The sequence below is a fragment of the Thalia democratica genome, chromosome 7 (assembly GCF_965202585.1).
Source record: "Thalia democratica chromosome 7, ktThaDemo2.hap1.1, whole genome shotgun sequence".
NCBI lineage: Eukaryota > Metazoa > Chordata > Thaliacea > Salpida > Salpidae > Thalia > Thalia democratica.
The window spans coordinates 54,147,080-54,215,668 of record NC_139171.1 but is presented as its reverse complement, the minus strand read 5'-3'; the positions used below and the strand labels follow the sequence as shown (position 1 = coordinate 54,215,668).

The window sequence follows — 68,589 nt, the reverse complement described above, 5'->3', positions numbered from 1 at the left end:
GCGTTTAAAAGACCATTTTACATCTAGTGTAATTTACACTTTTACTTAACTTTCACTTGGCATTTTTTTCTTTAATATAACGGTTATTTAAAAAAAGTTTTTTAGAGTTATTTACTTACCTTTTTAAAGTATTCTACTTACATTTTATAGAAGTTACCTGATGGTGTTTAGCGTCGTTATCTAAAAAGTCATTAAAAACAAAAAAATTACTAAGTTTAAAAAAATCTATATTGCAGTTTACGAGTCGTTCTAAAGTAGCTGAAGTTTATTTCTTAGTTTCAAAATTAGTTTAAGACTAGTCACCGTTTAATCTTGTTTACTTAAATAACTAATCAGTTTTAATTTTTCATTATATTTTAACAAATTTAAAAATAAAGATCAATAAAGTAAAGTTTGTGTTACGCTTATCTTATACCATGCTTAATTTCTTATTAAAATATCTGGCTTTAAATAAAAAAATTAGTAAACATTTATAATTTTAGTGTAGAGTATTACCTTAAAAATGAAAAAAAAAAACAATTAGCAAAGTTAAGAGCTAGTACAAAATAATAATCATTTCCTTCAAATTTACACAACGATGTGTAATCGGATAGTTCAAATATCTTTACTAGTGTTGTTTAAAATCACAAACAAATTTATATTAGCAAAAAAAGAAAATTCCATGCCATACACTTTTTTTAATCTAAAAACTGAATATGAAAATTAGCTTGTTTTAAAGTTTGATTATAAATCAAAAAACGAATTTATTATGTAAAGGGGTTAGAATGAATTTCATAAAATAAAAATTGATTGAAAATTAAATACTTAGAAAAGCATGAAATAATACAAATATTTCAAAAAAAATTCTTTCTATACTTACTTATTGAAACTATTACTGACTTATGACTTTTTATACAGTAGTTTATTTTTGTGCAATAAACTCTAGATATAATATAACGTTTGAAATTTTAGTATGAGTAATGTAGCGTTATTGTAAGCAGTAATATATTTAGGTCAAAGTTTACTTTATTACGTATATATATTTTTTTTTATTAAAGTACACGTAAGATAATATTAGAACATATTACTTGTTGTACAAACAATTTCTACTACATATCTTAAGTTTAGACTGATTTATACATTTTTTTATTCTTTTTATTAAGTCAAAATCACTAATAACTAAATAATTTTTGAGTTATAATTCAAGTACTAAGTAAAACTGAACAACTAGCTTATTAAAATGCGTTAGTTTCTAAATGTTTTTTTTTACTGATCTAAAGCTAAACTGTACTAACAGCGTACTTATTAGTAGTTAAATTTTTTTATCTGCAACTTCTTTTAATTAAATTCGCGAGTTTAAAAAAAGATAACACATCATTATATAAGTAAGTTTTAGTAAAGTAAAGCTGAATCATGCGATAAAATTTCTATCTGAAATACTATCATAATAAAAGTAATAAGGTGATTTAAATAAAAACTAGTTATTCTAAACCAATTCAAATATTTGTTAAAATTCTTAAAAAGCAATAAAAGTAGTCTTTCAATTGCTATTTTAAATAAGATTTTTACTTTTAGTTAGTACAACTTGTAACAAAGTTGCTTTTTTTAGAAGTTAAAAAAAAAGCTACTCTTTTATCTAATAACTGGAAAAAGAAATTAAGTTTTTTTTTATATTCTTACTTTGATATTATTTTTTTAATAAGTTTGTCTGAATTTTTTCTGAAACTTTTACTTTGGTAAAAATGTTTATGACAGCAAATAATTGACTAAACTATTCTAAGCGTGTTAGATATTTAAACCTCTGTTTTTGTACTTTAAAATTATTCTTATTTATATTCTGTTTTCTGCCAATTATCATAGAAATAATCTACTTTTAAGTTACGTTACTTATCTTAATTGTTTATTGCTTTGAACCAAGTTTAGTAAAGTAAAATATATGCTACATATAATCTGTATATAAATAATATACTATACAACAAATGCAACTGTTCTATTGAGTAGGTTCTTTCAAGCAAAAGTTAAGTGTTTAAAGTTCATTTTTTTATTTAAACTGGTATTTCCTAGATACGTACTTCCTTTTGTGTAAGAACGTTTGGGCTGTGTTTAAAGTTCGTGCTCATGTTAGTGGTTACTAAACTGTTAAAAATTGTACATATACCATCGAATTACAATTATAATTAGCCACATTTTAAATTTTAAAAAAATCTTCAAAGTTATTTTATCGAAAAGCTAACTTTATTTATCAGGTTTATTGAGTTTTAAAGAAAAAAAAGTTAAAAATATCTTTTGTATAAAAAAGAATTTTTCTGTTATTTATTGACTAGATATTTATTGTTTTTTGAGTTTTTTATTTTGAAGTAAATAATTTTTATGTAACATAAGTTAAAATAGTTAAATTTTATAGCTGATTTAGAATGTGCAAATTAAATTTTAGTTTTAATAAATCATAATATTTTATAACTCGGTTTTTTGTTATCGGTGTTTTATTTGCAAAGTAAAATAAACCTACTAAAATTAAAACGATTAAGTTTAATAATATGCAGTTATACTTCAACGTTATTCAAAGTAAAATGAAAAAGAAAAAACTACTTTAGTTCTGTAAAATACAAACAAATAGAGTCAAAGATTAATTATTTTAATCAAAACAAATAAAAAATTATATAAAATTCATGTTTATTAGTTACAAAATTAAGTTTTTTAGTCTCAATATATAGTTAAATTGTTTAAGTAACCATTATGACTTGAAAACTAAAACAAATCGTTAGGATTAAACTAAATTAACAGTTTATTTTGGAAATCAGACATCTTCTCAAGTACATTTTAGAATTTTTAAAAATAAAAATTATTTTATAATGATAAAAAGTTCTTTAGTGTTATACTATTTGAGATAGATAATAGATATGAGAGCAAACATTTTTTTGTTTTAAACCAATTTACAGTAAAATTAATTTTTAAAATAGACAAGTATTATATATGTTTTTAAAGTTAAATATAATTAATTTATAGATTTTAAGCTTTAGCGGAAAAATTTAAATTATTTGTTTTTAAACAAGTACTTTACTTTGTTTTTAGTTTGTTTAAAACGAATATTTAAACAACAGTGACATAATGTTAATTTTTAAACATAAAAAGAATATAATATGTTGAGCTATTAATTATCTCTTAATTAATTTTTCATATAAGAATAAGTGTTTAGCAAGCTGTAACCAAAATAAATATAGACTTAAGTATGTGTTCTTTTAGAATTATACAGTAGACTTTGGTTGTAAAATTACAACTAAACAAGGAGAAAGAGCAAAATAAAACGTAAAAAACTTTCTTTAAATTGAGATAAGAGTGTGTAATCGTTTTTTAATAGTTTATATATTTTCATTAGGACTTATTTATAGTTTGACGAAAAGCTTTAAAGTAAATAGAATTATAAAAATCAAGTAATCAAAAACAAATAGATGGATACGAAGTAAATGTTTATTAGATACTAATACTATATCTAAAAACTTTACGGTCTTAGTTTACTATTATTGTTTTATGAAATCAAAAACTTTAAGTGATTAACATAAAGCGGTAGGAACTAGACCATAATATATAATATAGTGTAAAAATAAATTTAGCCAAATTAGACATTTTTACATAAAATAATAAAATTAATGTAACTTCTTGAATAAAGAATATATTTAGAGAAAATAAGTTTGACTTTATTTCATTTTTAATTATAATGTTTAGCACTAAATAATCATTCAAAATTTTTATTTAATTTCATAAATAATTTTTTTTTGCTACCTTTAATATTAAAAATTTTTGATAAATGTCTTATATTAATTGTAAATTTTGTACAAGTTATGTACTATCTAAAAAAGTTATAGTTTTAAGGTCAATTATTAGTTTCTTACGTATAACTTCTTCCTTATTTTAGCTCGAAAATCCAAATAAAAATTGTTCAAAATATAATAAATTCAAAAATAAGATTTCTTCCTTGTTTTATATTTAGTTAGACTTACTTAAAACAGAGCTTTTTTTATTATAAAAAAGTTGGGATTGTAAAAACTTGGTTAAATTTATGTCATAAACGAACTAACTTTTGAAATTATCTTGAATGTTTAGTATACAAACTACTTAGAAATCTAAAATAAATTCACTAATATTTTACTTCACAGCAAAACCGTTTTAGATGTTAAAAAATTAAACTGCTCTAACTGCGTGTTTTTTAGTTTTTAAATATTTATGTTAAAACTTTCCCCTTTTTACTAAAACAAATATCGTTTGTAGTGTAAATTTTGTTCAAGTTAAAATAAAATTTGAAAATAAAGTATTACCTCATTGAAACAAATAAAGTAAGTGCAAACTATACTTTAACTTTAATCCTATCAATTTTTTATTGAAAAAAATCTTTAAAAAAATTCAAAAATTTTATTTTTGTTTATTTTGTTAAAAATTAATTTATATTTAATTACTTTTAAGTATTCCCTTGACACATATTTGGAACTATATACTTTTATTTAAAAGAATCAAATAAATTAAAGCACTTCAAACAGTTTTAAGTATTTAGAAAAACTTATAAAACTAAAAACATTAATGATAACTTTCTTTACATATTTATCTTCTCAGAGTATTATTTATATAGGTAAACCGTCTAGCTTCTGAGAAGTTTATGTTGTTCAAATTAAATAAATACTTTACAGTAGAGAACAAACTTATATGTTTAGTAATTCAAAATTAGTAAACCTATTGTTTATTTTAAGTGAGTGTTAATTGTCTTGTTTGTTTTCTACCTATTAATTCTCAGTTGTTCTGTTTTTATGTTAAAGTGATGGTTTACTGCTTATAATTAAAAAAAAAATCTTACAAAGTATACTGCATACTAATTTAGACCATCTTCTAAAGTACTCTACCCAGGGTTTTGCATAATAAATTATAAGTACAATGTTAAATAGAGGTGTGCAAATTAAGTATTTTATTTACGAATCGGTTTCAGTGACAGAAAAATTGCGACCTTTTCAAGTAGAATAAAATATTAAACTGTAAGAATAGTTTATAGTATAAGCAGTTTAATGATTTATTCTACTTAAAAAGGTCGCAATTTTTCTATCACCGAAACCGGGTCGTAAATAAAATATTTAATTTGCATACCTCTATTTAAACAAGTTCATTACATTCCAGTATATTGAGCATTCTTTTTAATTTAAGACAAACAACTATATAAGTATAATGTTAAAAAGTTCTATCAAAATCAAATTTGAATGTTCTCTTTAACAATTTTGATAAATTAAGTTACATATCTATAGACATTCTATATTTTCAGTCAAACTATTTGTGCATTTTATTAAACAATACAGAAAATAAACATATAGTTCTCATTAATAAAAACTTTTTACGTACACAAAGCAAAAAAATATTTATTTGCAACGATAGTAATTTTTATTTTTGAAATAAAATGTGAGTCCAATGTACAAGGTGTAGAATATTTTCAAACGTTATAGTTTGAAAAATACTTATAATGTAGTTCTAATTTTCTGAAACCAATAAAAAGCGTTTTAAACATAGTTGACCAAAAGAAAATGTATAACTAAATTTCAATTGGTAAAAAACGTTTAATACCAAGTGAAATGCAAAACTACTATCTTCTAAAACTTAAACCGTATGACAATTAATAATAAGTTTGCAGTTGAAATTTATCTTAAATGTCATAAATTTTAGAGTACGATATTTTTCTGAACTAAGTACGCTTTTCTACCATTTAAACACTTTTTCATCTATTATTTATCAGATAATTTAACCATTATACTATTAGATCTTTTTCAAATAAAGAACTTTGAATAAATCATCAATGAAAAATCTAATTATAGAATTAAATCGTGATAGCAAACTTTATTTTTCCTGTGTAAACCATTATCACCATTGGTTGCATTTCAAAATTTTGACAGCTAACTGAATGATAAATTAATATAAAATGCCTTCATTCGGTTCGAAATGATCAAATATACAGGTGTGAAGCAAGAAATTTTCCCACTCCAAGTTTCCTTTATACATCTTGATATTCCGACATCCCTGCCATTCTTTAAGATTAACTATTTTTTATTCATAATCCTCATAGTTTTCAACCGAGCTTACAAAAGTTAGAGGTCTAACACCCTTTTTAATTTTCTCTGCTAAGCAAGTGGAAGCCACAAGGTCTTAGTGGTACTTATTTATTTACTTTATTTAGGATAACCATCAGCAAAAATATTTTTGACTTTATTTAACTTAAATCTATACTCACAAACAAAACTCTCGTCAAAACAAGATTTTTACTTTTGTTAAAATCGTTGGCTTTAAAAAAGTTTTTGATCTTATATTTTGATTGTTTATGAGTCATCAACTTGTTTATGAAAAAGCTATATCCTATATTTAAAGTTCACGTCATTTATCGGTTCAAAAGTCTAGTGCAATGGTCGTCAAGTTAATCAAAATCTGTAGATTCTAAACTGTAAATTAAAAGTTCTGTGCACCCAAAGATCTATTTTAGAGAGCCTTCAATGGCAGGTAACTGCAAAAAATTTTTAGTGATATTATCAATAACTTTTTACGCTTTGAAATAATTAATTAAGTTTATTTAAACATGCAAACCTTATACCAATAATAGCTGTAGTAAAATAAAATTTATCATGTAGTCCTTTTTCAATGGACTTTTATTACGTTAACCTAGTTTCCACAATATTTACATCGCTCACTTACACATACTAAAGAAAACAAACAAATATCCGCTAAGCCTACTAAACATTAAGTACTCTTTAAATGTTTAATTAAGTATCAACTACACAATAAATTTACTCTAATTTCATTTGATTATGTTATTTTTATATGTATTTAACAAAGGTGTTGAACAAAACAACAGAAAGATAGTTTAAAAGCAACAATAAAAATTTAAAAGATTAAATATTTTTAATGACTACTTTGTACTGATTATTGATTGCGCTTAATAATTTGTTTGTTTGTTTTTTTATTGTTTTTAGTTAAAAACTATTCATAGTTTTTGTTCTGTTCTACTGTTAGTTTCTGAAGAAAAGTAGAAAAATAAGTATTAAATTATAACAAAAAACTTTAGAGAGTGCTATATAATTGTCCTGTATATATTTAAAAGCTTACAATGTTTAAAATTAAAAATAAGGTACTTATAAGTTTATTGATGGTAGTTTTGAAATCATCCATTAAACAGGTTATTTTTATAGCTTTGGCAAACTGTTACAATGATTAAGCTTAAAAGTTCAAGATAATCAAAAAACGTGGTTCAAGCTTTTACGCAAAATGCGCTAAAACTGCATAGTGACGTCACAAGCGAAACAGCAATGAACTTTTGCATCAAACTTGAATAAATACCAACCAAGTTCTATTAATATACTCCGATGGACCTCTTTAAGGCAATTTTTAAACTGTTGTAAAAACAGTAAATAGTATACATTACATAATACAGTCAAAGATGCTTCTATTTTTATGGTATACCAACATTTCCAACCCGCGTTCAATTCCAACCCACACGATTCCAACCCGTTTAAAACCCACCCGAATCAAATCCCACTCGAATCAATTCCAACCCGATCTGATCCCACCCGAATCAATTCCAACCCAATTAAATCCCACCCGAAACAATTCACACCCGGATCAATTCCCACCCGATCATTTCCCACCTGAATCAAATCCCACCCGATCAATTCCCACCCGATCAAACCCAACCCGAATCAAATCCCACCCGATCAATTCCAACCCGAATCAAATCCCACCCAAATCAATTCCAACCCGATCAAATCCCACCCGAATCAATTTCCACCCAAAACAATTCCCACCCGATCAAATCTAACCCTAATCAATTCCAACCCGATCAAATCCCACCCAAATCAAATCCCACCCGATCAAATCCCACCCAAATCAAATCCAACCCGCACAATTCCAACATTAATTAAATACCGGCCAAATCAAATCCCACCCGATTAATTCCCATCCAGGTAAATTATAACTCTATTAAATGAATAATTCGACTCAATCCAGTTTTTTTTTCAATTTTTTTTTTCAATCCAGTCTATAAATATTTTAAATAAAATAATTATCAACCTTTATATATGTTATACGGTTAGTTCAGATCAATAGTTTTATGCATAAATTCTAATCCGTTTAATTTTTGTACATGTAAAGTTTAGAAGAAAAATTGATTATAAGTTTCAGTCAAGTTCCGTTCGTTTTAAGTTTAAAATTTCAGATTACCTCATGTATTTCGACCAAAAAAGTTTTTTTTTTAATATCGTTTAAAAATTTAAAAAAAGTGTTATAATAACTTTTAATGAGAGAAACTGTTAATTTAATAAATTTTTATTGTTTTCATTTTCAATAAGCTGTACCTAACTGCAGGGGCGTGTTTAGACTGGTTACCTGGAGCCTGTGCGACGATGAAAAAATACGAAAAAGAGAAAAAGGAAGTTTTTTTTATTAACCAAAAAAGCTGTTTATTTATAAACTTTTATTTGTTTCGCTTTTGCTTTCTTTCCAAAATTGTAAATGTTAAAACAACGAGCATTAAAAATGCTTTAGCAAACAAATGCAATAACATAATGCAAACATTTTATTTTATCGTAAAAAAAGGTTTGTTTTTGTGATATGTGCTAGTAAGAAAAAGCTTTATTTTCTTTTCATTGTGTCATAAACGGCTTAAAACTTTTGAAACTTTGTTTCTAATAAAGACTTTTCATTAACTTAAGCGTTATTTACAACTGTATATTGCAACTTTACTTCTAACTACATATTTATTAAAGTTATACTTGCTAATTCAAGCACATCTTTTTATCATGTTATATTTATAATGTGTTTTATTATTATTATTCCAGTTTTGATTCTTATACATTAAAAAAGACCTTAGACTTTACAAAACTATTTTTACACGACCTCTATATAGTGACATTACTAATTGTTCTTTAATTTGCCATTCAACTTCAATAATCTCGTGTTCTTTTATATTTTAAATCAATTTTGTCTTTACTTTATGTTTTGCTATTAAATAATGAATTATTTATAATATTTGATAAATTAAATGAGTTAAATAGTTTTTAAATTTATCTAAACTAACAAGGTTATTTAGTGAGAAACTTTTTTTGAAATAGACAAAAAAAATATAGATATTTGGCTGAAAAACGTTATTGATAGTTTAACATTATGTGTTTAAATACTATGATTAACAAACATGTTAACAGTTGAGTAGATGCTTATATATCTAAAAGACAACTTTTATTTATAGTTAGAAGAAGAATTATTTTAAACTAAAGCAAAAAATAGTGCTTCTCCATTTGAAAAGGCCTAGAAATGTCTTTGCTACACTGAGATAACTTTTTTTTAATGATCTACACAAGGGTTCAGCAAACTTTTGCCCATATTTGTAAAAGTGTGGCTCGAGAGCATGTTTATATGTTATATTGCGACCAGTGAATACGAAAATTTTGTCCTCTGCTTAAGAAAATTCGCTCGATTACACTATAGCTCAAGTTCTAATAGATAAATATCATTAAGAATAATTAAAGAACATTGTTTAATATTGTAACATATAATTAAACAGTTTAAAAAATTAGATAAAAGTAGAACTAAACTGTTTCAACAATTACAAGAGTGTTATCGACATTTCTGCCAACTGTATACTATCCACGGCGAAATAATGGAAACCACTACAGATGAAAAACCTGCGGTTTTTCCATTGGTATTTGCATTACTTGAAAATAAAACTCAAGAAACATACACCAGGCTTTTGACTACACTAAATAGAATTAAACCGCTTTTACCAGAACTGTGGATAACATATTTTGAAAAGGCTGCGATCAATAGCATTGAATTTATTTTTCCTGGAACAACAAGAGGATGCTTTTTTCATCTCCAGCAATCTTTGTACCGCAAAGTAGTGGAAAAAGTGAGTTATTTGTTTTGTACTTATTTTCTTTAAGTTGAAGTTGTTAGTCAGTAATGTAACTAATGTAAACTGATTTATTTTTATTAAATTAACTTTATTTTTTAATTAATGTATTATAATATTATAAAATTTTTAAAGTCTTATTTTTGTTTTATAGTTTATTTATATTATTTAATTATTAATTAATTTATTTGTTATACATAAAAATGATGAAAAATATATAAAATTAGTATTAAGACTATGTAACAATTTTTATAGATATATTTATGTTTACAGGGCTGCAAAACGAACTATGAGGCCGAAGATGGTTCTTTTGCACTGTATATAAAGCACATTTCAGCTCTTGCGTTTTTGCCGGTGGAAGAGGTAATTGAGGCTGCAGATCTTTTGCTTCGGCAAAACGACTGTCCAACTGAAGTGATACCAATTATTAGGTATTTTATTAATACATATATTGGTAGCAATGGTGTTGACGCTCAACCACAATTGTTTCCTATTACCTTTTGGAATGTCAATAAAAGAACACTTTCAAACTGATTTCGGACTAACAATTGTGTGGAGGGTTGGCACAGAAGGTTCAAAGCTGTTATGCATAGTGCCAAACCTGGAGTGTTTAAATGTATTGATAAATTAATGAAAGAGCAAAAAAGTCAAACTAATCAAATCAAAAGATTGAACTCGGGTGAACCTCATAAAAAGAAACAGAAAAAATACAAAAACCTAGACGAAAGATTAAAATCAATTGTAACCGGGCGCAACCAAAGAACTTTTATTGAATTTCTCAGAGGTATTGCACATAACCTTAATTAACTATCATCTGTATTAGTTTTAGTTTATTTTTTGTCTTAAATTCGTTTTTTTACAAAGTTATTTGATAATTATTTTAGTTATTAGTCTATAGTAAATTTATCGTTTTTATTCATGTTGAATTTTAGTTGTATTAAAAAAGTAAAACTTTGTAAAAAAAAATATTTGATTATTTATGCTATGATCAAGTTGAATCAATTTTTATAAAAAGCAAATTAACCTATAACTTCAACTTATTAGTATCTGTTTAAGTTTTTGTTCGTTCAGAAATTCTATTTTTTTACAGAGTTTATTGATATTTTGTCTGGTTATTAATATATATTCAATTTTTCATCTCTCCGTTTTCAATAATGTTGATATTTTAGTTATTTTAAAAATGTAGAACACAACGTTGAAAAAAAAATACTAAGTTTTTTAGTAGGATTGATTCAGTTGAATCAATTTTTATATAAGGCATTTGTAACAATAACTTAAATATTGTAGTATCTGTGTCAGTTTTCGTTTTTGTTCGTTATTAAATTATTTTAGTTCTAAAAATGGTTCATAACATTTATAATTATAAATCTTTGGTTAATTCTCATACTACATTCTTAATGAAGATAAATTTATTGAAAGTGCTTTTAACAAACATGTTTAAAAATCATTTTTTAAAAGTCCTATAGCGGTAGATATTAAGTTGTAATATTTTTTAGGAGGTGTTTAAAAATAGCATAAAATACAATTGATAAATATGCATTTAAACATATTTTAAATTATATTGATATTAAATAAAAGAGTAAGACCAATGTATTTTACCCTATATTATTTTAAACATTTATATCAGTCTTTGTGTAACAGTAAGTTTTTATTAGTTGTTTAAAACTTTTCTTTAACTCATCTATTTTCACATAATTAATAAAACATATGTTTTAGAAAAAAAAAACTTCATAGTTACAATCAAAATAAGCCCATTTTTAGGTAGATATAGTACATAATTAATTTCGTTGGTTTAAAAGCTAAGACTTAAAAAAAAAAATTAATAACAACCAAATAAGAACTTTTTTGAATAACAAATATTAAAAAAAAAGAAAAATTTTTCTATAAAAACTTATTCGCGCCGCAGGCATCAAATACTTAAAATTTTTGTTAAATTAAACTTAGAAAGTATTGTTTTAAACAAGAAATATAAAACATTAAGCTTAATAAAACAGAACATTTTCCAAATATTACACTTAAAAAACATTATGCCGAGCAATATTAATTTCTATAGTCGTTACCAAGGTAGGTTTAATTGAACATAAATCAGTTACCGTAGAACACTTTGTTATAAAAAATAGTTCGGATACTAAAAAAACTTGAATTTGCTTTGAACCTGATTTGGACTGAATTGTATTAACCGTAAAAGCATTTTACAAAACATAGGCCAAATTTCCTTGCCGGCCGTAGTTACTTAAAAAAGTCTAGTAATCAACGAACAAAATTAATTTAGGTCTAGAATTTAATAAAATAAACATTAATATAATTTTCAAATTTTAAAGTTCTTTTTAAAAAAACTATGTTGTCCAGTACTATATTATTTTTTTGTTTTAAATAGTTACAAAAACTAAAATATAGTTAAGTCTCAATGTTAATTGTTCCAAGTCGTACAAATAAAATTAATTGGACATAAATTAAATAACATAATAGAAATGGTTCCAATACTAAAAACTTAATTATTATCTAAACCTGATCTGGATTAAACTTTAGTAACAATGATAGCATTTTACAAGTAACAGACCAACTTTCTATTGCTCGCAAGTCGTAATCATTTAATTATCGTAGTTATCAACAAACAAAAATGACATTAAACTAAAAACATGATAAAATAAGCAGCAGTATCAATTTAGCTTAATTAAAAAACTTGTTCTTACCTTGCTTATTTCATACTTCAAATGATTTTTAAAATTACAAAAACTAAAGTTTTAATGTGAGTTCCAAACGTATTAAAATTTTTAATTCGTACGAGAATAAATATAATCGGGTGGGATTTGATTTGGGTTGGAATTAATCGGTGGGAAATGATCGGGTGGGATTTGATTTGGGTTTGAATTGATTGGGTGGGAATTGTGCGCGGGTTGGAACTGAACGGTTCCCATTTTTATACCAAATTATTAACCAATAGTTTTCTAAAACTTGGTTAAAAATACTTATTTTGAATTTATATTTGTTCAACATATTAGTTTTCATTAAAAAAATATTAGTTAGAGTACAATTATTTTTTCCTAAATTAGTTATATAAACACCATAATAAAATTATTACAAAATTAAATTTTGATTTGTGTTTTTTTATGATTAAATATATGATCATTTTATTAAAATTTTAATCTTAGTTTAATATTTTATAACAATACATAATACTATATACACCTGTAGAAAACTTAAAAGTAAAAAAAAATGTTTTTGTTGTGATAGAATTATAAAAAACTATTGGTTAGATATTTTAATAAATTTTGAAAAGTGTTTCTAAACTACTAGACAATTTTAATTTAGCCTGCTGTTTATTACAAACGCACTGTTTTTTATGCGTAAATCATCATAATTTTGTCCTGAGGTCATAAAAAAAAACAAATGAGAAACTTTTAATTGCAGTATATAGTAACTGGCACTCTTTATTTATGAGATAAAGCTAGTTAATGTCGGAAAACGCAATACGCTTCCTATGGAAAGAGAAAAATAGTGGTGAATATATAAAAGTGACTTTAAATCTACCTCCTCCTTAATTTTAAAATAAATACCCAAATTTCTTAGAAACTTTATTTGCAATAATTTTAACAATCTGTCATAAGAACACTTTTTATTTTTTACTAACAATCGTATTATAGTTTTAGATCATGAAATTCGACTAAAAACTTGTAGAATTTATAACGACAGCTTTTACAAATGTTGCAAGGAACATTTCCTAAAATTTTGTATGTTTAGTTTGTTTATCTTTTTCTGCTGCTTTATATTTCTAACAAATTAGTAGCTTTATGCAACAAACTACATTAATTTTGAACTTTCTCATACAAAGGGTACATTGAGCAATAATAACATGCTTACAATATTTTATAAAGCTCTTAACAACCTGGGTTCAATAAAAAAAGTCTAAGTTTTGTAAAATGCAATGTTTTAATTTTACTATTTATTGATTTTTGTAGTGAAATGCAAGTTTGTTGATTGGTTTCAATTTTAATGTGAACAGCTGTATACAATTGTATAAATTTATTTTTAAACAGTTTTGCATGATTTCAATTGATTTCAACAAAAAGTATTTTAGTGGACACTACATATTTTAGAAAGTATTGATTAAAGTGGACACTTTCAAAATTCACCCGCGTTCAAAATCCACCCGATAGAAATCCACCCAGTCTGCTGCTTAAACTTAAGGGTAACAGTGATAATGAAAAGTAAAAAAAAATGCAAAAAATATATAAAATAAATTAACGAATGTTTAAAAAAAAATCGAGTGGATTTTGAACGCGGGTTGATTTTGATAGTATACCTAATTAAAGTACTTTTAATGGTAGACATAAATATATTTTGTTTCTGAGTATAATTATATCGTAAAGTGTTGTAATAAAGTTTTTTATAAAAAATTGCAAAAAGTGTTTTTCGAATGATTTGAAAACATAAACATGTTAGTAAGCTTATTTGAGAATATGTTTTGTTAGACAAAAATTCTTATCCCAAAAAAATTAAAACGCCGAATAGTTTAAGCTTTTTTATAAAAATTTGAAATTATTTTTAATTTAAACTAAAATTAGTTTCTAAACATCAGTTCAAAGTTTTAATAAAAAGCCACCAAATTTTTACACTTTGAGGAGACTATTTAACTTTAAACTTTATTTTATTGGTAGCAGGAATAAGTGAAATCATAATTACATAATTACCCTTTCATTTATAAATTAATCAACATTTCGTTATTTACACGAATTTCGAGTCTTAAAACTACTAATTTAGATTTTACAATAAACATCAAAATCAATATTTTTTTTTGCGGATCTTTTTTCATTGACAAAAATAACTTGGGCATTGGTTGTTAGGTTTATTTTACAAAATATTTATGATGAAAATCTAACAATTATATTATTCTTATTGTTATAGTCTAAATAAAATAACACGCAATAATTTTAAAAACAGCTTGTTTATTCGGTTTATTTCATATACTTGACGATAGAAGTTCAATTCCTGACACATATTAAAAATTTAAAAGCGTTGTAAAAAATATAAATGATACCTATTACGTCAATTATTCTGGTATTAACTAAGCTTTACGCGTTTTTCAAATATTAATACTCTGTCAAAATAAAAGTTGAAAGTAAAGCGCGAAACTTCAAAGTATTACTTTATGTGTTGTTAAGACTTGTTACTATCGGCTGAATAGTGTACTTATTAAAGCTAATTGTTTTGATGTAGTTTTGTTTTGGTGAGTAACAAACTAAACATAAAAATTTGTCTTATGTTCTTAAACTAGTATTATTTAAAAGAAAATAGTTATAGTATACAAAGTTTTTGAAAAGTAGTAAAATAGATGAAATCTTTTCGTTTTAAATTTAATTGTAAATATACTACTTTAATAAAAACTATACCAAGCTTTATAAGCAAATAGTAAATTTTATCTTAAATTAAAAAGTAATTAAGTAAGAAAAAAACGCTAAAGCTTAATTGAAACTTGATTCTATTTTAAATTACTAATAGGTAATTAGTAAACAAATTCAAAATAAAATGTATTTTAAAGCAATAATAAACACCTAAAAATTATTTTGTATCTAACTCTGAAAAAATAAACCAGGTTGTATTAACTTTATATTGAATTATAGTTTCAATAAAGAGCTCAACTAGAAAGGAGCAAATAAACATTAATTATACATTTTCAGATTGAGAGTTTTATTCAACACGGTGTTTCATGCAAACGTAATGATCACGATAAAAAAACTCTATAAAGTAAGATAGACAAATCCATATATACTACGATTAGATGCTACTAAACAACACTAATCAACACTAATTATATTCTTACTACAACTGATTAAATTAAATTAGCTTCCTAAATTAACAAAAAGATTCCAAAATGCTTAATGGCCAATTAAGTAAAATCTATTGGGTAAGTACAAAATAGATAAATAAATAAAAAAATAAAGCTATTAAATATTTATCTTAAGTTATGTATTTTCATTATCAAGTTTTAAATATAGTTAAATAAATGGTAGAAACAATCATGAATTTGACTTAGTCACTAGTTTTTCAGGTATAGAAAAACTATTTTTGTAATACTTTAAGATAAAAGTAGTTAAAATAAAATTTACTAAAGTATATATCATAAATTAAATATAAGCTTTACACAAAAATATTTATAATACCTTATTGGTTTTAATAACATTTTTATTATATCAAGTTTCATAATTTAAGTTGGTAAACAGTAAAAAAAAAAATAAGTTTTTAAATTTAAAGACGTTTGACGACATACACGTTGAAAATAAACCATAAACTGTTTGAACTTACAAAAAAGTATTGCCATGAAAAAAATTGTTTGAAAAATGTTTTTCTAAGTTTAAACATATTTTTAATTGAAAACTGTAAGAAGCAATTGAGATATTAAGTTTTGATTTTGTTGTACTTTTGAAACAGATTTTTTTTTACTTTGTTTTTTATTGTAACTCTTGCAACTCACTGTTGTTAAATGTTTTTTTAATACTAGTATGTTACATAAAGTTTTTAAATTATTTCTATCAATTTACATAAAGGTATATTTTGAGTTTTTTCTAAAAATTTTCTAATGTCTTCTTCAGTTTTTTGCTTGGTACCGTATAAGCAAAAGCATTGATAAAACTTGAAAAAAATGATACTAACTGCAATTATTGTTTTTTTTTGTAAAACACCAAGAAAATCAGTTCATTTTTCTGGTAACTACATGTTGACTGTAGGAAGTTGTTGCTCGAATCTTTCCTGCTTAAACTGATCAGTTCTTATATATGGCTGTAGTGTGCGCATGCAAAACTGCACCAGTTAATTTCGTGAATTATCATACGATGTTGTCATAAGATGCGCTTCTCTTAGTTCTCTTTATTTTTACCCGCTCTTTATTATCTCTTTTCTAGTTCTTTATAAGTTACATCAGTATTTGTATGAGTCTCATTCTAAAATTTCAATTAATATTATAACGGTTTCTCAGAAGAATTTTGATATCCCTTTATAAAACTGTTATCAATGATGAGTATATCAAATAATTTTTAGATGTTTTGAAAGAACATGGAGTTTCGTCAAGTTCATATTAGAACGTCAATGTTAAAGTTTTTAATTATTAACACGTTGATGATTTTATATCTTGATTGCAATCAAATATATTGTGAATTGAATACAAGTGAAAAGCAATTTTAGCTGTCTTTGTTGGCGCCTTCTAACGTAAAAAAACAACACGTTGAAGAGTTTTTGAAGTGGTTTTTTTTAATTATATGCATATTTATTTTACTTATAGTTTAAACATCAGTAAAAGTGCAGTAAAGTCTAAAAAATATACCTATTGAAAATTCTATTTTTTTAAATTAGGTTTAAAAATATGTTTTATAAAAAACTCTTTTGAAAAGTTTTTTTAATTATTGCCAAGAAATGTAAATATAGTTTATAAAAAAAAGTTTAACAAAAAAATTATGTAAAAAAGCTATTTTATTACATAATACAACTACAAATTTTTATTAAATGTCATCTGACTAAAATGATTCAGTATTAAATTTGTGTTCCTTAGCTGGTTTTAACATTATTTAAATTTTTGTAACTGCAACTAGAAAGACTGTTATATACTGAAAACAAATAATTTGCTTTTAAAATTATAGTTTAAACATAAGCAGGATGTTCTAATTTAAATTCTATTTTTAAAATATTTTTGTTTCTATGAACAAATGTGTCAAACTAATTAAATTAAATGATTATAGTAAAAAAGTTAGTACTGTAAACAAATATGTTTGTTCATAGTTTATTTATTATTGACTTTTTTATTTAAAATTGACTAAATTAAGTCTATAAATGTATGTGAATGACTTTTGATGAATAAATACTTTTAGAATTATTAGATTTACTTTCAAGTATTCATCAAAATACTTTTTTTTTGTTGCGTGTTATTTCTGTTTTGACGGAAATTTCTATGCTTTGAACGTCGACATATAAAAAATATTTAACTACAAAAGTGATTTTGGTCTAACTAAACGTTATTTATTTATAAATGTAGACTGCTGAGCTGACTGTAAAAAATTATTCTAGGCTACAATTAATGAATTTATTTGTTGCCTTTTTAAAATAATTGTTTTGTTGTTTTATATTTGGTAGGTTGTTATTATTCATACTTAACTTGTAACTCGATAAACTAATTTTGTTTAAAAAACAAAATTTTAAATTTTTGCATACCTGTTATCATTAAGTTTTTAATAAAACAGCTAAAATTAAGTTAACAAGTTTTTTTAAAACAATTTAAAATTATAAACCTTTTAAAACGAACCATTTTTTAAATTTATTCTGACATACTTTAAATATAATTGCTGACAATTTTTCAATTTTGTAAGTTAATACGACGTTTCATATATTAGACCTAAGTGAGTTCATAAAAATACGCTTTTAAATAGTTAATTGTGACGTTTTCAATTCCTCACTGTATATCATCTTAAAATATATTTAAACAAAGAAACTTTAATTATAGTTGAAAAGACTTCAAAAAGATTTTTGAGTAACTGTATCATCTTTAGAAATTGTAATTTAAATACGTCAATTAGTACGTCAGTTGAGGACTACTTATATGCTCTTTCTTTTGTTACTTTAAGATTGTGCTTATCTCATTAAATTTGAACTTTTTTAATCTATAACATCAACAAAATAATCGTTATTAAATTTTGTTAATTTTACAAATTTGAACTATCATTTTTTTGGACGTTTAAAAAAAATTCAAAATAGATTCTAGGCAAAAATCATTTATAACAAATAAATTTTTTTTAAATATTATAAAGTACATAAATCAAAATTTTTTAAGCTTTATGATTTGTAAAAAATATGAAGATAACTTTACTTATTATTAGTATTACTTTTAAAAGGAAATACTATAAGTAAGATACAAAAAAAATTTATAATATAAACAATACTTTTTTCTGAACTTTATGCTACAATTTTATCGACCCAATTTTTTGCTCACACTTAACTTAATACATTTTTTAAACAACTCAAAAATAATGAAAACGTTAATTGCCAACAGTCATAAACAAAACTTACTATTTCGGTTATATACAACAAATCACGAACTTTGAAGTTAACTTAGTTAAGTTTAATAAAGTTTATTAAGCAACCTTAACTAAATTATATTGCATATTTTTTGAATCAAATTTTTATTTTTGTAAATAATAAATGATAAAGTTAAAGTCTTGTCTAGTTATAACTACAGTTTTTGGTTAATGAATACTTTACTAGTTTTACTTTGTATAATTTTTTTTAAGGTGCATCAGAATAAAAACTTAACTTTCTACAAGTAGCACATTTCTTATTTTTTGAATCAAATACATCTTTAAAAAGTTTTAAAGTGAACTTTATATAAATCTACTTAGAACGTTCCTACTTATTATTGTGTTTAAAGTCCTACAAGTTTAAAGTAATAATAAAAGCTTTCTTTTATAAGTTCTATAATCTTATTCCTACAACTTTTTAAATACACAAATATATTACAACAAATTTAAAAACTACACTTACTATAAAATAAATATTATCTAGTATAAACTATTAAAAAGTAAAATTAAGTTTTTGTAACTTTACAGTAGTTAATTTATGGATAAAAAACTATTAAACTATTTTTATTTAGTTTTATAGTGTACTTTAAATAACTATCTACTACAAATAAATGAGCATATTAAAGTTTAACTTTATCTTTTTTTTAATTTACCTTTAGCAAAAGTATTTGTTGCTAAAACTTCATAGCTTAAAAAAACTGTATGTTTTTTCTCAACAAAACTTGGATATGGCATAGTGAAGTGTATAAATGCTTTGTGTTATAATTTCAATAGTCTTAAGTGTTGTGTATTTTAAATATTTGTTAAATCAACTCAAAACACTATTTTGAAAAGTTTAAACAACAAATACTTAGGTACTTCAATGCAAGCTTAAAATAAGAAAATTAACAGTTAATGTAAAATTATCATAAATTCTATTCAAGTATGTTAGAAAAACGCTTTTTAGTTTTACTCAAAAATGATTGATTTCAGCGAGCATAAAGCAAATATAAGGCAAAAAGTAAGAAAAAAAAAGTAATTTTATATTTATCTATGAGGCAAAAACGTTAGATGTTAAAAATTTGTAGCTAAGTTTAAAAATCTATATACAAACAGCTGTTAACTTTTTTATATTTTCTTTTGTAAAAGAAAAAAAGAAGTAAAAATAAACTTTGTTTGCTATTTTTAAAAATTTATTTAGATGTAAAAAAAATATTTTTTGTTTCATAAATTTAAAAAAACACCAATAACAAAAACAAATTTAGATATATTTTATGCTTAATTTAACGATTTTAATAATAAAAAAAATTGTTTTTCTAAAAGTTGTAAGAAACTTTATATGTAAATATTTAAAAGCATTTATAACTGTTTTTTTTGAGTTTTTAACGAAAACACTATCAAATTTGTTATCTCTTATTTTGTGTTTCGTAGCATTAATATTGATTGACAAAAAAAAATCAATTGTATTCAAAGTGTCTTATAACATATTATTTAAAAACAAAACAACTGAAAACGGTATTTTTTTAGCCGAATAATAGTAATTTCTAATAATCTTAACAATCAAATTCAACTAAAAAAAAATTGATGTTTATTGATAACTTATTTGATAAACACTTTAAAAAGTTATCGGGTCTAAACAAAAACTTTTCACTGTTTGTACATATGAAGTTTTAAATATAACAAACATTATAAGAAAAATCTCATTAGTTATACAACGACTTTTTTTAAGTTGTAAATTTTTCTATGACTATTTTAAAACTTTTTTTTAAAGTTACGAAACGAAAAAATAAGCAAAACTTTAATCAAATATTGAATTAAGGTATAAGCTTACTTAATTTTTTTTTATCTTATTATATGTTTTATTCATAGACATTCAACTTCTCGGTTGTCAAACAAAATAAGTCATTAGAACTTTTTTAAAGTTTCAGCTTCGTAAAATTTATTTTAAGTGATATAAATTACTTTTTTAAGCTCAAATGTACAAACATAGTAGTAGTGAGATTAAGCAAATGAACATAGTTTACTTGATAGAAGAAAACAACTATTAATACGTGCAGAAATTTGCAGACTAAATTATGTAAACTTGTTCAACAATATTTTACATGCAATTTCAAAGATTTTAGTTCTTATTTTTCCTTCAATCATTCCACTAAATCAATCATCTTTCCACAGACTTAACTTTAATCAAAGTTTTTTGTTCAGCTAATCATCGACTGGTTGTGAGTTTGGTTCGATGTTGAGCGTTTCACCTTTTAAGTTGTGTTTTGTTTCAACTTTGTTTCTTTCATCTTTTAATAGCTTGCTGTATTCTGAAAAAATATTATTTAGTTACTTCACTGACGTTTGCTTTACTTTATAGTTATTATTATATAAAAAAGTAATTTAACGAGCAAAATAAGTACCTCCTTTATAATACTTAAAATTACTCAAAACTATTTTAAAACAACTTCTAGCTTTAAAATGAGTACACGGCTATTCAAAATTTAAGAACCCAAGTTTTATAGTTCTAAACTATTGTAGACTATGTAATTTCTAAAATGTAAAAATTTTAAAATATATTTTTATCATAGTCTTATTAATGAACCTAAATGATCATATTTCATTTTAAATATATTTTAACTACTTTTACCAACATGCTTAATATAAGTTTTTAAACTTACTGAAATGTAGTAATTTTTAGTGAATATTAACTTACTGTATAATTTTAATCCTAATTTTATTTCTATCATAATCTTATTATATTGAATAAAAATATCGAAGTACTACTATTTAATTTGTACATTTAAACGTTTTTAAAAAACTTTAGTTAACAGAATTTGAACTGTTCGAATTCGAACTGTCATGTGGTCTATATAACATACATTTTAAGTATATGTGTTTCAAATACTTTACAAAGGACTGTTTAAGTTTGATTGCTAAAAGAAATTAAATCAGACGTTGCAATAAAGCAAGGAACAATTACTAATCGTACTATAAAACTAACAAAAAGCTTTATTTAAAATCTACTCAAACAGTTTTCATATTTAATAATTTTTTTTTGGTTTTTGCAAAAAAAAAATTAGAAATACTTTGATTTAAGAATGCTACTGTAAAATATCACTACACGAACTGAAAAAAAAATATTTGAACTGAAAAACGCAAAACTCGATAATGGCTTCGTTAAATATTTTAATGATTTTGTTGTTTTTGACTATCAAGCAACGCATTATGCAAACTACATTGTACATTTTGACATTAAACTTAATCCCTTAAGATTATGTAAATACCACGAAAAAGGTTTTAATGAAAGCAGTGTGTTGAACTTAATCGGCGCAGTAATAAAAAAGATTACCTTTAATCACTTTGTGGCAGACTTGTGTGGCAATTTGTACGACTTCGCTTCTGCTAATACCACTCTCACCTTTTGGTCCCGGCATACCTCTCTCTCCCTGTAAAAACAATAAAGTTCTTTTGTTTAAATTATTTACTTTAAGACTTTTGAAAGTTTGTTATTAAAAGAAGAGTATAAACTTTTTAATAGAGATTAAATCTGTCTCAGTTCAGTATTTGTACAGATTGTTCACGTTTATTTATATAAAACATAGTTAACTAAACTTATACTAGTAAACATACTTTTGGACCTATTGGTCCTGTATAACCCCTTTTTCCATGTTTCGGTTTATAAATGTTTGGTTTCTGTTTTTAAAAACATAAACTATGTATATTCATAATTAAATAAACTTTTTAATTCTTGGCAAAATACATTAAAACAACTAAGTAAAAAATGCTTGATTAAAATCTAGTTTCAACTTGAACAATTCAAAAAAATAACAAAAATTCAAAAAACTCTTACTCTGGGCACTAGTATTTGAGTTGTTGAATCATAAAAGACATCTAAATCCTGAAAAAAAAAAAAACTTAATTAGTTTTTGGACAAGTGATTTATTATTTTAAATTACTTGAACAGACCACAATATTATATAAAGTTAATGGGTTTAACCTTTTTTGAAGCTTTTTTATACGCAATGCAATACTACTAATTTTAAAAAAATGTCAAACTATAATTCGTTTAAAACAACAGGGGCTTATTAAATACTCTTCGGCTATCAATAATTAATTCTTCTTTCAACTACAAAAAGTCAAAGCTAAATCTGTTTAAGTAAGTTATAAAATTTGTGAATTACATTAAAGTAATTTTTAAGCATAATGATTATCTAGTTACTTTTGATGATAAAAATGATTTGTTTTTATAATAAAAAAAGTTTAAAAAAATCATATTATTGTTAATACATGCTTACTTAATGTCTAGAGTGTAATAATTTGTAATCAATACAGCTGTAGCAATACGTGCGTTGCAAAACGCTTTAACTATTTTTAATCAATTTATACATTTTTGTTGCTTGACAATTTTTACTCGTAGATAAAATCAACAAAGTAGAGAATAATACATAAACATTTCGAATTTAATTTTTGCGGTTAAGCAGCTGAAGAAATTTTCCCACAACATAGAAAATTTGCATGAAAGTAAATGCTGTCGTTACAATATCAATATATAATTTTTCCATCAGAAAGTTTATTAGTAGATACATCTTTCAGTCGATTTAATAAAAAGTAACCATTGTGAAATGTTATACTACAAAGTTAAAATCAAATTTTCAAATCGTTAATATTTATTGACATTTCGAAATCTTTTAATACTTTTGTATTCAGAAAATAATTGCAACACTCTTAAACTGTTGTACTAAATATTTAAAAAATAATTTTTTTAACAAATAGTCTACTTAACTACAAATTGAAAGCTCATTTAGTTTTTGTTTAAAATCTAATCAAAAACAGCTACTTAACTTTTTCAAGTTTTAACGCGAAAAATAAACATGACTATTAAAAATATTTACTATTTAAAAAGTTTAAAACTAACTCTTTTTGATACAGTTCGGTCACACTGCATTGTGCACACTCCTGGTGGTCCTACGGGGCCTCTTTCACCCTTGTCCCCTTGCAAACCGATCGGCCCCTAAAATAGTTAAACGTTAAGTAATAATAAAAAAAAAGAAATAACATAACTAACCAAGGCGCCCTTTTCGCCTTTTAGTTCAGATTCGGTGAAAAGCTTCTGCAAAGTCTGTCATATTTTGAACAATAAATAAATTAAATATTTTAGTAAGAAGCAAAACAAACTTTTGAATCCATTTTACTGCTGCACACGTTACATTGTTCTGGTAACTCATGTTCTTTTTCAAACAACGCTAACCCTGTTAGAACACAAGTAACTTTAAAATATTTTTAATTTAGATTATTACTTAACAGCTTTAAATTTATTTAACTATTGTTATTAAATTTAATAAGAAAATCTTCTTAAACCAAATTAGAGTAAAAATGTTTGACAAAAATCTAAACAAGCTTTAAAAAACCTTTTTTGCTACGCTGGGAGGACCGACATATATTCCTCCTTATTTTTGCTCTGAGGAGATTTAAACTCCTCATATCTTCAATATCGTAATGATACAGTTCGTTTGGTTGCGACGAAATTTCCCCGATGAAATCTTGTGCGCTGTTCTTCAGACCAATTGCGATCGTTTGAACTCCTGAAAGTAAAAAGTTAGTTATAAGTTATTAAAGTTTAACTTTTTATTTTCAAATGAGTAAATGTGCAGAAATTAAATGCAAGAGGAGGTCACGTTTTAGAAAAAATATTTAAAGTTAAATCACGTAAAAAGGATTTTTATAAACTTGTTTGGTTATAACCACTTAAAAGTTTTTTAAGTTTTTCTTAAATACTTAACTTGTCTTACTTCTCTTTTAACTAATTTCAACTTTTTTGTTAGTTTTAGCTTTTCACATATGTATGTGTTTTTAATTTTTTTCAAAACTTTTTTAGTTTTAGATTTTTCTTTACATGAAAACAGTTGTAAACTAGTTGAAACAGATTATTTTACAGACATAAAAAGTAACATGTTAAATTTTATACATGTACAGCTTATAAGGAATTAAATAAATGAATCAACATAATTTTGTTTAACTACTTTTTCACTATAAAATGCTTTTTTTTTAAATTGGTAAAGAATTGCAGCTATGATTTTTGTCAATTTGAAAGATATTTTAATGACTAATTGTAAGTATACATTTAAACAGAAGTATATATCAAACATCAACCTTTTTCTTTTATGAGCTTCAATGGTACAAGAATGTCATCTATGGAGGGACCAGTAGTAACAAACACAACAATGTCCCTGGTTGGTAACTTATCCGGTCCGTCAGAAACCAAAATGTTGTTGTGGACATACGAAATTGCATTACCAAGATATGACGCGTTATCTATAATATATTACTCTAATATGTGTATACATTTATACAAATACAAAACAAAGCATCAAATACAAGCCAATGTAAAATCTTTTTTTTCTTCTTTAACTTATTCTAAACATAAAAAGCATTAAAACATATTGACTGAATAGATAAACAGCAATACTTGTTTCAATAACTTATCTTAAAATGAATGATCTTTCATTCAATGTTTTTAATTACTACTATGAACACCTATTTTTGTTGTACAAAGAATAATAGGTAAGCAATAAAGTATGTAATAATAAAGCTAGTTAGTATGTAGTTTCCAAACATTAGTTTAAGTAATGATAACTTAACCTTAAAGCTCACATACAAAAATATATTGCGTTATCTGAATATTAGTTTTTTGCTAAACAATCTAGATTCTAGTAGCTTTATACATCATTTATTTTTCAGTTTTCAAAACTTCATAACAGTTGGCACCAAACAAAACTTTCAAACGAACCGTATTGGTTCATGTTAGTCACGTGACGGTTTATCTGCTTCCTTGTCAGCCGATTGGTCAGGGGTAAAACCACATGGGGTCGCTGCGCGTACTGGATAATCGACAATCCGACCCCGTACACTGCTATGGAGGGAAGGCGGTCAGTTACCTTGCGCCTGACAGCTTGCCTGTACTTGTTAGCTGCCGCCCTGAAAACAAACTCGTTGAATATTATATACAATATGCATAAAATATTTAGCAACTCCTGATTAAAAAATGTTGTAGTCAAAATCTAAAAAGTTTTGTATCAGTTCAAAAAGTTGTGCAATAATTTTAACAAAATAATTGTTACTACAACCAACTTGTTTCGTTTGTCATAAATTCGTGAAAATACTTGTACATAGAAAATTTATGGTATTTAATAGGTATTTGAAAAACTTATAGGTTAAAAATGTTATAGGGCTAATATAAGTATAATTTTTTACATTGGCTTGGTAGTACTAACCAAAAAGTAGTGTCTACTTCATACTAAATGATGTTTTTACCATCAACACCAAAATAAAAATCTTTTGACATTTTAAACAATAAAATAGAAATTTAATTGTTGTTGCGACCAAAAACTACATAGGTAATAATTACTGACAAGCAAATTACTCATAGTAATTTATAGTTGATTAAATTCATATTCTACCAGTCTGAGCATTATTAACCACCAGAACTATCTTTTAAAGCATTTTATACATGCTTGCTTTCATTGTTAACTAACCTTACTAGCATAACTAATTTCTTATCTTTTGAAATTTTGAAATTTTTGTTTGATATCATATAAAGTTACATTAAAACATCCTTACAAATTCTATTTTAATTCTAGCATGTTAACAACGAACTTATATGTATTTGAATTCAGCTTCGTGTATTCATGTTAAACACAATAACATTTTATAGCTACAAATGCGGTAGCATTAAAGTACATGTGTGGTTTTGTATTCTATGCTTTATAAAAACAAGCTCAAGTAATTCGAAAAGCGAAAATCGTTTGCGTGTTTAAATTTTTCAGATACAGTGAGTTTATGAGTGCCTTACAATATTGTGCATTTAAAATGTATCAGATAATTGCAAATCACAATGGATTAAGATATTTTAAGATATGGCTGGGTGCAATTTTAAGCTTTCTTTCTAGACTTAGACTACGATTTCGACTACATACTTTTCATTTATTGAGAAATAATGAGAAAAACAACATTTCAAGTTTCAAACCGCAAACTCAAAACTCCAAAATACAACTTTTATGTCGAATTTGTTTTGTATTTCAACACTTAATAATATGCATTTGCCTTTCATGTGGTTTCACACCTAAATTTTCACTGAATAAACAAAATCTTTATGTGAAAATTTTTCATATATTGCCTTGGTTGCTTAAAAATTCGTTAAGCATCTTTTTGATTGGCTTTGATGATACATGAGTTGCATTACAAAAACTAAAACTACATAAAAAAGGAATCTATAATGTAGTTTAGAATAAGTTGTTTTGACGTTTGTAAACATTCAAATATTTTTAAAGAAACATAGTTGTTTATCTATAAATAGACTTTTGTTTTACTGGTGTAAAAATAGATGTTTTTGGTTTAAGTTATATAAATTTGTAGTTTAAAAATTTTAATAAAAACAAATTAAATTTTTGTTAGAATTTATTTTTTTTCAATGTTTGATAACTTAAAATGCTACAAAACTAATTATAACAAAACAAACTTACTTGTGTATAGCTTCGATTTGGAAAGAATTAATGAGCTTCTTCAGCCACATTTTTATCAGATTGAACTCGTGAGGAGTTGTGTTGTTGGATGAATCCACCACAAAAACAATGTTGCAACCCGACATCAGGCACGATTTCGCTTCTAGAATATATTATTGTTTATTACGAATTAATTTGTTTAGCTTTGTAATGTTGTTTAGTTCAAAATGTACCACTTTTTTTTGTGTTTTACGCTCATATAAAAGTTTGTAAGTTTCATTGAGAGTAACTAACGACTGTGCCGCTTGCTAGAAAGAGCCCTTCTAGAGTTGTGAAAAGGAGAATAAAATTTATAAGTGGTCACTACAGAGCCAGTCCTGAACTTGGTAAAAGTCTGATCTGTTGCAGCGTTGGCGCCTTTGGTCGAACCAACATTTTCCTCGGCAAATTCCTCATCGGGCAGGTCGTCAAAAACGTCCTCGATAACCTCAGTAAGCACGTGGTCGTCAAACGAAAACGGGAAATTTTGGTCGTTTTTTGTTTGGGCTTTTACCGTGCCAGATACGGCAATGATTATTAATAGAATTACGGTGATCATTTTTAATTATTAAGTCTGACAAATAAAAGTTTGGGCAATTCTTGGCGTAAAATTTTTGGCAGACCACATAATAAAATGTTTTAGTTTAAATTCCATAAAAAAAATTAAAGTTTTATTTTATTTAATTCTACGCGCAATTTAGAGTGTTGGATGCTAGTGTAGCGTGTCTAATTAATTATTATATCGGAACCTTCGATAGTAGCAGTATTGTGCCAGTTTAGTAAACAAAGTTATCATTGTGCAACAAGAAGTAACGGTAAGTGCAATTATGCAATAGGAAATTGCACTAATTCAATTTGGGCTCAATTCAATTGAAGTAAATTTGATTGTAATTTAATTTTTCCTTTTTTTGTTAATAACGACTACTGGTGCGCAAAAATTTAAGCTAATTATGTATATTTAAGAATTGTTAATTCATTTGAAAGTGTTTTAAGGTGTGCATAAATATGATAATTTCGTGCTAATACTTTCGTTTCTAAGTAGCTTTCTTGCTTTTGGTGTAAAAACGTAAAAACTAAGTTTAATGTCTTGAAAAATAAGCTTTAAAACGGTTTTAAATAAATAAAAAAGTATATTAGTATACTAAATATAAAACAACAAATACACTAATTTCTATCCAAATATTTGTTTCATCTCACAGCTAATTTTCTTGATTAAATAAAAATAATACAAAAAATTACTAAACAGTTTTGCTGGTTTGTATTTATGTCTTTCACAACTTTAAAAACCTATTCAAACTGCTAAACTAATTTGAATAGTGTTAATTTTTGATTAAGTTTATAGATTAAATTTTCTCAATTCCTACAGACTGGTTTTCGGTATTAGATGTAAAATTTAATAATACCTGCATACGTGTTTAAAAGTACAAATATATATCAAAAGCAAAACATTTCAAAACAATCCAAAATAGTTAAGAGAAACCTGAAAAACATAACAAATCAAATAGATATATTAATAATTTAGATTTTTTAGTATATAACCGCAAAATTGTTGACAAAAAATAAAAATTGACACTTTTTTATCAAAAAGTATTAAATTGCAAAATAAATATTTACTTTTTAACCATGAGTTTTTTAGAAACCATTAAATAATCAAATTAGTTTAACGTTATTCCGAACCTTAAACAGCTTTTGATATTTTTAATTATTAAACAAATAAAAAGTCCTATGTTAAAGTATGACGTTTATAATACCTTTTTGAAATAATTTTACTAAAGTGCTAAATAAGTAGTCATCGTACACTAAAATCTTGATAATAAACCTTAAAAGTTCCGATTATTTGACGACTATTTGTACCAAAAAAATTAATTAATGTAGTATAAAGAAGTAGTTTAAATAACAAATAAACGTCTATTAACTCATAACTTGTGTTTAAAAATACTAAATAAGCTTAAAACTTACATTTTTAAAACTGTATAAAAGTTAGCAACAAAGTTCTTAAAAACTAATATTAAAAAAAAAAAAATTCTTCAAACAATAAGTCTTATTTATTCCTGTACAGCCTTAAATAAAAAAACAACTTTTATAATGTTTTTTTATATAAATGAGTTAATTATCCTGACCTATAAGCTAAGTAAGCTGATTATTTTGTGTGTTTTCACACATATCTATTGACTAAAGCAATTAGTACTAGAGCATTTTGTGGTTTTCAGATATTTATTTGTAAAACTTTTTTCTTTCGTTAGCAATAGCTCTCTTTCTGAGCATTAAGCCACCTAGCGAGTAAAAATTGTTTAAACATTCTATTTCTATTAATATGTTTTTTTTACTGATATTGAGATAATTAAACGATTCAAGTTTTTCAAGTTTCTTAATGTAATTTTTTGTAATCGCTGCTCTGGTATTTAAAATTAACAAACATTCGAATGCCAGGACATTCATATTAACATCAGTGAACAAAAAACTGGCTATACATTATACACTTTTTTTTATATCATACTTAAAGCACAAAAAATGTAGTAAAATTATCAACTGACTTTCAGTGACTTCCTTGAGATGCTTGTTGTCTTGAACTCCATACTTTCTTTCACCTCTTCTTTTGTTCCTTGAGTAGTTATTCACTTCTGTTTCTATCGGCAACAACAAGTTTGAATTTATCAGGTTTTCTGCAAGTTAAAATGTTTTTGTTATAATTCAGTTACTACGTAGTATGTAGTTATAAGACAAAAACTAGTGTGTAAAAACGCCCAATTTAACGTAGTTTTTGCAATTTATTTGCTTATAGGACACATATTTCCTCTATAAAATACTTTGTTAAACATCAAAATATAATCTACTATATGTTATCTTTTTATGAATAAGGCATTTAAAATATAAATAATTTGCTCAATTTTTGAATACTTTATAAATAAATTAAAAATAATAAATATAAGTTATTCAGATTATGTTCTTAAAGAGTACTAAAACTAATTTAGGCACAAAAATTTATACAAATTTTAAACAAGCTTTTATACAATAACAACCTAAATATTAGATACAAACCTTCATAGCTAGCAGAATTGTTGAGCACAAGTATATTAAGGTGGTCAGTTCTGAAGGATTTCGCTTGTTGAGCCATCACTTGTCCATTTGAATGAGCTTCCAATACAATTTTGTAATTTCCGTTAGGTGTCAGCCCCGAGGTGAACGGATATGCGTACTGCAAACGTCGGCTAAAATAATACTATGTATAAAATTCATAACACTGTTACATAGGTAAATATTCATATAACGTGGAAAAGAATTATAAAATATGATTTATGTCCTTAAAACTTTTTTAGCTATTGATATTATAAGCAGAAATTCAGAAACATTTAAACTATGAAAAATGTTTTTAAAACAAAACGAAGTAAAGCAAATTTTTCAAGAACTTTGTAGTTATTTTATTCAAAGAATAACATTGCTATAGTTTTACTTATCGACTAACGGTAATGTAACATTTTCTCTCCAAATTTCACCGTCTTCTCCTTCGAGTCTTATGACGTAATAAAGAGGCCATTCGTTGGGCGCCCACCATTCAAGCACTCCACCACTAAAACATCATTAGTTATCAACAAATTTAGGAAGTTTAATATATTTAGCTGCTTTTACCCTGAAAGTTTTTTGGACAAGGCGAAGTTTCGTGGAATGAGGTCACGCTCGTGCAGAATTTGCTTCAAAGGAAACATCTCAGCCCTGACCGCGTCAGTGATGACGTAGTGAAGTACGTAATAAAGCTGGTTGAAGCTTCCTAGAATGTACCGGTGAACTTCAGGATGGCTTTAAAAAAATGAGTATGTTATTTTTAGGTCTGCCTAATGTTTTTGAAAATTACTTGAACCCAAGCAATCAGTGAATCTAATACATAAAATTTATTAAACTTTCAATTATTAACACTAACTTTGGTAGAACAGCGCTCTGGGCCATCTGCAATACAATAGGCACGTAACCTGCATTGGTGATGTTTTCAGTGGAACCTGGTAGAAAGGTGGCGTAGTTTGTGTTGGTCATGACGAGTAGCAGTATTCTAGCGGTGCCACTTCGACATTCTGCCGTTGTTTTCTTCAAAAAATTATTAAGAATTAAAAATAATTAAAGAAGTTTATTTAAAGAATAGACTAATTTTAAAGAAACTAAAAGAAGTGTTTCGAACTAAAATTACTATTTGATTTTTTGCAGTTTAAACTTTGTTCAAATTTTCAAAACTGGTTCAGTTATCTTTTTAGTGTTTCTTTTACTTTTTAATTAATAAAAAGTATTTCTATTTAACGAATACACATAAATCACTACATTTTTATAAGTTATAAACTAGTATATTACTCTGTTGAAATTTTCGTTTATTATGTACAACCTATTTGTTATTTGTTTGAAACAAAGTATTTAAAAATAATGATTTTTTAATTAACAGTTACAATTAAACGAAGAAAAATATTACATAACATAGGCAAAACCTTTATCATGTCTTGAAATTTTTCAGGAGTTATTAAAGATGCTCCAGGTAAAGGAGTTAAAGTTTCCAAGTTTTCTGAAACAATATTTTCATTGCTTGAATCTTTTAATGAGAGCCTTTTTATTGGTCTATCGGACAGCTGTAGCAAAGATAGCCTACAAACAATTTATTTTTATTTTTTTGCATAAAATATCTAAAATTACTACAGGTAATATTTAAAAAAAAAATACTTTAAATTTTTATATTATAAATAAAAGTTTGGACGTAAATCATTTATGAAATAAAAATATTTCTAACCGTACTTTATCAGGATTTTCAAGATCAAATGAGTTGACAAAACTTTTGAGGAACTTTTTAGTTGAAGAAATGTCTTCTTGAGGCAGTGTAGGTGACAATTCAAGCACCACTGTTATGTCGATTGGTAGTCCAATTTGCTTCGTTTGAAAAGTTATTTCAGTTTTCTCACTGGATTTTCCTTGCATATCCACCTGTTTGTAATATAAAAACTTACTTTTTCTGTTTTGATACTGAAAATGTAAAAGTGTACATTACAATACATAAAAATATAGCTTAATTTAAAATTTCAAGCATATTTTATATGATAGTAGTTAAAAACATTTATTTACTAAAAAAGTAGAAAAACATGATGTAGTAAGTAATTAGAAACAATTTTTATAGAATATTTTTGACATGATACTACTAATAAAAAAGTTTCAGTATTTTTTTTTTCTAACATTATTCGCACCAAATACTGAAAACTGTTCAAGTGACATCAGTAAATTTTAACTGTTTACATCTTTCTATGTATTTCAAAACAAACAGCAACCTGCACTGAAGCGTTGTAGTGCCTTCCAGGTGTCAGGTTGTTGATCCACGTGTACAGGTAGCTGTCCAGGTTGTCCTCAGAGTAGGGGCTGCTGCTGTTGTGGTACAACAAATCGTTGGCAGCCAGGTTGCCCTGGTCATCGTACACGGTGACCTGGTAGGTGAGGAAGTGGTCGCTGTCGTGGCCCTCGAACTCAACCCGCTTCCATATCAACTGAACCCGGCTCTCGAATTTTTGCAAAACTCTCAAGTCTGAAGGTGCCGGTAGGTCTGAAGGATAAATAGTCAGAAAACTTGTCTAACCGGTTTATTACATGTTTAGTATATTTTCTGTTGCGTTTATGTTGTACCTTTGAAAAAAAGTTAAAAGATGGTACTATTGTTTTTTGTTTTGAAAAATAAAAATTTTTGAATGTTAAATACAGTTGCTATGCTTTTAAGTTTTATATAATTTTAGTTTAACGTTGTAAAATGTTTTAATTGAAGTGCAAACATTTCTTTAAACTTTCTTTAATATTAAGAATACATTAGTCACTACATACTTTAATTGTTTAAAACATGTAGACAAGTCAAAAAGAAAACAATTGTTAATACTGTCTGTGCTTTTACTGTTTTTTTTATATCTTAAACCTTTCTACAATTTTGTCGATATTTATCTACAGTATTTTCTTATGTTCTAGAATATATTAATTTTTGCAGTTTTTATTTACGTGTTTGATTTTTTTTATCAACACAGCACTTTAATTGAAAATGAAGCAAACGCGAAAATGTAAAGTTCTTTCAAGTATTTACTACCTAACAAAAGTGCTTCAATACTGCATTTGAGAAAATTTGAGAGCAATTAATTAGCCGGAATAATGAAACAATTTGAGTGGTGAAAGAAGCGTATTAGCGCGAAATTCTAAGTGGGAGGTATAATACCTGTCAGTTTGTTATCACCCTCGATTTCAATATACTTTTAATTAATATTTTTCTCACGTGTTTCGGTGTTTAAACTGATCTTCTTTAATAAAAACAGTGCACTTAAAAAATATAATTAAAAAATATATTATGTTGACAGATGGTTACAGAAATTTAGTAAGACTATTAGTTTTCTAATAATACAGTAAATAATGATTTATGCTTCTAATTACTGTTTATTGAAACACACACAAAAAACGTTTTATTTTAGAGACTTGAATTACTATCTAATATTTTTAAGTGTTTAAAAACGTCAACGACTTTATTGTTCTTTAATATGTTTTTTACGCTAAATTTATCATTGATGTAAAACTATTTTGTCTAGTTATGCTTAACTATTTGAAAAAATATTTTTTTGGAGCTAATTTACCTGATATTTAAACAAAAGTAAATTAATCATGCACTTTTAAAGTTACTATGGCTTAAAGCGCTTTTTGAAATTGATGATACTACAAGTTATTTGACTGATTAAATAAAATTTACATAAAAACTTGTTTACAGTTTTGTAAAAATAAGATATTATTTTATTAGTTTCATAAAGACAACTTTAAGTTTTTCCGTTATAAGACTTAGTATCAGCAGTAAACAAATAATTTACAATAACTTTTAGTAGTCATACCTGTAATTAAATAAGTAGAAGTTGGTGAACTTTCAACATTTCCCACGTAAACAGATCTCACTTGTATCTCATACTCACTTCCGATCATTATTAATGAAGAATTAAATACATGACTTGTCGCTTCTGTTATTATTTTTATGTTTTATTTGTAAAATTTTGCTGATGCGATATTTTACTAGATTGAAAAAAATATGTATATACTACTAAGAAACTATACAATAAATGGTGTAAACCCAAAGATAGTTAGTAAAACTATAAAATTTTAAATGCTTTTTATATGAAAACAGAAATACGCATAGTTTTAGTTTTTTTTAGAAACTTTAAATTATAAAGCAAAATAAAAACTACAGTTATGACTGCTAAATTCATAAGTGTTTTTTCAGCCATATATTTTTATTAAGTGATAATACAAACCGCAGAAATATTAAAAAACAAATTAAGTTTAATCAAAATAAATCTTTAAATTGACAACTACTTGTATTTAAAAAAATAATACATAGTTAAATTAAAAAAGTTTTTTTTCTATCAAGTATAAGTAACTAAACTAGCTAATTTTAGAAAAAGTTGGTTTTTTAAGTTGTCAAATTATGACCTTAAAAAAGAAGAAAGTGTAATTGTAGTTTCTACAGTTTTATAGACCGAAAGTTTTCGTAAAAATTTTTATCAAATTTAGCAATATCAAATTTAACATTAAATAAATTATACCAGTTTTCAGGTAATTTCTTAAAGTTTACCTATGGTATAACAAAGATTTAAAAGAAAAACAACAGTAAAGATTGTTTACAAATATACTAACGTGTGTAGGCAGTGCTTATTATTTGACGATTTTTTCTGAACAGCATTGTGACTTTGTAGTTGACAACTTTTACTGAAGTTTTCCAATCAACTTTCACTGCATGCATGTCCAACTGATCAACAACGACATCCAGTGGTTTTGCTACATCTTTAATAATACTTTTTTTTAACTTAACTAAAGTTTTATTTAGCTATAGAAAATGGCTTTATTTCAACTAAAAGAATTAATAAGTTTAAACATGTAACTTAAGTCTTGATTCTTTAATTAAATAGAAAAACTAAAATGATGGTGATACAGTGAAACCCTTTTAGAAAAGTTTTCTTAGAAATGTTGTTATTATGTTTACTTAAGAACAATGCATAGAGACAGTTTTATTGTGCTAACTGTATAGAAAAATGTAACAAACTGTTTATAAAATTAAATCAAAAGTTAATGTATAAAACTGATACTTGTATCCGTTTTAAGTGCAATTGGTCTAAAACAAGGAAGAAAAAATATTTTGAAGTTCCTATTGCAACCGGTGTTTAAATAAAACTTTCGACTATTTTAGTTACTTACCTCGCAGCATAACGAATTAAATTTTATGAAATACCATGAAACTTTTGTTGAATTATTTATCATTTAAATATTAGGAAAATATTTTTTTATACTTTTGACCGTAAAACAACACACTATAAAAAAAAACTTTATTTTATTACGCTCTAAGTATAAATATATGATATTTATTTTGATTTCAATTCGGTTTAAATGGATTTTTATTTTATTGATAAACTAGAGCGACACGCATTTATGGTTAAAATATACCAAAAACTTGCATAAGTTTCTTCGTTACACTGTTTTAGATATTAAATTATAATGAAAACTTAGTACTTACACAAACGAATTTAATTATAGGACATAATAGTTTATTAATGTATTAGTCTATTCTAAAAATTACTGTTCAATTAATAATTTATACATTTCTTTAAATAATACTGTAAGAAATATAAATGGAATTAACATAAAAATCTTAACTAACCAAACAGTTTATTTAAAACATTCTCTCTAAATCACAAATAAACTTCGTGTTGTACAGTGAATTATAAACTCAGTTAAATAAATGATAAATTTTTACGTCGTATTATAAAATTTATTTGTTCTGTTTACGCATATATTTATTTAGTATAAAATTAGATTTGTCCTTTAACAACTGTTTCGGCAGTTGATAAAAATTGATTTTTATCAACGCCGATGCTTGTAAAAACTATAAGCATTAGTAAAATTTCTTTTTAACTAGTTGCAGTATAAATAGTTTATATAGTTAACTATTCCCGTATACAATTCTTAAAAAACAGTATATCCACATGGTGGTGCAAATAATAATTTTAACTTCTGAAAAATAAAGTGTAAGACTGAAACTTAATTTTCTTATTTTATTGACACAAACAAAAGAAAAATTGTTACGAAAAATGACTTTTAAAATAAACTACAAATTTGCAAAACCATATAAGACAATGCTTGAATTAAGTTTTTGTTTATATATAGAATCAAACTTAAGTTTAGAAAAAGTAGAGAAACCACAAAAAAGACAAAAGGAACTATAAACTTTTATAACTACTTAATTAAAAAAAAATATTTCTAAAATTCTTCAGGCTAATAATAAGGTTTTGAAAATAACATAAATTGAGTAAAACTTTTACAAAAACATTTTAAAATTAAAGCCTTTTAAAGTGTAATTCATAGAAGTCAGTAGAAAAATTTTAGGCGTATTTAAACTTAATCGCTTAATTTGAATTTTATAATTTTACTATAAAAAGCTTATGTCATATTTGCCTTTGTCAAATTTAATATGAATTTATATTAGCGGTTAAAAATCATATAATACTTCAGCTAAAAATAATCAGAAAGGAAGTAATCTAATAAAAACATTTTAAAAAATTGAGATAGTATGTCACGTTTAAACGGATTGGAAATGAAAGTTATTAGAAAAATTAATTATTTTTAATCGATGCGTTTAGAGAAAAAAAAGTTAAACTGTGTTTATACCTTTAAATAATTAATATTGAAACAACATTAATAGCTACAAATTAAAAGGTGAAAAGAACTAATAATGTTCAAATAAAGTAATTCATAGTTTATTATCTCGATGATAATTAAAACATGCAGTTTCAATGTTATCGCAAGAGAGTTGCCTGGAGTTTTTTGTATTCAACAAATAAAACAATCCTTAAAGTTTAATAGATTATATTGAATAAAATGATCAGGAAAAAATTTATTACCAAATACTGTTTTGTTTTCATATTAATAACAGCTTAAAATAATAAACACAAGACTTCTTTAATAAACCAACAACTTTAGTTAGCTATTGTAAACTAACAGTTAAAGTATTCATAATATTGTTGTGAAACATAACTTAAAAAAAAATATTTTGTTTTGAATTAAAAAAGTTATACACTGTCAAATTATACGCTTAGTTTTTTAAACTTTGAAATTAATCATCATATAGTTAAAAAAGCTTATAAAAAGTATTTAACTTAATTCTTAAAGCGAGAAAAAGAACATAAAATTAGATTAAACTTTTAATTTTTCTTTTTTGCGCTATTTAATACATACTGTATAATAAGTCAATTTTCCGCGTGTAACCAAAAAAAAAACTACTTCATACACTATTTGCTTATCAGACTATATCTCTAATGTTTTGAGCTTCTACAAGATGTTAACTATTAAAATATTAAAGTTTAAAGTATGAGTTATTTCATCCTTTTTTTTATGCTTACAATTTTATTAAAACTTCAAAATTTTATAAAATCAATAAACTTATTTAACTTTTAGAAAACAAAAAATTTAAGCTTATCAACATATAAACTTAATAACAAAGTATTTCTAGTATACAGTGGAAAATATTATTGAATGTAATATAAAGAAACAGTTCAAAAATTTCTGCAGCATAAATTCTATTATCTGATTGACTTCTTACCAAAAGTTTTGTGGCTTAGAAGATTAACTTATAATAAGTACAAGCTTACAAAAAAATTCTACTAAAAATTTAATATGGGCGTATATAATTATCATGGCGAAAACAATAAAACTAATTTTTGCTGCCAATGTTGGGGTATTGTTTTGTTTTGTATTTAGTTATTTAATACTTCCTACGAGTTATCACAATGCTTCGGATATTTGCGCGAATACACATCAACTAAACGGTGAACTTTGTTTTGGCTTCAACTGCTTGTTTTGGCCCGACTACAGCCTGATTAGTCGGCCACGAGTGCAAACTACGTTTTATACAAATTATAAACTATTATCTAGTCTTGCGTGCCAATATTGCTGTGCTAGTTTTGTAATTTTTAATTAAGGGCTTCCGTTGTCGAAATCAAATTTATTTTTCTAATATTTTTCAGCACGTTACAATGTTGTGGTTTAAAATACTTTAGTAACTTTTGATTCAGAAAAAAAAGTAATTGTAGTTTTGTTTGAATACACTTATTTGGTTTTGTATAAAACTTATGCTGCAAACTTAGCTAAAATAACATTCAAAAACTTAAAACTATGTAAAAAAATAACAAAACCAATAATTGTATTACTAATAACAGTATGTTGTATTTAACATTTTTAATATTTGTTAAACTTAAGACATTTGAGATTAATTAAGAAGAACTTTATATCTTAAACAAAGTTTAAAGTAATATGATGTATTTTAACAGAATATTTTGTTCAGTTTAAATATATTACAATAATTTTACTTGAGCGATTGTATTATCTACAGGGAGTTTTTAAAGAAAATTTTATTTTGCTTAAAAATACAAAACTTAGTTTTTAAGTATTATAAATAGAATTACTATATAACAAACAATAAAAATAAACCTGTTTTAGTGCAAATGTACACAGGTTTACTTGGCATTCTGTAACCTTTTACTTGTATTGATATGTTGTAGTATTTTCCAGGCAACGTTGTTGTAATTTCAAAATTCCTGTTAAAACAATAAAAAGTGGAGGTTTTTAAATAAAAAACTTCTCATTACTAAGATAAAACTAATTTGAAAACGAGATTTTTTTTCAACTTATCGAAAAATGCGGTTCAGGGCAAAACATCAAAAAGTTCCAACATTAAAAATTTCCAACACACAAAAGCACGGTGTAATTTGTACCAATAAATACGCAGAAATTGTCTTGCAGCCACAAATAAATTCCCCCCATTTGAAACAATAACGAGGTGTAGCGAACAAGTAGCTAACAGCAAGTAAAATATTACACGCATGTCAAGTTGTCGCAGATTAGCAAGCAACCAAGTGGCCAGCAAACATCAAAGAATTTTCAGCAACATGTTTGCATTTTTATGGAAAGTCGTGCAGTTGAAAGGCAGCTTTGATAAAAATTGTTGTGTTATTATTTAGTTTGTTAAACTTAACAACACAATTTGGTAACTTGTTTCAGACAAAACTTTACGAATGTTTACAAAATTGAGTTCATAAACGAGAGATAAAGTATAATAGTTAAATAAATGTTTTTCACTTATTCAAATGTATATTGAGTATATAAATATGATAAACAGTCCGATTGTAATCATAATTTTGATAATTTTTTCTCACTAATATTCGTTTACTTTTGCAAATTGTTGTAAAGATATTCTAAATTAAATTTAAGTTAAGTATGAAAATTTAGTGCTAAAAGTGATTAATCTTACTTCAGTTAATATAGATTTAACAGAATAAAAATAACTTTAACAAATACCCTTAAATTTGGTTGACTTGTGTTCGAAAAAGCACAATTAATTTCATTTATCTGATTAAATTACGATAAAATATTTAAATTTTTTTGCAGTATATGCCAAAAAGGTTAGCGACGACATAAACAAATTTAACCTTAAGTTTACGGCAGGTGTCAAAAAACTGAATATTGATTGATCGAAGCTTAACAGAGATTGATTACAGTATAAAGAAATAGAAAGGTATAAAGGTATTTTTTAATAAAAACATTTTTAGGTAGAAATTTATCTAGATTGCTTTAAGAAAATTTTTGGTATGTTTATGTAAGAAAGGGAACTGATTACTAAAATTACTTATTAACGAAATATTATTTTTCTTGATACTAACTGTATCATACATTTTTTTTCTTTAAAAATGTGGTCCCTTATTTATTTTAACAGTTTTAAATAATGTTAATAAAAACAGCTTTAAACAAGATTTCATATCTAATGAGGGAATAAAGTAAACTTAAGTGCTTTAGTTTCATTAAAACTAAAGTTTAGCGCTTAATCGTTTTAAAAATGAAAAAATCATACTTAAGAAGAGTTGTTTGTGATAAGCAACAAATATTATTTTAAGTACATTTGTCTGAGTCTGTACTACCTTTTCATGTAAGCTAATTGTTTTGTAGCTTGGCTGAGCAATTCAATGTTGTACATGTAATTTCGTAATGATGTTTTTGGTTTTAAATTTTTGATCTATGACGTATTCACTAAAAAGAAAAACACATAATAGTGCATAAAATTCTAGAAAAAAAAATTGTCTAGCTAAATGTATATTGTAGCAGCTAATAACGTATGCAAGTTGAATTTTAATCTTTAAGCAAATTTCTCGGCACTTTTATTATTAAAATTGTTACGCTACATTTGTTAAAATGGTAAATTTTAGTTAATTAGCTATAGCTAAACTTAAAATTAATTAAAAGGGTTTTTTTGTTTAATTTAAAAAACTTAAAAGTTTGTTTACTCAAAACTGTTTATTAAAATAAACTATGAAGAACTTTAAAGTTTAAGTTAGTATAGAGTAATTAATAGCTTTATCTGCTTTAAATTAAAGTGTAATATTTATTCTTTTAGCTATTGATACAAGATTAGTTATTTAAGAAATTTTAAAGTTCGTAAGTAAAATCCTCAATTAATATATTTTTTTTTGTTTAAAAGACGTAGCACAGTTTTAGTTATCTTAATATAAAAAATACTTTTACATTCAAGTCATTAAAAACTACAACTTTTTAAAACTTAGGAATAACTGTTTATACTCTTGGTAAAATCAAGTCTGTATATTAAAAAAGCAAATGCTACAAAAAAAGAGTTTGATTTCTATTGTAGATAAGAAGCATTCATTAGTGATTGTTGTACAACTATCTTTCGTTTACACATCAAATTAGAACTTTTGAAATTATTCGTAATAGCATAAATATTTAGAAGCATCAAATAAATTAACAGTGTTTTCGTAATAAATAGCAAGAACAGAAGACTTCACGCATACAAATGAGGTGTTATGTAAACAAATAATAAAAGTTTTCTGGCAACAAAGTGTGGATTATATAAAAGTAAGAAATGTTATTGAACATAAATAGTTTAGTTTTAGTACAGCTTATACATCAAGATATAATTTTGTTAATATCGCGCTTGGTTTTACCGATTTGTTGTCTTTCAAGTACAAGATTAAAAAACTTAATCACATAGCCTGTTTACGATATATACAAAGACAGTTATGTAATATTTCTATAAGTAAGTTGATACTAAACATGCATCATAATTAATCTGTTAGACACGACTTATAAATTAAGCTTTACTAGTGTGTTTGATGTTTTAATTGTTATAAGAAAATATACCGACTTATGCAGCAGTCTAAAATCTGAAAATAAAATGAATTTAATTTTATTTGCTAAATTACTAAATTTCAAACCTCCTTCTTTTTCCGATAAGGTATTTTTGGTTGGTGACGTTGTTTGCGATTTGGAAACTTGTCACTAGGTGGGAGTCGTCTGCAACCCAACTAATTTTAAGGGTGTTGTTCACAGAACCGTCTATTTTGAAGTTTCTAGCAGGGGGTAGGGGAGGACTGACTGTGAAAAATTGTAACAAAAATTAAAAAAATATCTAGTTATTATATACGTTTATTCAACAAACAAAAGATACTTGTCAGTAATAAAATTGCATTAATTGTCGATATTTAATCAAACGTTTTTTGTTTATGTTTGATTTTACAACTTAAAGCTTCATTTAACTAAAATGCAATAAAAATAATTATTTTAGGAAAATCTGGGTTCAACTTATAATAAACTGTTGGTTCAACTATTTTGACCGGGTTATCTAAAAATTTTCTTTTTTAGGACAATAAGTTTTAAAAGACTACGTAGAAAAAAAAGCAAAATTTTAACAGTTTACTTAAAAAATAGTTGAACGTAGCTCGTGTCCAAAACACTATATTAGATAAATATGTATGTACAGGACTAAAACCTTTACTTTAACCTAAGTTAAAATAATAAAAGGCTGTAACATTTTGTTATAAAACTATAAGTACTTTGATTTTAAATTTTGAATGAAAGCTTTTAATTGCTATTTATTTACTAAATGTAATAAAAGTTTTTATTGCTAATTTTTCAAAAGTTTTTTATAAAGTTATTTACTACTCATGATTTTTAAATTACTCCAAAAAGGTTTGTTTTGAACGCTTAAAACTTCTTTTTTGATGAAACATTTAAACGTTTTAAGACTACGCATAATGTACAAAAGTTTTTAAATCTAAGCTTTGATCTCTCGTGAAACGTTTATAAAAAACCTAATAACACTTTTAGGAATATCTACATTAAATCGTAAACTTATACTTAAATTTCATCATTAGTATTCAACAGACGTCAGAATGATTACGAAACTAGATAGTGTCATTTACTTACGAACGAACCTGACCAAAGTTCATTCATACCTCGCTAACTCTTAATTAACCTTGTTTTTATTGTTTTAACCTAGTAAAGCCAAAAACTAAGGGTGTTATTATAAATGTGACATTTATTTAGCGCCTTTTATTAATATGCACCGACGAAAATCATTGACTTCGAAGCCCGCCAAATCCGATTAAAAACCGTAGTTTTATTTCGGTATTGTGACGTCATAATTGTGTTGAAAACGCACAACGCCACTTTTGTTCGGTTTTCAGACGCTCAGGTTTTTTGAAGCGCGTTAGAATTACTCACACAAGAGGCTAAAAATTTTATTCAACTATCAGACATGTCACTTATGTCACAACTGCTTTGATGTGTTCAAAGTAATTTTATTTGATTTTAAAACTTTACAAGCTTTAGTTTTAAAACTTAAAAAGATTTTTTGTTGATGTAAGAGTACGACAATAAAGTTCCTTATTTTAAGTCAATTAATAATTTTATACAATGAATGGATCGGAAAAAAAGTTATAAACAGACTGTAAGTACTTTTGTAATAAACAACTTTTTAAAGCATTTTATACATACTTATAATAAACTTTTTGTTGAGCATGAACTTACAAATACTGTGTAAGTTTAAGTTTTTTTTTAAACTTGAAATTTTATATAACCAAAAGGCCACCACAGCAAAGTTCAATTTTAAGTAAAAATGTAATTTAACATCATATTTTTATTAGAAACTTTATGAAGTTTTAGGATTTTTCAGCTTTCGTTCAACAAAAGCTTATATAAAACTATTCTTTTTTGTTTTTTTTTATAATACTTTGTTTCATTACTGAGCTTACAACTACACATACACTTTTTGAAAAGTAAGAAGTTTTTTTACAGAACACGAAACATATTATTTTTAGCTTCTGTTTACTAAGTAAAAAGTAACTACCACAATTTAATTATTTTTACTCATAGTTGTACATATTGTAGTTATCCTTTGATAATTTTTTTTTTACATTTCTACCAACAACTAACTACAGCTTCTTTTGGTGAAGCATTAAACTAATTTTTAATTGATTTGTACTTTATAAAGTTATTAAATTTTACTTTAAAGTTTTAAACATAAACTAAGTCTACCTAAACTAAGTTTATCAATGTCAGCGACAAAAAATTGAACTAAATGAATCTAGTTTTATTGTAAAAAGTAAAAATTATTATTTTTTAATTAATTTTATTAAGCTATTTGTTTATAGAAATAAAGTCTTTTTTTTTCATATACTTCTTTGATAAACTAGAGACAATTAAAATTGTTTATTGATAAGTAGCTTCTAAGTAAATGAAAAAATAAGGTTCATTAATTTTGATAACTTGGGAAATAATTTGCATATTTTATCAAACTGTTTTGATAATGACCTTTTAGTAAAGATTAGCTTATATTTACATGTATGATTAAATATAATAAACCAATTGAAAACAGCATTTAGCAGTTTAAACAGTTTTATTTACTACCTTCGCAATTCCTTAACTAGTTTTAATTATATATCAAGAAAAAAACTTAAAATCTAATTATAAAATTTTACTTGAAAACTTTAAAACTCTTCAACGTAGTGGATAAATAAGTATACATATATATATACATATATATCTATATAAAGGTTTATTTCAAGATGTAAAACTCAAAGGACTCGAGTCCTTTGAGTTTTACATCTTGAAATAAACCTTTTTATTAAAGCCCTTAAGGTGGGCTCAGTGTGAAAGATTTGATTTATCAAGTTAAATAATTTAATTCTATATGTATATATATATATATATTTATTTATATATTTTGTAATGTTAAAAGGCGTTAAATCATGGAGATCCTGATAAGCTAAGCTTATCGGAATATATACCACAGATGTTTTTGTGTTAAAACTTTATTCCGACTAACGGCGTTTCACTGCTCTCAAATAAATTTAAGAACAGATCTACGGAGTCTAAAAAACTCTCTTTTTTTTGAGACTCCGTAGATCTGTTCTCAAATTTATTTTAGAGCAGTGAAACGCCGTTAGTCGGAATAAAGTTTTAACACAAAAACATCTGTGGTATATATATATATATATATATATATATGTATATAAATTACCGTTGGTTTTAAGTAAATATTGACTTTACTTCTAAAAAGAATAATTAGTGTTTATAAAATGTCTTAACTAAAATTCTTATTAACAAAAAAAAATATTTAACTATGTAATTATAAATTTTTAACTTTTTGTTTTGTGTTAAATTTTAAAATAACTGTTCAAAAAAAGTAACTACACACAGTTATTTATTTTTTTTTATTTTTAAAACATAACTTTAATATTAACTCTCTTCTATATAAGCTTTAAAGTATTTGCATAGTGACTAAGTTAATTAGTAATGTAGTGACCTGTTTCGTAATGGTTGAATGCTTGTGAGCACAGAGTGTCTGCCACGTTCATCTGCACGTGTTCCAGTTCGTTGTACGAGCTCACCGGAAAGTACAGGTCGTCAACTGATGCGTATCGCTCCATTTCGCTCGTGTCCATGTCAACTCCCACGTGCACCACAACCACTCCCTCCTTCTTCAATATCTGTGTGGGGGATTTTTCATTTGAAGTCATTTAAACTGGAGTTGATTGTTTATTTTATTTTAGTGTGGATGCTTTAATTTTTTTTAATGAAAACAGACTTTTGTAATTTAGTTATTTTTTATAAGTTTTAAAGGAAAATAAAGTTCTAAAGGACTTTAAAAATATAATGAAAAGCAACAGTAATAAGTTTTAATTAAGTTATTTTTTGTAAACTCATATTCTTGTACTTTTCACAGGTAGTTAGTTCATGTGTTTAATTGAAGCACTGTTTATCTCAATTCTCAAGTCGCTCTCGTTGACAGATTAATTGAAAAATTTTACCATGCTTTCAGCTTAAGCGATTTCTTAAGAAATATAAGTTATTGTAATGTAATTCTAATGTAGTTTTACATTTTTAATAACTATTTCATTCATTTAAACATCCAAATCTTAATTAAAAATGATCTGGATAGAAGTAAGATAATTTTTCATAGGTATGCAGTTTAATAATTTACTCCCCGTATTATGATGGATTATATTTATTATGAGTTTGAGCTCAAGTATAGAATAGTTCTGCCAGTTAAATTAAAAATAGTTTGAAAGGCGCGGGTTAAACAACATTTAGTCAATACTAATTAAAACCATTTTAACAATAAAGATATTGTTTTATACTTGTTACAGCTATTTTAAGTATTTTATGTACAAAACAAGTTCTGGCGTAGACAAGACAAATTAAAACGTTATCTATTCAAATTAATTGTTTGTAAAAGTTTTAAAGCTGCTCTAATCGTCTGTCGTATTCGTCTGAAAATCGGTTTATCTTAGGCTTAGTAGTAGAACGGCAGAAACTTTATAAAATTCGAACAAACACTGCAATAGAGTGCGCATTAGGCACGCATTAAATATATTAAAATATTTTCAAGAGTAATAAGTCACGTTTGAGAAATTCTCCTGCTGATTGCTGATCAACAAGCGCCCTTGTGCCAGCAAATACAAGCAGCTGATAAGTTCAACAAAAAAGTTAAAGTTTTCATGAAATCACCTCAATGTGCTTTTGGTATTGGTCTTCGGACTTCCCCGAAGTCACAACCACTATCATCTTGAGCACTTTTCTCCTCCCCAGCTCGAACGCCCTCGAGTGGGCGAACCGCAGAGCCTCCCCAGTGTTCCTTTTGCCCGTGTCGTGGCTGTGAAAATAATTATTGTTTATAGGTAGGACTTATAACTTATAACAGTTATTTTCTTACCTACCATTTACGCAAAAGTTGTAAACTGTTTTTTATTTAGAACATATTAAGAAAAGTTTTTTACTTTTATTATTATAAAAATTATTAAAAACTTTTTTTTTGTTTTTTAGCCTTTAATTAAGACTTCTAAAGTTTAGATTAAATGTGTTTTTTAAACAAAATTTCCTGACAATTTTATTTTAAAAATGTATAGAAATTTTAAAAGAAACTTTATAGACCATTATTACAGTCTTACATATATCTTTTGAGCCTTAAACTGTGTTGCTAACTCTATAATGAATGGTTCTGTTGTAAAAACTATTTCAATTGTAGGCTTCTTGAAAATTATCGTGTAATCAAATTTTCAACGCATGTTTATTTGAAACACGTCAAAACTGTCTGAAAGTTTTATTTGAACAAGCTTTTCTTATGCTGACTTATTTAAACTTTCCAAGTATTTTTTTTATTATAGTTTCATGAAAAAAAAATGGTTTAAAATTTTTTAGGTTATAAAATACATAATTCAATGTTAGAAATAATAAAATATAGCACACTTTTATCAATACAATGACAGTTTAAACTTAAACAAACGCGTATAAAATGTATGTTCGAGTAAACACCAATTTATTTTTGATCTTTTTATAATATACAGTCAGCTCTCGCAAATCTACGCTCATTGTGTCCACAGAAAAACTGCGTAACTTAACAAAAACACGTAATTAAACAAGAGGAAGCAAATATGTCTACCATATTGACTATTTTCTTATAATGCTTTTGATTTAATACGGTTTTGGGTCTTTCCCATTTTTTTTTGTTTGAAAAAATAGTTCTCATTTAAGTTGCACATATATGTGAAAAGTGTTTTAATAAAGTTGTTTATGCCCTTAAGAACCTTTTTTCTCTACTTTTTTTTTGCTCGCCTAAGATTAAACTTGAGTTTCATGGTATTAGAGCCATATAATAGACGAACTAAAACATTGAAAATATAAAAAGCAAAGCCATAGATTTCAGCAGAACCCTTGTGGAAGGCACAAACTAAAATGCAAGAATCTCATTTTTTCTTTAAAGTCTATCAACTCCTATGTTTATTAAAATATTTACATTTGATTTCTTGAAATTATCATTTCATTGCCAAAAGATCCTGGAAACCTGTAAAAACCTAGAAATACCTAAAGTTTGATAATTTAGGTAAAAAACATAATTGGTAAAACCTGAAACTTCTAAAAACTTTGAAAAATTTTTACTACATTAAATAATTTAAATGAAAACTTTTTTTTTTTAATTGTTTCTATATTTAAAAATTTTTAAATGCGTAACCAAACGAGTGTGTAGATTCTACAGATGTGACTCTATATTGATGTAATTCTTATGAAATAATATACTTTGTATTTCTTACAGTAAATGATTTACTTCATTTCACAATGCTTAAACTTTTTATGGTTTTTGACAAAGGTTTTAATTAATTTAACTCTACATGATTGACAAACTCAAGTTCGTTGATTCTCCACTGGAGGTCACTCTTGTCGGTGAAGGCAGCCAACGGAGCGACGTATCTCGGTTCGTCGGCGTACAGAACGATGCCTACCCTGCTCAGTTTGCCCGCATCTATCAGAAATCCGTTGACGAATGGAAGAAGAAAATTTTGCTTCACATCCTTGAATTTGTTAGCAGTCAACCTGTTTAATATGCAATATGTTTGTGGTTTAAAACATAAACGAGTAGAGAACATGCAATGTTATTTTAAGTTTTTAAGTTAATGGCTAAAAGAGATTTATTTAAAAAAAGTTTTAACAAAAAATAAACTAAAAAAAAATATATATATGAATATTTAATTATTTACAACAAATCTTAAAACTAATCTGGATACATATATCATTAACAAAAACCAATTCACATGGTTTAGCATAAATACCAATATATGCATTTTTCTTATTGTTAGGCATTTAATATACTAACGCTGAAGTATCAAACAGTAGGAGGACGTCTGCTCGGAGTCCGGCACAGATCATGTTGAAGTTGAAGGATTGCATTGGAGAAATTTGTTTCACTCCGTAAGCTCTCACCTGCACCTGATACTCCGTCTTCTCCAAATTTATCAGCTCCACTCTGTCTTCTCGACCTTATTTTGTTTGGAAATAAAATGTTTGAACCATGTTTTTTTTTAAGAAGATTAATTTTTCTTTGACCTGATTGTATGTAGCGTATAATTTTTAATCAACTTAACATAAAAAAATCTGTGAAAAAATACTAACAGTCTTTTCAAATCTATTAATTAATTATCACACAACTACAAAAATGATCTACCTAATATATATTTTATACAAAAGTTATGTTACATAGACTGGTTTTCATGAATTTTTTACCTGAATCATCATAAAATAGATCCACTTAAAAAATATATATGTACCTTACCACAAAATATCATACAGTAAGAAACTTTCAGCTAAAAACTTTTGGTAATTTTAGCAGTTTAACTAATTACAATAGATGTCCTTGGTGTCAAATTATAACTTGGCAATTTTTGAATTACGATAAATAATATAATTAATGTTAATGCTCTTTTATATAATAATCAGGTAAGTCTAAGAAGAAAAGACAGTTAAAATTTGGTAAATAAATTAAATCATTAAAAAAACATATTAAAAGCAAGCATCTAACTGACCGATTGGTACAGTGATATTTTTGTAATGGTCTACGCGACCCATCTTGGACGGTTTGTACCTGACAACATAGTAGTTGACCAGGTCTTTGGGTCGTTTCCATGACAACTCGGCCATGTCCTCACGAGCCATGCCTAGTTTAAACCCTCGCAAAGGCTGAAGCGGACGCTCGTATAAACCTTTAAATATTTTTGACTAAGCAAATTTTAATTAGATTTCTATTTTTAATGAGCTGTGACTAGAGATAATTATGCTCTAAGATTATATTTGAAGTTAAAATACTATAAATTTTAATAACAAAAATAGTTTTAAAACTTGTTTAGCATACGATGTAACATCAAATTCCTCGTACTAAACATACAAATAATTACCTTTAAGTCTGTTGACCATCATCCAATGGACTTTTTTCCAAACCTGTCCCAGATTATTTGCTGAATCAGCAAAAACGATGCCGGTTTGTGACCCTCCGATTATTTGCACGTCTCTCTGAAACAAACGTCACAGTTTGATGCTAACAGTGTGTCGAACGTGCGCAAATGTTGTACAGAAAACTGATAATAAACTTAACAAGATTAAAATCGCAGAGGTTTTACATGAGAGACAAACAGCAGTGGTAATTAAAAAATTCCAACAAAATTCACCAGTCTGCTGTGTTTCTTCAAATGCGATTTTATGCTCAAGCAACGCGGAAAGAGGAATTTTTTTTAAATCAATGTCGATAATAAATACGAATTACCAGCTAAAATTTATTCAGTTTCCCATTAAATAATTGCGAGTTTAAGTTAGAAGCTGCTAATTATGCCTTGAAAAAACAAATTTTGATTAAAACGTTTTTTTTTCTGTTAAGAAGCTGCTATTCAAAAATTCTAACATTTTAATCTTGTTAAATTTCTTGCTTTAAACAAACTTTAACCTCGCTACGGAAGTTTAAATCACTTTAAATGCTTCAGCAAAATTTTTATTGCTATTATTGTGAGCTAAAATACGAAGATCAAAAGTTAAAAGTAAACTTTGATACAATAAAGCCTAAATAGATGAATGTCATTTTCAACACAATATTAAACTTTTATTGAAATTGTTAGATATAGCTTTTGAGTAAAGTTTCTAGTAGGTACCTGATTGACGTGACCGTAACCAATAGCAACGGTAACCAGGTAAGGGTGCGACACGAGCCTCCTAGCGGCTTCCCCGACGGCGTCCAATGATGCGGAACCCAGCACGACAACGACCACTTTCGGCACATTAGACCTGGCAGAGTGGCCACCTAGCGGATCGAGTACAACGTCGTATGCGTACTGAAGCGACCTGCCAACCCTGTTGTTCAAATCCTTTCTCCATTGCAACGAGCTCAAAGCTATTAAGTTTTTTTTGCTGCATTAAACTTTTTAAGTACAATTTGCATGATTTAAATTACTCAACAACATTTAAAATGTGTTAAATTTGAATAAAAAAATACATAAGTATGTATGTACATACGCAAGTTACAGAAAAGTTCAGTACTGTTTAGTACACCTTTTTATTACACTCAGATCTTTATTAAAAGAAATATACCTTGTGAATGACAGAAGTAGACAATTTATACTTTTAAGTTTGTTTGCTTGAAGCTTAAAAAACACAATATTTACTTATCAAACATATGCATAGTTTTATTCGCACTGAAAATTTTCGATAACCGAAAGTTTTTTCCGTGCACCAGGTCTTATGACCTAACATTTTAAGCACTTTTTTTGTCGTTCAATAAACAATATAGTACAAGTTCTTATAGCAATTACTGCAATTGGTAATGATTTAATTAGTAAGTTATTATGATTAATCAGTGTAACATAATTAAGGAAGTTTTAAATAAAAAAATGTTTTTTAAATAAAAATGTTGTACTTGTAATTAGTTTCACTTCTATGTAATTTATTTAATTACAACTTGATTACCTAAATAGACTCATCTTGACTTATTTCTATTTTGAATTAAAATATATTTATTATTTTAAGCTGATAAATTTAACTAAATTACAAATTACATAGTAAGGATTAACAATGAGAACTTGTACTGTAAAATTGATTAAAAACATATTCATTAGAAAATATAATGTTTGAAATCCATTCAAAGTAATCAATTTGAAAGCATATACTTTTTTACTTATGTTTTAAAAGTAATAAATTTTATGAAAAGTATAAGAATGATAAAACTTTTTAATCTAAAAATATGTATTTGTTGTTTTACAAAGATAGTTTTAAAGCTATTTCAATGTTAAAACTACTATTTAAAAACGGATTAAGATAATATTTTATACTTAAAGACTTTATAAACTCTTTTTTATTTAAACTACTAACAAATGCAAAAAAAAAATTCTGAAACAAAGAGCTTTTTATGAAAGAGCTTTCTCTTTTTAACTCTTTGTTAGTTTTTATATATTATTTTATATATTTTTATATATTTTTATACATAAGCTAATCAAACCTTTCTCGTAACCGTATTGGTCCTGATACCTTCTAAAACTGAACTCTAATTTTCTATCTGCATCTAATGTCATCAATGCAACTCTAACCTGTATAAATTTTTAAGATAATAAAACATCAGACAGCTTATCGAAGAAATTTCATTAAAAAAAGAAATAAAGAAACACAGTAATATTAAGGAAGAAGTGGAAATAACTTTTTTGTAGTAAGCGACATCAAAATAGTTAGTTAAATTGAGGAGAAGTTGTTTTGTGTTTATGAGGTCAACATCTGATGATGCGCTTCGATCTATCATGTACAACACGTCCACTGAATTACTTATCATTTCTGTTATTTTTTTATTTAAAGTATGAATTATGTATGATAAAACAAAATTTATTATAGAAAATAATAAATTTCTTAAAAATGTAGTTTAAAATTTAATGAAATTAAAGTAGCTGTAAAAAACAAAGAAATAAAATTATTTTGTATTAAAAAAAAAAATGCGAAAACCTATGTAAAGCTTTGAAATCAAAAATAAATCTAATAAAGTTAATTTATAAATATGTATGGTATCTATAAATGCTTTAAATCAAAAATTAGTTCACTTAAATCCTACTTATAAACCAAAAGCCGAAACTCATTAACAGTTATTAAATATAAAGTCGTTGAAAATTTATTTCTACGGAATTTCTATATACAAAACTGAATTTATGAAATTAAGATAAAGTTATTCTATATAAAACAACATTAATGTATAACTTAGTACTTTCAAAACAATAAGTTTGATATTTATAAGTTTAAACAAGAGTTAGAGAAAATTAAATGATGTGTTTCAAAATTTTTTTTTTTTTTCAACATAACCATATTTCCAAAAGATTTTGAAGTTCAAAGGGCTTTAAAAGTGGATACCTTTGTAAATGCATTCACTGTATATAAAATAATGAAAAAATACGCAGCTGTAAATGTGCTAAGGCAGTCCTCAAAGTAAGCATTAATAAAGATAATGATAAAGTTGTAATTAAGTTTATCTTTTAATATCGTAAAAGCTTACCCGGACTGTAAGAACTTTCTACTTGCAAATCCTCGGGAAGACTTTTAATCGGTTGATTTTCTGCAAAAACAAAAGTAATCGGTTTTAATATGTTGAGACTCAGTTAATCGATTATTCGTTTTATATTTGCCAACGTTAACATAATTTTATCATGAGAAGTTATTATCTATTAATCATTTAATGGTTACTGTCAAATGTTGTTGTGAACTTAATATTAAAAACAAAACGGAGAGGGTTAGCAAAATAAGACTAATTAGATTTCTTAGGGCTAAATTATTTTTTTTATTTCAAGAAATCGGTAAAACAGTCTATTTTAACGTTTAGTGTCTAGTTTTTTTTTTGCAATCAGTTAAACTTGAAGCATATTTAAGGACTGGAAACACATATATATGTGGGAACGAGTATAAATTGCACGAAGACAAAATTGCACGAGGGGACAAAATTGCACGAGCACAAAATTGAACGAGTGCACACAATTGCACAAAGCCAAATTTACATGAAGCCAAATTTGCACGTGTGCACAAAAATGCACGAGGAAACAAAATTGCACGAAGACGAATTTGCACTAAGGATCAATTTTGCACAAGTTATATTTTTGCACGAGAGTAAAAAATATAGAAAAAATTAACAGTAAAAAAAATAAAAATAAATGAATAAAAAAAAGCTACCGACCGAGGGTAAGAGTTATGGGATAACAGTGATAGTTAAAAAAAAAGAAAAAGAAAAAGAAAGAAAAAAATAAAAATAATAACAAAAAAAAAAAACTAACCGACCTAGGATAGTGATATAAAAAAAAATTAATTAAACTAATAGAAAAATTTAAAATTAATATTAAAAAAATACCACGTATAAAATTGTCTCTGTGCAAAATTGTCTACTCGTGCAAAAGTGTCTTCGTTCAAAAGTGACCATTCGTGCAATTTTGTCCCCTCGTGTAATTTTGTACGCTCGTGCAATTTAGACAGCTACCCATATATATATATACAAATTTATTTATAAACTTTAACGCAGCGAAAGTTTAAAGGGAATCGCAAGTTTCAGTTTGCTTGTTTAAAAGTTTTAGTCTTCTAATTGAAGTGGCCAACTGCGACAGAGTCGACTTCTAAGCAACGTTTCATAAAATTAGCAACAATTTTGAGCGGCAAACTAAACAACGTGGGATGTTGGCGGGTTTGCGGGAGTTCATCTGCATATCACGTTGTTTTTGTTTCGCGGTGCCTTTTAACTCCGCAATTAGTAACTTTAATCTTTTAATGATGTCAGCAATATCGGCAATAATAACTTCTTTTTACTGGCGATTGAAAAATTAAAAGTTATTTTTATTATTTCAAAAGCAACATACCTTGGTGTCGGTTCTTGTGCTTCCTTCTTGTTTTGCGACCTTTTCCGTGCTTTGACGTTTGTGCGGCCAACAGCAAACTGTTCGTGTGAGAACTCACTTCACTCGAACCATTCTGAACTTCATCACTTATTGGGTCAGGCACTTCTGATATAACGGTGGTGAGTCCAAGAAAAATCACCAGGAGTACATTTGAAGTTAGTTTGATGTTCATAATTTTGTTAACCAAGTTCCTTGCGGCTATGCAGCATAATAAAGCTGCTTTGTTGAATACTTGTTAAATTTTAATATAATCTGAAAAAAATGGTTCTTTTTAAAATTAAAACTTTATAAACTAAATATTTTACTTTTCAATATTTGCTATTTGACTAAACTATATACTTAATACAACTTCTTGACTTTTTCATTTTATTTAAAAACTTTCTAGATTACAAATACATTTAACAAATAAAATGTAACAGTATGTTGGTCTCTTAGCGTTAATTTAAGTTTACTCCAAATTGTATTTGTATCAAAAATTGATGAAATTGTATCTTTAGTAGTAAAATTTAAAACTATTAATATATTTATGCGGTATTTGCTGTGGCTGACTTGTTTTTAAATGCTCTTAAAAACTGACTGCAACATAAACGTCTACAATGCAGAAACTTTTCCACAATTATAACAATACAAGATTAATCTTTGACAGTGGAAAGCAAGTTCAAAGAAGTAAAATTTTTCCCGCTAAACTCCAAGCATCAGACACCAGTCTCTCACTGTAGCACAAGAAATACTTTTTGTCTCAATTATGCGCTCACACGTGCTTCATTGTTTCGTCACTAACGCGTTTGACGTCACTTAGCGCCAATAGTGGCACGTGATCGCAATTTCAAGTGTTTTCTGAAGCTGCAGTAGTAAAGTATTTGTTTGTTGAATGCTGCAAGTGCTAACAATAAATCAATCATCTAAGATATTTTGACTTTTTGAAGTGGCCTAGCTAAGTTTGTTTTGAGTTTATAAAAGCGTTTCGTAACAAATAAGTAAAATACAGTTAATTACTAAAAGCAATTAAAACAATTAGAATATCCTGTCTAAACTATAAACGTCAATCATTTTAATTAAAATTTTAAAAGTAACTTTACTAAAGTTAAAGAGAGTAATAAATTATTGCTGGTTTGTCCCAATACATAGGCTCAAATATTTAAAAGTTATTATTATTATTTTAATATATATTTTATAAAAATAAAAAGCAGAATATTATATAAATGATTTGAAAACTTAAAGCTGCACTTCAAAAAGTTGTACATATATTGGAATAACTTTTGAAGGGATAAGTTCTGACATGTTTTGCACACATTCCAATACAAATTGAAACTAAATACTCCTGGCACACACTACTTGATGAGGTTTTTAATCGCATTTACCTAAGTTGGTATAGTTTCTGGAAGTATTATTCATAAACTAAACGCACTGTGTTATTAAATACTTTGCTTGACATATTTTATTCTAATACAATAAATTTAGTCTTCATAATGAAAAAATAAATCTAAACTAAACGTGTGTGCACGATTTTTAAGAAACAAAGTATTGAATAAAGTTTAATCGTTTTACAGGGAATAAAGTTAGCTTGAGGTCTTTTTCTGTTATATTCTATTTTAGATGGTAGTTGGAGAATATATTAAATTCCATCGAGCAATATTTTACAGACAGTTCAAGCTTAACTTAAGCTCAAAAGTTACTGCTGGTTTATCATATGTAACATGATAGCATATCAAACTAAAACGAACTTACTATTTATTAACCTTCTTTTATGCGAAGGTCAAGCGTAAGGCACATTTAAAAGCGGCTTGAAATGGGAAATAAAAATAAATTTTAAACTAATTAGTACATTTTTTTAATCAGCTTACTCTTCAAAGGTCAAAGTCAAATCGCCATAAAGACACTGGATTATCTTCAACAATGCAAAGGCGACGATTGAATATCAGCAATAAAATAAATGAATTAATATATAAAAACGTTCGACTTTCTTTTCTCTACAAAGCAATTTGTTGTGGATTAGCTGTTTGTTTACTAGGAATTATTCGCTCGGAAGCTAATTAAAATTTTATTAATTCCCCCCAGTTTGCTGTTTGTTGGCGAATAATACACTTGATAAACATGAACAAGTTTTCACCGTCGTATAAGCTTTTTTCGTTATGTTAAATTAATTAGAACTTAGAGTAAAACTAAAAAGTTAGTTAACTTTGTTGTTTAATATTAAAAGTAAGATAGAATAAAAAAAACAGTGACTGCCAGTTGAGTAAGCACCTATCTAATTAGTTTTAATTTTATGATTGATTGTTAACTAGTTAAAGTTGCATTAAATTAGCTGGCTGCTCTAAATAATTCAACTATCGGTTTTAAATGTTTTGATAAACTCATGAATTTAAAATTATTTTCAAGATTTTTTTTTAAATAAAAAAAAACAATAAATACTAGATTTTCATCACATATGTTATTTACAACAAACTAAACAAGATTTAAACCATATTTAAAGACTCTAGAATTTAAAGTTAATTGCTTATATTAACCAAAATTTTAAACATAAACAGACATCTCATGTGCGAAAGTGTTTAAAAACAGTTTCAGCTAAATATATTAAAGATATTACCTATTAGGTTAGCAAACTTAGATTAACAAAATTAACAAAATATAAACTTACTGCTAATTATGTCACTGTAGTATTATAGTATTATGCTAAGCTTTAGTCTTTTAAAATCAAATTATTAGGCATTAAAATCTCAAAATTGTTCGTATAATCATTGTTTAATGTTTAAATAAAGCTAATGAAATAACTACTTGAAATAAGTAAATAATCTTCAAAGTCAAGAACAATAAAATTCTTACATCAATATAAAATAAATCAAATAATTTTTTAGGAGTTGTTTAAACGGTTTTGTCACTAAAAAACATTATTTAGATTAATGTTTGCTCTACAAACAGTGATCTTATAGATTTAAAGTTTTGCCAAACTATGAAAAAACAAACCCATTAAATAAAGTTTTACTGCTTTATAAGTTTAAGCTTTACGTCAAAAATTAAAATTTGTTTGTTTGATAATAATTCTTAACTAAGCGTATCTAATTTAAGCTCTTATAATGTACAAATATACATAGCTGCCAAATTTTATTATAGATAATTTTTTTAAGGCTTTTACACTGCTTAAACATAAGTTAAAGTGAAAAGATATTTCAAATAACTAAATTTACTTATAATACAAGTTTATTTTAAAGTAAGAATAGCCTAGTTTCAAATATTCGAGACATGAAACAACTTGTAATTTAAAACTATCAACTTGAAAAAAACTCATACCTTTTTAAATGTAAGTAGCTTTACCAAATGTGTATTTAGGTTAAATGAGAACAATTCGAAAATACTTATGCATTTCAACTAAAAAAAGTTATTTCAATAAATAAAAATTAATAATAAACGTAAGTAATTCAAACTGTTATATGCTTTTGATATTTTATATAACCTTAAAAGTAACCTTATTTTAAAAACTCTTTTTTTTATACTATTAGAAAAGTTTTCTTAAACAAACAATCTTAATACAAGTATTACAAAGCTCTGAAATTTAGTATTTAAAAACGAGCTTTTGCCCAATAACTTTGAAATCTTTAAAAATTTAAAAGATATATTTTTTTTAAAGATTATGTTTAACAGTGGTTGTCACATTCAAAATGTCATATGTCATACAATATCTTTTCTGATCTAAAGAATTAAAAACATAAAAATGTAAACTTCATGCTACTTTAAACCAACAATCTTAAATAAAATATTTAATAAGGCTCCCTATAAACTTCTATGTTTTTTTTTATTCCTTAAAACTCACTTGAAAGCAATCTACTTACTGTAACAAATATAAGTTTGAAATTATTTTATCAAGTTAGCACGTACTAATTAGCTCCGGTAATTACAAATACTTAACATTCGGCCAACAATCGAGTAAATTAGTTCAATTGTCTCTAACACTTGCAAAACAGCACCCTCAAATATAAAAAGTATAAAAAAATCTTGAAGTTTTAAAACAGCACGTTCAGACGTTCTGTGAAATTTTCAGGAAATTTCCAGAAAATGAAAATGCCTGTTATAGCTAATGACAAGCTGTTAAAACACTATGGACCTTTTATGAGAGAACAAAAGAAAATCTATAAAGTGAGAGAACGTCAGCAACAAAGAAAAGCTTGGAAATAGCGTTCAGCAGTAGCTAGATAAAATAAATCGATGACTTCAAAAACGAGAGATAAATTAGAAGCTATCAAAAAATAATGGATTTTCTTAAATCATGTTAATTTACCAGATAGTTGATGGTTTGTATATAATGTTTAGTTTTCTGACAGCAAATAAAATTTTAGTAATTTCACATTGTAAGCATTTTAGAAAACATCTTTGTTCTGACGTTTGTTGTTTTGTATTTCCTTAACTATTTGCAAACACTTATTTAACCTTTTGATTATAACTGTAACCAACTAAATTACTAATAGTTATTTGAAAATGTGATTCAAAATTCTGATGTAAGAACATTGAAATAACTTAGTTGGCTGTAGTACAGATATCTTGGGCATTAAGTACAGTAATGATAGCTAAATTAATCAAAACGTTCATAGCTAATTTAATAAAGGTTATAAATTTTATCTGAAGTTACTAAAAAGATAAAAGCAGCATAAATCTATATATATGTATCTGTTAATAAAGTCTTTGATGTCGTCAAGCTATAAAAGTTCTGTGTACACCAAGCTGCAAAAAAATAAAATCAGTACACCTCAAGATCTAGTTTTATTAAGCGCCGATAATGATGGAACTACGTAAATACTTTTATTAGTACATTTCTCCTTAAAATTCATAACTCAGTTTGTATTTACATGCAAACTATTTAACAATTTAAGCTGAAACCTTTCATTTGATCCTCGTTTTAATTGACCTCTTTATTAGTTTTTCCTCGTTTTCACAATGATGTTTTAGTTATATGACTTTGTCAACATACTTATTAATTGAACTCTTCTCCGCAATCACTACAAAACTCTTAGTTCAGTATTCTTTAAAAGCTTTATTAGATATTAACTACATACTTAATCTAACTCTATGTATCTTTTTTGTAATCTCAAAATTTTGTGCACCCCTAAATGAGTTTCGTGCACCCCAAAAAAAGTTTCGTGTACACTAGTGTGCACCAGTATACACCTTGACGACCACTGGTCTAGATAATAGAATAATATTAAATCCTAGATTGCATTAATTTTCAATAAAAAATTATTTTATGACAAATGGTAATTCAAACTAGACAATACTTATTTTTTAACATTCCCATTAACCCAGTTAAAAACCTTTCAACTTTATAAAACCTATTAAACCCCGTTTAGATTTGTGTCAATTCGTATTTTGATCAAATCTGCGAAAAAATTTCTGATTTTCAGCGACCATCGGAAACGAATTGTAACTGATAACAGTTTAAATCTCATACTAAGCTTGTAATTCCGGGTATTTAATCGAATTTTTGAAATTAGGTAATTCCCTTAAGAAGTTTTTTAGCTAAAAATTAATAACGAAACCTTTTGAGAGACTAAAATTTTAGTTTTGAGCATAATTTATTTATGCTTCTTAAACAACTTAAACAACAGTAAATAACGAAATCTTGTCAAGCACAAACAACTAAATTTTAAATCAGACATTATATAAATAAAAATTCGAAGTTTACAACAAAAAATTCTATTCTTATTTTGTTTTTGTTATACTTATAGAGTTCGAGCTTGATCGAAGTTTAATCAGACAAAAGGAGGCAAAAGTTTTACAAGCACTAAATTGCTAGGTTGCTACAAATTTTAGCAAAAATATCTCACGAACAACTATACTGATATATAAATATTTTCTACTAACTATTTAGTATTTAAACACAACACACGAAAATTATTCTAATTTCTAAAAATTTCACATTAAACTTTTTATAATCTATTTAAAAAAGGTAAATTTCTAATAAAAGAGCAAATAAAAAAAAGTTCTTAATTTTTGTCAAAAAAAGTTGTGCTGAATAACTTAGCAGCTGTAAAGTATCAAAATTAGCATCATGTTAGCTGCCACAACAAACAAAATATTCAAACTCTTCAAGTTTTTTTTTAATAATACAATCAGTCAACGTGCAATTAGTTTATACTTTACAATAGATATATAAATATTTATACCGGTTTAATTTATAAAACACTATGTAATAGGTTATTTTTACAGTTTGAGGTTTTACATTAAAGCAAAATAAAAATATATTTCATTTTAATCCTCTATAAATTAGTTTCATTTATCTACAGGTCAAATCATTTATCTAGAGAAAGCTCGATACAAAACCGCGTTTGAGTGTATATGTCACATTTTTGAAGAAAATTTACACAATACTGGTACATGTGAAATTGGATTTAATAAAAGGAATTCAGTGTTTTATTTTTTGAATTTTTTTTTGCAGGTGTTAAACGGAAAATAATTTTTTTTGCGGCAACCTAAAACTTTGTTTACTATTTCTATCATTTGAAATAAAATAATACAACGCTAATCTTGATTGCTTTGTTTAAATACGTTATTCTACAAATAAATTATTGACTAAACTAACATTAAAAGCGTTTAAATACAATGTGATGGTTTCAAGAATTCAGTAGTTTGTTAAGTGTTATTTAAATATGATTGTGTTTTTACCCTCTTAGTGATTTGTTAATTTAAAACAGACCACATTTAAACAACTAAATTAGGTTGTTTCCTAATTTAAAAAATTAAATGTCTATTTAATTAGCTTTTTTCATTTAGAAAGTGGTATCAACTTCTGGTTTAGACGATTTAAAACACATTTTTTTTAATTCAGCTAGTTTTGAATACGTAAGGTCTTGTAAATATGGTTTAAGTTTTTTCTTTAACCAAGCTCTGCACAAAAAAAGTTGAATTTTTTTTAATGAGTTTACTCTGTTGGAGTGATTATTTAATCATTTAGTGATGAGTTTGCTAGCAAAAAAAATTGAATAAAACCTAAGCTACTAATACACAGTTTTTAAAATTAAAACAAAATCTAACCTTTTGTTGACTTTAGTAAGTTATCTATTGAAACAATTGATATTCTTATTTTAGCTTTTTATACTTTTTTGAAACCAATTGACATTTTTTAAGCATCAATGTGCAGAAAAACTAAGGGTTTTTAAGGATATAAATTAAAAGTTTATAAATTATGAACTTTTAAACTTACCATTCATGTTTAACGTTCATGTAAAAATTATTATATATAATCATGACTTAATAATTGATTATTACTATCATAGAAAACTTTGGCAAAAGTAGATAAATAATTGCTGAAATTACTTATTTAATTTTTCAATCACACTTTTTTAACCTTCTTCACACGTATTTTTATTTTTATAGTCAAACCTACCGCAAAAAACACATTACAAACCCATCAAAACTGAAAAGCTGATGATTTTCACTACAGTTTACAGCACAAACTAAACTTAGTAAAGTAGAAAAAATAGTTTAAACTTAATTGTTTAAGGTATAGATGTTCTAAGGTAAAAAAAGTCTGTATTTCAGTTAACTTTGAAGTAGTAAACGCTTTGGTTCATTATTAAGTCTTTATTCGTCTAGTATGATAAATTAAATAAATCATACAATTTAGTTGTATTATATCTAAGGAAAACTCATTTATAACGGCTCTGATTTAAAAATAAACTTTATTTCGCCCCAAAACTTTGATCTAAAAGACAGCTATCGTTCATAGCAGGGGCGTAGCGTGGGGAGGTACACTGATGCATGCGTGCCACCCAAAAAAAGAAAAGAAGTAAAAAAAAAGAATGTAATATCTTTATCATTTATTGTTTATTTTTCTGCTTAGTTTACCTTTTTTCAACTATGTTTATCTAGCATTCTAAAAGTTAAACGAAATTTGAATACCATTTAGTGACAAGTTAGGGAAACTACACAATATACTTATTCGGTGCTCAAGCGAAAGTGCGCACCGATGTTGATGAAGATGAAAAACTCCAAAAGGAAAAATTTTATAATTTCATTAACTTCATAAGAATTTAGACTCAAAAAGTACGCAACTAATTAGTAAACCACACTAGTATAACCTTATTACAGATTTTTCTACAAAAAGTTTACAAAAATACGTCACGCTTAAAGGAAAATTAAACAATTTTACAAGTTTTTTTTATGCTTCAATAAATGTTGAGACTACTGCTAGTTTTCTGATCTTTATTTTTGTAAACATACAAGAAAAAGCGTGTCGGCCTATGAGAAATAAACTTTTTTTGTGATTTTTATTTTAAACAAATACAATCAGATGTATTAAATTCAAAGTACACTTTTAACTATTTTACAAAGTTGTAATGAATTGTAATAACAGTTTTGAAGTTGGTCTAAATTAACTTCTGTGTAACTTTATCTAAATTATGTGGAATGAGGTGTTGTTATCACTGTTGTACTGTAAATTAAAAAGATTGATATGTTTTTCGTAAATAAAACAGATACTTTCGTTTTATTGAATATGTTTATTTTTAAAGATATAAAGTTTACTGTAAGTAGTAAAAATAATTTTTATTTAGTAATTTTACATTTGTGCAAGTATAAGTAATTGTAATAAAATTTATACTTTTTTCTAATTGTTTAATTTTGTAATATATAATTATTTTTTAAAACAGTTACTTCGAACTTATTTTATTTAATGAATTTATTTCAGATATATTACTCATAAAAAGATTTTTTATAGCTAATTACAAAAGTTTTATTTTAGGGCATTTTTCGAAAAAAAATTTGCACACCCCTGACCAAAATACCACGCTACGCCACTGGTTCAAAGTATTCATACCTGTAATGAAATAAGAAGAAGTCGGTGAACTTTCAACATATCCCGCGTAAACAGATCTCACATGTATCTCATACTTACTCCAATCATTACTAATGATAAATTAAATACATGACTTGTGTCTTCTGTTACTATTTTCATGTTTTAATTGTAAATTTTCGCTTTTGAACGTTTTTTTTTAATGAATGAATATATACTATATGAATACTAATTTGATACGTACTATACAAATATATATGTAAACTTAAAGCAAATTAGTAAAACCAAAAAAAAAATCGTTTTTTGTTATTGGAAAAGCAAAGTATACATACTTTTAGTTTTTTTTAATTTGTAAGCAATGAAGCAAAATAAAGCTTCAGTTTTAGTTGTATTAATCATAAATCTGTTTTGCAGCTGTTTAACTTTGTTTCAGTAAAAATTAAAGCAGCAGCAAAATTGTAAACAAAGTTAAAGGATATTTATTAAATATCAAAGTGACTGTTACTTAAACAGAAATAAAAAACTTTACAAGAATATAAAAAAGGTGTTCCATTATGACAAGGTTAGGTAATGAAAAAAAACTAATTTTGAAAAAAAAGTTATATGTTTTAATTGTAGACTTGTAAAAATAAAAGTATAAAACTGTAATTTTGGTTTCAATATTTTTCTAAGCTGAAAGTTATCATACAGTTGTTTAGTAAGTTTAGCAACTAAAAAACAAAATATTAAATATATTAGATCAGTTTTTTAAAGAGTTCTTGAAATTTTACATAAAATTAAAAAAGACAAATAAACAAACGTGTGTAGGCAGTACTTAATATTTGACGATTTTTTCTGAGCATTGTGACTTTGTAGTTGATAACTTTTACTGAAGTTTTCCAATCAACTTTCACTGCATGCATGTCCAACTGCTCAACAATGACATCCAGTGGTTTTGCCACAGCTTTAATAATATTTCTTTTTTTAACTAAAGTAAAGTTTATTTAACTTTATAAAAATACTTTATTTCAACTAAAAGCACTAATAAACTTAACCATTAAACTAACATCTTTGTTTTTTGCTGAAATAGAATACTAAAATAAAAACGAAACATTTGAATCCTTTTGGAAAAAAATTGCGAGAATTTTTTATTATATTTAGTCAAGTACAATGCATAGAGACAGTTTTGTCGTACTAACTGTATAGAAGAATGGTATAATTTGTTTAAAAAAAATCAAGTTTAACACAGAACGGATAAAATAAATATTCATATCCGTTGTAGCTACAATTTATTTGAAATTAGTAAGGAAATTTTATTAAGTTCCCATTGTAACCGATGTTTAAAGATAGTTTTCGATTGGTTACTGGATACTTTTTTTCGAAGAATGAAGAATTAAACTAAAAAAGTGTACTATATATATTTTTTGAATATTTGCCGTTTGAGTGTTTCAAGACGTTTTTAATATTTGTGATCGATAAACAACACATTATTAAAAAAAAAAAATTAACTTAAAAAGAAATTGTATTAGCTCTAGGTATATAAATATAAATATATATATTCATAATATGTTGCGTTAAATAAATTCAATTTAAAGTGATTTATATTTTGTAAACAAAGTAGAGCGAAATATATATTTATGCTACAAACTAAAACAACTGAGTAGATAATTTTTCGATGTTTTTATATTAAATTAGCATCAAAACATTATATTTATGCAAATAAACTTAATGATATTACAAAATATTTATTAATTTATTTATCGAAATTAAAAACAACTTTACAACTCAAAATTTAATTGATTTTGTAGGATAACATTATAAATAATTTTAATTTAAAACAATTTGTTTATTCAAGAAGTTATCATTTAACAGCAAGATTTAAATTAAGTTTGAGATAAATAGTTGAACACATACATATAATGATATAATGAACAACTTTGACAGAATAACTTATAAGTTTTTACAAATACTTTATCAGAAAACAGGAAAAAAAAAACTAACTAGATAAAACTTTAAGGTGTTTACAAAAGCTTGTTAAATTTATAGTAAGTTTTGGAAAAAAAATAACTTAAATAAAAATTATTGTTTTATAAAGGCTAGTAAAACTTACGCTTTGTTGAGCTAATATTCGTAAAAAAGACTGTAATAAAAAAAGATTAAGTTTTTTGACCTTAATTTAAACTTTGTTAATTTACTATAAAAAGCTCACGTGATATTGGACCTTTGTCAAATTTATTGTATAATTATATTAGCGGTAAAAACTCATATAATACTTCAGCTAATAAAAATCAGAAAGGAAGTAATCTAATGAAACATTTAAAAGTATTGAAATGATATGTCACGTTTAAAAAGGTTTGGAATTCAAAATAATTTAAAACGATTTTTTTTGTAAATTATGTGTATAGAGAAAAGATAGTTTTTCTTTTAAATCCATAATAAATACTTTTAAAACAACACTAATAGCTACAAATTAAAAAGTGAAAGAGCTATTGTATTTCAAATATTTCATAGTTTACTACCTCGATGATAATTAAAATGTGCGGTTTTAATCTTATCTCAAGAGAGTTGCCTAACATTTTTTGTATTCAATAAATAAAACAATCCTCAAGATTAAATGGATTATTGGGCTTAAATTATAAGAAAATAATATATTACAAAATTTTCTTTTGTCTGCATACAACTAACAGCTAAAAGTAATAAACAAATGACTTATTAAATAAACCAACAACTTTAGTGAGATTTTGTAAACTAACAATGTTTCGTTTTGTCATTAAAAAATGTTATTTACTGTAATTTTATATATCACTAATTTAAATTTTATTTGTTAAATGTTTGTAAAAAAAAAACTTAAAACTCAAATGAAAAACAGAAAAATAAATTATTATTTTTTACGCTATTTTATACTAGAAGCTACTATAAATCTTATTATGTAAAAGATGGATTTTTCTTGTGCATACAAAAAATAACAATTTTTTTTGTACATTTTCTACTTGTTAGATTATATTTAAAAATGTTTTGATATTTGTGTATGTATTAGTTTTATATATAGTAAATTTTTTGAAATATATATGGTTTTTATTCATCATACTCATCATTTTTAGAAGACTTTAGTTTTAAAAACTTTATTAGCTCATCAACCTAAAACAAAACTAAAAATTAAAGCTTATCATAACTTAAGTTTAATAAGAAAGTATTCCTATAATACAGAAAAAAATATTTTGGAATGTAAAATAAGAAAACAATTTCAAAAAAATCTTCAGCATAAATTCTATTATCTGATTGACTTCTTACCAAGATTTTTGCGGCTTAGAAGATTAACTTATAATAAGTACAAGCTTACAAAGTAGTTCAAAAAAAATAACTTGGGCATTTTAAATTATAATACCGAAAACAATAAAACAGTTTTTTGCTGCCAATGATGGAGCATTACTATGCAGTTATTTAATACTTGCTAAAATTACCATCTACCGCAATGTTTGTTTCGGATATTTGCGCGAATATCGACAAAGCGGTCAATTTTATTTTGGCCCAGATTCAGGCCACAAATGCAAATTGCGTTTTATACAAATTATCTAGTCTTGCGAGCCAAATATTAATGCGTGTTTTATCTTTTTTAAATTAAGGGCTACCGTTGCCGAAAGCAATAAATTTTCTAATATTTTTCAGTACCTTACAACTTTTGTGGTTTAAAATAATTCAAATAACTCTTAATTTAATTATAAACATGTAAAAAGTGAAATTTTAGTTTTTTTATGGATACGCTTGTTTACTTTTGTTTAAAACTTAAATTGATTACTTAGTATATAATTATCTTAAAAATTAATCAAAATTCTATTATACTGTACTACTGAAACATGATGTTTTGTTTCTCAATGCTATAATTTTTCTAAAACTTTAAATAGGCAAGATATAGTAAAGAAAACAACTTCATACTTTCTAGAAAGCTCGAAATAAATAATATTACAAATTTAAAAAAGAAAATTTTAACTTAAAAGTTATTAAAAGCTGTCTTCTTAAGCAGCTGTACATCATGGTGTTTCACGAGGAATTTTTAAAACAAAGTTTATGTTTTGCTTCAAAATACAAAACTTAGTTTGTAAGTATTATAAATATATTGATTATATAACGAACAATAGAAGTTAACCTGTTTTAGTGCAAATGTACACAGGTTTACTTGGCATTCTGTAACCTTTTACTTGTATTGATATGTTGTAGCATCTTCCAGGCAACGTTGTTGTTATTTCAAAATTCCTGTTAAAACGATAAAAGTGAAAGTTTTCAAGTGTTAAGTTTCTTTCTATTAAACTTAGTTTTGAAAGTCAGATTTTTTTTTCAATTTATCAAAAAATGCGGTTCAGGGCAAAACATCAAAAAGTTCCCACATTAAAAACTTCCAACACACAAATGCACGGTGTAATTTGTACGAATAAGTACACAGAACTCATCTTGCAGCCACAAATAAATTCCCCCCATTTGAAACAATAACAAGGTGTAGCGAACAAGTAGCTAACAGCAAGTAAAATATTACACGCATGTCAAGTTGTCGCAGATTAGCAAGCAGCCAAGTGGCCAGCAAACATCAAAGCATTTTTCAGCAGCATGTTTGCATTTTTATGAAAAGTCGTGCCTTCAGCTTTGATTGAAGTTGAAATGTTTTTTATACTTTACGCTAAAACTTTGTCACTTATTTCATATACAAACTTTTTGAATGTTAAGAAAATTTATTTTATCAACCAGTGATAAAGTATAAAAATTCAATAAAATTTTTGCACTTATTCGAATTTATAAACAGTTTCAAATATAAATTAAGTTTAGAAATTTATTAAAAAGCCCGATTGTAATCATAATTTTTTCACCTTGTTTATTTACCTCCGCTAATAGTTTTAAAGATAAACTAGATTTAATTTAAGTAAAAGCTACAAATGATTATTCTAACTTTCGAAATAAAAATAATTTTAATAAATACTCTTAAATATGGACATAACAAGTTTGGATGATTTGTGTTGAACAAAAGAAAAATCAAATCACTTAATGATTAAATCCGAAAAAAAGCATAAATGTTTGCACTATATGCCAAAAGTTTTAGGAAAATATAAGCAAACGGTTGATTGATCGAGAGTTAAACAGAGATTGATTACAATTTAAAGCAATAAACTGGCATAAAAGTAGGTTTTGATAAACAAATTTGTAGTTAGAGAGTTAACTTATAAGCTTTGAAAACATTTTTGGCATTTGAAAACAAGTAATTACTTATAGTTTTTATTCGCTATTTTCATTTATCTTGATACTAAATGTACCAAACAAATTTGTTTTTATGAAAACATTCAGTTAATTTTGAGCTATTTAAACGACTTTACGAAAAGTTGATACAAAACAGCTTTTTACAAGATTTTACGTCTAATGAGATAATAAAAACCCACTTAAGTGCTTTAGCTCCATTAAAACAAAAGTTTAGTGCATAATCGTTTTAAAATTAAGAAACATACTTAAAAAGATTTCTTTGTGATAACAAATAAATAGATTTTAAATTACATGTGTCTGAGTCTGTACTACCTTTTCATGCAAGCTAATTGTTTTGTAGCTTTGCTTAGCAATTTAATGTTGTATATTTAATTTCTTAATAATACTTTTAAAGTTAAAGTTTTGATCTGTTACATAACCATTAAACTACATAATAGTGCCTAACATTCTGAAAAACCAAAAATTGTCTAGCTAAATGTATATTGTAGCAGATATTAACGAATTCATATTGAATTTTTTTTAAGCCAATTTCTCGGCACTTTTATAA

General features: G+C 25.7%; 1 protein-coding gene across 4 annotated transcripts; it reads right to left on the bottom strand.

The window, feature by feature from the left end:
- Positions 1-20,483: 20,483 nt before the first annotated feature.
- Positions 20,484-54,291, bottom strand: LOC145840195 (collagen alpha-1(XII) chain-like). 4 transcript variants are annotated; one of them, XM_082947363.1, is made up of 34 exons: positions 54,005-54,291; positions 52,663-52,722; positions 51,826-51,956; positions 51,631-51,718; positions 50,291-50,529; positions 49,547-49,661; positions 49,178-49,354; positions 48,472-48,634; positions 48,003-48,191; positions 46,332-46,476; positions 45,127-45,310; positions 41,756-41,915; positions 38,964-39,070; positions 35,121-35,267; positions 34,325-34,447; positions 32,747-33,015; positions 32,218-32,408; positions 31,922-32,075; positions 31,372-31,532; positions 31,083-31,250; positions 30,919-31,023; positions 30,495-30,664; positions 29,990-30,118; positions 27,438-27,579; positions 25,706-25,893; positions 25,069-25,230; positions 24,327-24,500; positions 24,094-24,167; positions 23,984-24,037; positions 23,834-23,929; positions 22,769-22,816; positions 22,549-22,611; positions 22,268-22,364; positions 20,485-21,245 (listed from the first exon to the last, which is right to left on the bottom strand). In XM_082947363.1, exons 1-34 carry the CDS (start codon positions 54,213-54,215, stop codon positions 21,139-21,141), a joined length of 4,791 nt encoding a protein of 1,596 aa, XP_082803489.1. In that variant the 5' UTR covers positions 54,216-54,291; the 3' UTR covers positions 20,485-21,138. The 4 variants fall into 4 exon arrangements, with proteins under 4 accessions (XP_082803491.1, XP_082803490.1, XP_082803492.1 ...); XM_082947365.1 differs by lacking the exon at positions 22,549-22,611 and having other exon boundaries at positions 20,484-21,245; XM_082947364.1 differs by lacking the exon at positions 23,984-24,037 and having other exon boundaries at positions 20,484-21,245.
- Positions 54,292-68,589: the final 14,298 nt, after the last annotated feature.

Excerpts from the sequence above, each read along its gene's own strand:
- LOC145840195 (XM_082947363.1), bottom strand. The coding sequence starts at position 54,215 with ATGAACATCAAACTAACTTCAAATGTACTCCTGGTGATTTTTCTTGGA. Across the intron at positions 31,251-31,371 it reads CAGAGCGCTGTTCTACCAAA|CCATCCTGAAGTTCACCGGT; the intron begins GTTAGTGTTAAT and ends ATTTTTTTAAAG. Across the intron at positions 24,168-24,326 it reads CTCCCAGCGTAGCAAAAAAG|GGTTAGCGTTGTTTGAAAAA; the intron begins GTTTTTTAAAGC and ends GTGTTCTAACAG.